The 72,089-nt window shown below is 38.1% G+C and overlaps 1 protein-coding gene across 1 annotated transcript; it reads left to right on the plus strand.

The window, feature by feature from the left end:
• The first annotated feature begins 4,110 nt into the window (after nucleotides 1-4,110).
• On the plus strand, nucleotides 4,111-47,743 carry SUN5 (Sad1 and UNC84 domain containing 5). The gene is made up of 13 exons (XM_051979368.1): nucleotides 4,111-4,337; nucleotides 8,373-8,476; nucleotides 10,655-10,726; nucleotides 14,906-15,005; nucleotides 20,678-20,736; nucleotides 21,217-21,290; nucleotides 23,843-23,877; nucleotides 25,314-25,422; nucleotides 28,997-29,075; nucleotides 36,947-37,062; nucleotides 42,268-42,435; nucleotides 44,702-44,788; nucleotides 47,560-47,743. The coding sequence occupies exons 1-13, from the start codon at nucleotides 4,237-4,239 to the stop codon at nucleotides 47,686-47,688; spliced, it is 1,233 nt and encodes a 410-aa protein (XP_051835328.1). The 5' UTR covers nucleotides 4,111-4,236; the 3' UTR covers nucleotides 47,689-47,743.
• Nucleotides 47,744-72,089: the final 24,346 nt, after the last annotated feature.

The raw sequence follows: 72,089 nt of genomic DNA on the forward strand, positions 1-72,089 counted from the left end.
ATAGCCAAAGAAGGAAATGAGTTCTTCAGTCTGGATGTAGTCCTTTTGTACTGATAAATTATTCTTCAGAACATACACATAGAGGTTTTCCATTTCCCAATATGCTATTAGTTTAATACTTTTTGTTTCAATTTACCAGTCCATGAAATGGGTGTGACATGAAACTGTAGAGTTACTTTCTCATGACTGAGATACAAATCAAGCTCATTGGGAGGAGATGCAAATATTTACTGAAATGAAATCATATTCATGGTTAACTCTCTGGAGCTTTTCCCTTTCTTAGCATAAGAAGATTTCTCATGGCTCCACAGAAGATATCTCCAACACAGAAGATATCTCATAGCTCACTGGAAATCCTGGGCAATTTAATGGTAATTGGAAACTTGGGCATTTGAATAGCATTGGCAGTACTGTGGTTCATGGAAAGAGCATTGCCTCTGGAGCAAGAGGACCTGGGTTCAAATTCTACTTCTGATGCTTATTACTTGTATAACCCTTAGACAAGTCACTATCTACTATTACCTCTGTTGTTTTATCTATAAAATGAGAGAGTTGAACAAATTGGCTTCTGAGGTCCCTTCCAGTTCTAGGATTCTGTGATCAGACAGCATTCTGACTCTTCTGCTGAAACACTCCACTGTTACTATAGTTCAAAGCTAACAATAGCCAACATCTTTCCATTTATTGTCAATCAAAACATCTGCCACTATACATCAGAAATTCAAAGAAACAAATATTTTAATCCAAGGGGATTGCTGAAGATTTAAAGAATCAAGGGATCAAAAGGTTTAGAGCTATAAGGAATTTTACAATTTATCTAATCCAACCCCTTCATTTTACAGATGGAGAAACTGGGGCCAAGAAAAGTAAATAAATGTGACATGATAGTAGTCATAGGGAAGGGAGGAGAGACTAAACATTTGTATGGTATCATGTGCCAAGCACTGATAAGTACTTAATAACTATTATCTCATTTAACCTTCATAACAACCTGTAAGATAGGTACTGTTATTATTTCCATTTTACAATGGGGAAAAAGAGATAGACAAAGGTTAAATGACTTGCTCAGGATCACACAGCTAATAAGTGTCTAAGGCTGTATTTACTGGCTCTATCTGCTTTTGCCATCTGATGTTTCCCTATAGTGGTGGTAAAATTTCCCAAGTCAAGAGAAATAAGAAATCCTGTAACTGAGATTCAAATCCAAGTCTTTGAATCTCCCATTAACTGAAAGAGAGAGCACCCAAACTGGACTTTGAAAGAAAGATGGCATTTCATAAGTTGGTTGGTTGTTATCCTTCACTCTCAAAGGGAACCAAAATGACATTGCTATGTTAGATTTGAGTTACAATGTGTTTGTGGCTGATCAGACCAATACTAGCTCGGAATCCTCTGTTGTATAGTTTCTTCTGAACTAATTCAATTCTGCTTTGCTCATAGAATACAGCACCTTCTCTGATGAGAGCATGCCATGCTGGACAGTCCTATGATAGGTTCTTCCATATCATACAATCCATTCTAAAGCTCTTGAGAAAGATATGGACAAAGGGATCTTCACTATGAGCAATGGGTCTTTATTTTCAGTGATGATCAAACAGGATTCAATACATGTAGGACCAGTGGTAGAGAGTGATGAGTTCAGGGAAAGGTAAAATCTTTGGGCATAGGGATGCATTTTGATGTAGTCACCCAGAAAAGCACTTTCTGTCCTATGCAGACAGTGATAGAATTTAGCAAATGTCTGTATTATAAATTTAACAAATGTCTGTGTTATAAATTCACTGAGATAGAACTCATGAAACTGGAGGGAACTCCAAGAAAAGTTCATCTCTTCAACTTCAGGGGACATGTTTATACCTATTTTATAGATAACAACAACAATGAAGTCCAGTAATGTTATTACTTTCCCAAGTCAACAAAGTAGAGCTGGGACCCATAAAACCCTTTGTTTGTTCCTCAAAGAGCAGTAGCTAACAGTAAGAAGACCTTGGTTTCAATTACATATGTATTATTCATCCCACTTTGGGTTACTTTTCTAAGCCTCAATTCTTTCATCCATAAAAATGGAAACAATAGTCACTGCCCAAACCTATTTCAGAGAGATTTTGTGAAGATCAGAAAACAATAGATTTACAAGCATTTTGTAATTATAACAGTGAGAGGCAAGGTTTAGCGGGTAGAACCCTCCTGAGTCAAGAGAATATCCATTGAAATCTGCCTTTATATGAAATCATTCTAGTTGTGTGACCCTAGGCATGTTGTTTGACCACTCAGTGGTCCTAAGCAAATTTTTAAGGCTGTAAATTGAATATTTATAGACTTAAATTGATAGAGGAAATTATCTTCACAGGAAGCCCCCTGAATCAATGAAATCACAATGAAATGACTTTTTTTAATCCACATATTATTATTCTGGTCCCCATCACAATAGATTGTCCAATATATAGCCTGGATCCCATAGGAAAAACCAATGGTCCAGTGTCAGTGTCAATATCAAAAATAGTGGTGTGCAATTATTAAAAGTGGTTTGGACTCAATCTGCTTACGGGTTAACAAATCTCAGAGAATGATTTCATCTCAATCAGAAAGAACCTTAGGCCATATAGTACATAAAAATTCCCTCTAAAACTTCTTACAAATAGTCATCCAAACTTTGATTAGAGATCTCTCCTAAAAAGGACCCTGCTATAAACCAAGGTAACTCATTCCAAATTTGAATAACGCCAATACTTAGGATTTTCTCCATAAGTTGTCAAAAATGTACCTTTCTTCCACTTCTACCCATTTCTCTTAGTTCTCCTCTCAGGAGCCAAGAAGGACCAATCTGAGCTCACAAAACAGCCTTCCAAATATTTGATAACCATGACAAGAATTTAACAATATATCCTCTTCCAAGTCTTCTCTTGGCTAACTAAACACCATCAATTCCTTTAACCAGTCTTCACATGAAATGATTTCATTGCTTTATATTATCCTAGTATCCTTCCTTTGAATACTTCCTGAATGTCTTTCCTAAAAATCAGATACCCCCACAAAATCAATCCCATTGATCAGAGTCAGGGACGCTGGGCTGAGGAAATCTGGAAAACAGATCACAAGGTCAGGATCAACAGAAAATCAGATGATGAGAAAAGGTAACTGGAAACCCTACAAGAAATAGTGAAATCAAGAAGTTTTGCAAGTGTTGTCACCACTGCAGCCTGTGATCCCAATTGACTCCTGAAGATTTAGTTTTGCAGAGGGGAAATTGGGACTCAGAAAGGGAACTTATTCTTCCAAGATAATAACACAGTAACAAGTGGCAGATTGAGGGCTTATACTCAAGTCATCTGACTTTTCCCCCTGAATTGTCCTGCCAAGCTATGCCAGTCATTGGATGTTAGGCACAGAAATGCCCTAAACTCGTGTTCTAGTCTCTCCCTCCCTCCCTCCCTTCCTCCCTTTCTCTCTCTTCCTCCCTCCTTCTCTCTCTCTTTCTCTCTCTCTTTATATCTCTCTTTCTATCTCTATCTCTTTTATCTCTCTCTCTTTCTCTCTTTCTATCTCTATCTCTTTCTCTCTGTGTGTGTCTTTCTTTCTTTATCTCTATCTCTATCTCTCTCTCTTTCTCTCTCTCTCTTTATTTCTATCTCTTTCTCTATTTCTATCTATCTCTTTCTCTCTGTCTGTCTTTCTCTCTTTATCTCTAGCTATCTCTTTTTCTCTCTCTCTTTCTTTCTCTCTTTATCTCTATCTATCTCTTTATCTCTCTTTATCTCTATCTCTCTTTCTCTCTCTCTTTCCCTCTCTCTTTCTTTCTTTCTCATATATTAGGTTTGGGCAAATCAATTCTCTGTGTTTTACCATCTGTCCCTGTAAAAAAAAGAGTAAGGCAGATCAAATGGGAAGTCACCATCTGACATTCAATAGTTCCATATAGAGTGGTTACACTGTACACTCCAGCAAAGGAAAGCTAATTAGATGTCAGATCTAGGGTTCCGGTGCTGTGAATGGGACTACAGTGTGTCTGTGTTGTGTTCTGAGCCTGCCTCCATCTGTGAAGTCACTAGCCCATCTGTGAGGTCACACTGAGTTAAGGCGGCTTCCATAAACCTCTCTGTCTATCCTTGACAGGACATCTTTATGGTGTCCCAAAGCAGGAGTTTGCCCAATATCTAGTACCTTTCTTCCCAATATAGTGTAGCGATACCCCATTCTTTGAACGAAGCCCTCCAGTGGAATCTGAGGAAGAAAAATATGCGTCGGAATCAAAGGGGACATTCAATTGACTGTTCCAACAGAACAGAGATTGAGAGTGACAGGGATCCAACCCCAACTCCATTGACCAGATCCAGAAGGTAGAGAAAATCTTGAAGTTTAGCAAGATACCTGGAATGGAGGGAGGGAGAAAAGACCTCCAGGGAGCACAGGGGCTTGGTACTGGGACTGCCTGGAAGGGACCCAATTTGATTTGCCCTTTTTGAGGAGGAAGAAGTAAAGGTCTACGTTCCTCAAGCTCTGCCTCTGACCCAGCCTCCTGGGAAGGGGGACAGCTAGGTTCTGATCCCCATATTCTGTCCCTGGTATGATCTCCTAAGGAAGGGCTTGTTGGTTCACAGGAAGGTGCCCTGCCCAGGAAATCCTTTTAGAAGAAGGTGCTTTCAAAGTTTTGTCGTAACCTACATTCATTTATTCATTCATTCGTGTTATACACATGCATGAATACAATAGCTATTTATGAAGTTCCAGGCATCATGGTAGATGTTGGGGATCCAAGGCCAAAGACAAGATATGTCTTTGAAGGTCTTATATTCTACTGATAACAAATAGTGCGAGCACAGATAAGTAAAGAAAATAGACAGGTGCCATCCACATCCAGAGAAAGAAGTGATAAATAGATGTAGATTATGGTTTTACATGTATGTGTATATATACACATATATGTGATTATATATGTATATACATATATTTATGTCTAATGGCAACCTCCTCTAGAGCAGGGTTGGGAGAGAGGAAAAAAAAACATTTAAAAATACACAGAGAAAAAAAAACTTAGAAGAAAGCACAGAAAAGCATGATAGGTTTGAAAACGATATATGGTATTTATTACATTTTTCAAAAAAAGTAAATGGTGTGAAGTGGAAATTCATGATTTTATGTTGAATCTTTTTATGTTGTGCTGTTTTAAAGATGTATTCTTTTTGTCTTTTATTTTTAAGTTTAAAATGAATTTTAATTTTTTAAAAAGAAAGAAAATACAAAGTAATTTCATGAGAGTGAGGAGGATGACAGCAATTAAGGACATCAGAGTAGCCCTTGAAAAGGAAGTAGTATTTAAGCTAAACCTTGAAGGCAAGTCAAGAATCCACGAGACTCACTCATTACATGTCTTTGGACAAATCAATTCTACTCTCCAGGCCTCTGTGTTCCCCTGCATTTCAGGTATGGGAGACAGTCTTTGCAAAAAAGACAGAATATGAAATTAAATATGAATTGGAAGTATTCCCTAAGATAGTTTGTCTAGATGATAGAAGTTACAAAAGTGAATAATTTGAAATAAACCTGCAAAGAAAGAACAGAGACAGATTTTGAAAGGTTTTAAATGACAAATATGGAAGTTTGCATTTTATCTTGGAGGCAACAGAGAGCCACTGAGGCTTCTTGAGCAAAAGAGAGATCTGGTCAAACCTGTGTTTTAGGAAGTCACTTTGGCAACTATGTGGGGAAAGGTCTGGAGTGGGATACTTGAGCCACAGGAATCAATTAGGAAATGATTACAATAGCAAAAAGGCCCTGAACTAGGGGAGTAGAATTGTGAGTGGAGGGAAGAAGTTGAATGGAATAGATGTTGGAGAGGAAGAATTGATAGGCCTCCAATAACCAGGGGTGGAATGGGAAGTGATTGAAAGTGGAGAGTCAAGGGGATTCTGATATTTTAATGTGGGTGATTGAAAGCATAATGGTACAGGGAAACTAGGAAGAGGAAAGGATTCAGGGCAAAAAATAAAAAGGATGACTTGAGGTTTTACTGATTGTATGTTCCAAAATTTCTGAGACAGCATCAGTTTCAAAGAATCTGTCCCCACCAATTCATTATTTCAACAAAAAGCCATAGAATGAATCAAAGCAAGAAACATTACAATGAAAATATATGTATATGACACATATATCACATATACTACATTGTTTACTAGCTTAGGGAAAGAGGAAATGAGAGAAGGGAGAAGAAAATGTAAAACTCAAATTTTTTTTAATAAATGTTAAAAATTGTCTTTATATGTAATTGGGAAAACTAAAATACTATTAATTTTTTTAAATTAAAATAAAGGAAATATATGCACATTCTCTTCAATAGTCACAAGCTAAGGAAATATGAGAACCACCTGGGAAATCATGTTTACACACATTCATATATACACAAACATACTCACATGTGTAATTTCTTGTGTGTCCAGTGGGTGCCTACTCATTAGTGCCACTGACTGGCAGTGACTATTTCTAATCATAAAATTTGTGAACAGTATTTTGTAGGCACTTGAAGAACGCTTCATGACCAATACTAGCAGCATAACTGATCTGGAGGACAGGGGCAAGCAGAGAGAAATCAGAAGGCTGGAATTCAAATTTCAGCTCCACCAAAATTCTTGAATGTAGTGTGATGAGAAGATGGAATCCAAGCTTTTGTGGAGGTCTCCAGATTTCACTTTTTCAACATCTCTTGAATAAATCCTCTGCTACCACTCTTGCTACTTTTGCTTCTTGCTACTGCAACTCATCATCTCACATCTGAACTATCAAAAAAGCCTGCTGGTGGATTTACTTGCCTCAAGTTTGTCCCTATTCCAATCCATTCAGCCCCTAAAATGCTTTTCCTTAAACACAAGTCTGATCATAACTCTCTTCAATCTCCCTCTCCCTCTCCTGTCTGCGCCCCCCCTTCCCTCTTTCTTTCTCTCTCTCTCCCTCTCCTCCTTTTCTCCCTCCCTCTCTTCCTCTCCCTCTCCCTCTTCCTCTGTTTCTCCCTCTCCACTCTCTCTTTTTCTCTGTCTCTCTCTCTCTCTTTTTCTCTCTCTGTCTCTGTCTCTTGTCTCTTTCTCTCTCTCCCTCTCCTTCTCCTTTCTCCTTCCCTCTCTCCCTCTCCCTCTCCCTCTTTTTCTCCCTCTCTCTCTCTTTCTCTTTCTCAACAAACTCCTGTGGATTCCTATTGCTTCATGTGCAAATATAAAATGCTGTTTGACATCCAAAGCCCTTCACAACCTAGCCCCTGCTATCTTTCCAGGCTTCTTAAATGAGATACTCTGACAAGTATTCTGATACAGTGACATTGGCCTCCTGCTCTTTCACTCCATCTCCCAGTTCTCAACATTTTCTTTTTACTCTCTCCTCCATACTTGGAAGGATCTCCCTCCTCTGCTCTGTCTACTGACCTCCCTAGCTAACTTTAAATTCAAGTAAAAGCCTATCTCCTATAGGAAACATTCCCCAACCCCTCTTAAAATTCCAGTGCTTTCTCTCTTTTAATCATATCCAATTTAACCAGTCATAAGCTTGCTTTGTATATATTTCTTTGCATGTTGTCTTCCCAATTAGATTTAAGCTTTCTGTGGGTAGGAACTATCTTTTTGCCTCTTCTTATCTCCCCAGTACAGTGCCTGATAGGTACATAGCAAGTGCTTAATGTTGATTGAATTACAATTGTATGGCAGATAGTCTGTACAAAGACTGAGATAGGATAGAAATGGGATGGTAACTCTAGCAGTGTGCAAAGACTGAGGTGGAAAGTGAGTACACTGAGGGTATTTGAAGGAGATTGATTTTCCTAAGCTGCATATCCAACCAGGTCCCCTCCCACCCACTCCCACCCCCACCTCTACCCCTACTCAATAAAGTCCAGTGACTTATCTCTGAGATCAAATGCAAAATTCTCTGTTTGGTATTCAAAGTCCTCCATAACCTAACCCCACTCTTTCCAATCTTTTTACTCTCTGCTATTCTCCTCAGATACTCTTCCAGCCAGTGAAACTGTCCTCTTAGCTGTTCCACTAACAAGATACTATCTCCCATCTCAAGCAATTTCTCAGGTTGTCTTCCACACCTAGAATGCTTCACTGCTAGGATTTCCTGGTTTCTTTTCAGCCTCCTTCTAGCTAAATCCCCACTATCTATGGCAAGCCTTTCTCAATACTTCTTAATTCTAGTACCTTTACTCTCTTAATATTTCCTATCTATCCTGTACATATAGCTTGTTTATCCATATCTGTTTGTTGTGTCCCCATCAGATTAAAGACAGGAACTGTCGCTTCTTTTTTAGTTCTCACCCTTAGCTCAGTGCCTGACATATAGTCACTTAATAAATGCTTATTGACTGTCTGAATGTGATTCTCTCCCCCTAGGCCATCATCTCGAAACCAAACTCTCACAGTATCTGACGAAGGAAGTATGAATGAGAGTCCTGAAGACTCCTACTTGGTCACCCGAACCAGTGAGCAGAGCACCAGTAAGTAGGGGTATGGAGGGTAGGAAGAATTAAAAACAGCCGTAGGACACCAGTAAAACTGGTGTGGTTGTGCTGGTGCTGGTGTTGGTGCTGTTGATTCTAGTGGTCCTTTGTTCTCAAAGAGAACCACTAGCTAAAGTTGTCTTTGATGCACGTCTTTAGGTGCTCTTTCCCAGTATGCTGATAAGGCCATTAAAGCACTGTTACCATTCTCTCTCTTCCTCTCTTTCCAAACAAGAAACTGAGAAATCCTCCAATATTCAGTGATCAGTGACTGATAACAGTCACATTTACGTATGTTTTGTAATCATCAGGAACTTTTATTTTAAACCTCTCAAAAACTCTATAATGAAAGCAGGACAAATATTATTTTTCCCATTTACAGACAGGAATCAGGCTCAGGTAACATGCTAGTAAATGACAGAGCTAGGATTAAAATCCAGGTCCTATGACTGTGTCTAGAAGGTTCTATTTCACATCTGAAGGTGGGGAAGAATAGGGGAGCCATATTTACATTTTAAACTATCTCAAAGTAAAGGAATAAAGGAGAGCTAATGGTGTGATTTCAGTTACACATCAGTGAACAGGAAGCGAGGTTTTGGGATAAAGGATGTTCTTGTCACCCAGAAAATGAATCAATTGGTAGCTCCCTCCTCCACTTCCTCATAGCACCAGGTCTCTGTCTCCCTGAGGCAGCTGGTTATCATCATAGATAGCTATTTGTGGGGTCAGGAAGATTAAGAGCCAAGACTATTTCAGATGATTTATAGCTGTGTTCCTCTGAGAAACTTATTTAGCCTCTCTCACTCTGTTTCTTTATAATAGTACCTACTTTATGTTATCTTATTTGGATTGTGCATCTATATATTTCCACTATCTTAACCTTCCTCTAGAACAAAATTCAGCCAGGACATCCTGGAAATAATTGGACTATTTGGGAAACCCCAAACCCCCAGCACAAAAAGGTAAAAGTCTCTTAAAGTCTAGTCCCTTCCAGAACTATCTAGTCAGTCCTCTGCCTACTCAAGGCATCATGATGATGGTGGCACCTTGTGTTTATGATTCCAGGGGAGGCAAATCTTCTTTAGTTATCTTCAAATCATCCCCATCCAACCCTGGCTCCCAGGGCTGACCAAAGTGAAACTTGCACACTTGCATCTAATAGCCATGACTCTCTTAACAATCCCCTCCCGGAGGTCAGATAGACAAAATCTTATATACTAATTTACAAGCTGCTCATAGACCAAAGATAAGGATATTTGACCAAATGCATGATGTAATAGAAAGAGCAATAGATTTGGAGGCAAGGTGGGATTTATGTGTGCTTTAATTTGATAGATAGAGAAAAAGACAGACTGACAGGCAGACAGGTAGATAGATAGATAGATAGATAGATAGATAGATAGATAGATATAGATAATTTACTAAGCACTCAATTCATACTAGGGGTTCTGCTAAACTTTGAAGAGATAGATACAAAAAAAGTAAAACAACCTCTCCTCTCAGCAAATTCACATCCTTCCTGAAGCCTTTCTGTAGTACCATAGAAAGCAATAAATATTTGATGACTGTTGAATGACTTTCATATCACACACAAAGAGGAACTGGAAGTTGGGAAGAGCTACACAGCAGCATGATTGGCCAGGAAGTGAGGTAGAGGCCTGGCTCTAGGTGAGAGAGACTAGGCAAAAACTCAGCTAGCTCCGGGACCCTCTGGGTTTCAGGAGAATGAGGTGGGAGTGATAGCAGGACTGGAGTTGTTATGTAATGTTGTACTGGGGCCTTTCTCTACTTCCACTATCATTGATGAGTGAGTTTGATCCTCCATAGGGCTAGACTGGCTAACTCCCTCTTCTCCTCTGGATTCCCAGGGGAACTTCTTAGGGACAGTGGAGCTCTTCTCTATAATGACTAATAATGGATTTAAAGTCAGAAGAGCAGACTTCAAAACCTAGATCTTCTACTTTCTATCTGCATGGCTTTAGCCAAGTGATTTTTTTTTACTAAAACTTCAGTGTTTTTTTCCTCTGTAAAATAAGAAAGAAGAGCATACTAGGTAAATGATTTTTAAAGTATCTCAGAATTCTCTAACTCGATGAGTTTAGTCACAGGATTTGGATAAGACTTCTTTAAATGTTTCTGTTACTTAATTAAATTCATTTTTGTGTCCTCAAACAGGTGAAGAAGATTCACCCCAAATAGTCACGGCTATCATCCCTTCCTCTTGCAGAAACTTGCTAAGCAGTCTGAGTACGTACGTATGTATGAAAGATGAAGCATTTGCCATCTCCTTGGGATGGCCTGATGCTAAGGGCCCAAAGCATCATGGGAATTTGACTTGTACCCACTATCAGCCTATCCCATTGGTAAGGTTCCTTGGGAGGACTTTGTTAGTATTCTTTTCAAATCCACCAGAGAACTCAAGGGCACTGATGAAGATCTATCTGCTCTGAGAGTACTCATAATTCTGCCCTGAACTTGGCCAATTTCCTTCCCCAAAAACAGGAACACACAATACCACCCAGTCCCTACTAGAAGCATACCTCAAAGCATCTAATCTGAGTGAGCTTAAATATCATCTCCATATATAAGGTGGCACTCTTTTATAATTATTAATAGAAATTCTCACTCATAATGAGTCATTACTAGTTATTGTTTATGATTAATGGTTAGTAATTGTCCAGTAACCATTACATGATTACTTTTAGGAACTCTTAACAGTAACAAATGCTCAGAGCTAGATTTCAAGTCTAGCAGTCTTTCTGAAAAATGGATGTAAAATCATGAAGAAAAAGAAGATGGTGCTATAGAAAAACCACTGGAGATATTTGGATTTGAATCCTGATTCTAATGCCTTTTTGAGCTTTGGAACCCTAGACAAATCTTGTGTCTAAATTCCTTGAGAAAGCTGTTTACAATAGGTACCTTCACTTCCTCTCCTCTTTCCCTCTGCTGAACTCTATAATCTGTCTTTTGATCTCATCACTGAACTGAAATTGTTCCCTCCAAATCACCAATGATTTCTTAATTGACAAATCCAATGGCTTTTTCGCAATCCTCATCCTTCTTGATTTCTCTGCAGCCTTTGATACTTCCAATTACCCTCTTCTACTTGATAATTCTGTGCTCTCTAGGTTTTCAGGACACTAATCTCTTCTGATTTTCTCCTCGCTATTTGATTGCTCTTTCTCAGTATTCTTGGTTGAAACTTCATTCAGGTCAAGCTTGTTAATTTGTCTAATAGGGCTCTATCCTGGTTCCTCTTCCCATTTTTCTTCATATTTCTTCTCTTGTGATCTCATCAGCTCCTATAGATTAATTATAATCTCTATGGTGATGATTCTTTTTAATTATATTTTATTTTTCCCAAATTCGATGTTAAAACAATTTTTAAACTTTTTTATAGTTTTGAGTTATACATTCTCTTTCCCTCTCTACTTCCATCCTGAAATAGTAAGCAGTCCTACATAGTTTATGCATATGCAATCGTGTAAAACACTTCCATATTAGTCATTTTATACAAGAAGACTTGAATTTTAAAAATAATGACAGAGAATGAAAAAGTGTCATGCTTCATCTGTATTATAAGAGCATCCATTCTTTCTCTTGGGGCAGAGAGTACTTCACCATCAGTCTTTTGGGATTGATTTGGATCACGGTATTGCTGAGAATAACTAAGCCATTGACAATTCATCATATAATCTTGCTGCTACTGTGTACTATGTTCTCCTGATTCTGTTCACTTCACTTTGCATCAGTTTTCGTAAGTCTTTCCAGATGTTTGTGGTCAGTTTGCTTGTGATTTCTAACAACACAATCATATTCATTCACAACTATGTACCATAATTTGTTTAGCCATTGTCCAATTGATGAACATTCTCATTATTTCCAATTCTTAGCCACCACAAAAAGAGCTGCTATAAATATTTTTCCCTTACTTTAGGACGTTGGAATATAGACCTAGCAGTGATATTGCTGAATTAAAGGGTATGCATAGTTTTATAGTCCTATGAGCAGAGTTCCAAATTACTCTATAGAGTGAGTGATTGGATCAGTTCACAGCTCCACCAACAACGCATTAGTGTTCCAATTTTCCCACATCCCCTCCAGCACTTGTCATTTTCCTATTCTATCACTTTAACTAACTGATAGTTGTGAGATGTTTTCTCTAAGTTGTTTTAATTTATATCCCTCCCATCAATAGTGACTTAGAGTATTTTTTTTTCACATAACTATGGATAGCTTTGATTGTCTGAAACTTGCCTATTCATGTCCTTTGACCATTCGTCAATTGGGGAATGACTTATATTTACATAAATTTAACTCAATTCTATATAGATGACAAATGAGACCTTTTTCAGAGATACTTGTTGCAAAATTTCCTCTCAGTTTTCTGATTTCTTTTTGATTTTGGTTACATTAGTTTCATCAGTGCAAAAACTTTCTAATTTTATATAATCAAAATTCTTTTGCATTTTGTAATGCTCTGACAAATCTAATAGATCTAATAAATTATCCCATGCTTTTCCAATTTGTCTATGGTATCATCTGTTATATGTAAATCATCTACCCATTCTGAACTTCTGTTGTTCTACAGTACAAGATGTTGGTCTATACCTAGTTTCTGCCATATTGCTTTCCAGATTTTCCAACTATGATGATGATTCTCAAATCTACTTATGCAGCCCTAATTTTTCTTAGCTGACCTCCAGACTCTCATCTCCATCTATCTTTCAGCATCTATGTCTAGATGTCCAGTTGACATCTTAACATATTCAAAACTGAATTCATTCTTTTCTCCAAATTTTCTCCCTGTTCAATTTTTTCTTTTCACTATTGAGGGTACCACTATCCTCACAGTCCCCTAGATTCAAAACCTAGTTATTATCCTTGGTAGTTCACTTTTCTTGGTTGTTCATATTTCTCATCTTCCCATATATAATCTGTTGCCAATGCCTCTTGATTTTGCCTTTGCAACATTCCCTCAAATACATCCTCCCTCTCTCTCTCTCTGCCTTAACCCTAGTGCACATCATTACTTCTTCATGTCTAGAAAATTTAAATAACCTTGTGGTTAATCTATCTGCCACAAGTCTCTCCTTGCTGAAGTCCATTCTCCACTAAGCCACCAAAGTGATTTTCCTAAATTACAGGTCTAACTATATCACTCCCATGGTCACACTCTAATTACCTCTAGGATCAAATATACAAAATTCTCAATTTGACTTTTAATAACCTAATACTCACTCCACCTTTCTTAGCTTCTTAGACCTTGCACCTTTTAATCCACTGTCTTCCTTGCTGTTTCTTAAAGAAGACCTTTCAATATCCCAACTCTGGGTACTTCTCTGACTGTCCCCCATGCATGTAATGCTCTCTCTCCTCATATCTAGCTTCTAGCTTCCATGGCTTACTTCAAGTATCATCTATAAAGCCACTCTTTGCAGGAATCCTTTTCCCAATCCTTCTTAATTTTAGTGCCTTCTTTCTATAAGTTTTTCCTAATTATCCTGTGTGTAACTTGTTTGTACATACTTTGCATGCTTTCTCCCCCATTTCATTGTGAGCTTTTTCAGAGAAGGGGCTGTCTTTTGTCTCTTTTTGTATTTTCCATGTTTAACACAGTTCCTGGTACACAGTAGATACAAAATACCTATTAATAATAGCTTCTCATCTTTAAAGTAGGGATAAGTATATTTATCCTATGTCTCACAAGCTACTTGTTAGAAAAGTCCTTTGTAGATATTAAAGTATTCTACAAATGTAAGCTATCGCTATTATTTCTAATACTACCTGGTCCCAAAGAATTTTGAAAGGTAGTTATCCCCTTTGATCTTCACAATACTTCAATGAGGAATAACAATGATTATTGTTCCCCTTTACAGATGAAGAAAGAGAAATTAACTTTCTCAGGGTCACAGAGAACCCAAGGCTTAAAATCAGAAGACTCTTGCTTAATTCTGTTTTATTCAAGTCTCTAAGACTAAGAAACAATGAAATAGACAAATTACCTCTCTTGGGTCTTCAGTTTCCCTCACTGTAAAATTATGGGTTTTGATAAAATGGTGACTTACCATTCTAATATTCTATTTTCTGTATTTTAATATACCTCTCAGTTTTGACATTCCATATTTTAAGTGCCACTGAGCTCTAACATTTTATGTTTTCATGTCCTAAGATCTCATCTAACTTTGTCATTGTATCTTCTATGATTTGATTCTAAATCCTCAACATTCCATGGACTAGTATTAGCTTAATGTCCAGAATATGTCTCCCCTGTTTTCTTGACCCTAGAAATTTCCTTCAAACCAGGGATCCCTTTTTCCCTCTCCCCCTCCATTCTTCCCAGAGGCCTTTTCTTCCCCCCTAAAGCCTCTGTTCCCTACTACCTACAGGGTGGTGTAGCTCACAACCCTCTTGTCTCCACAGTTCAGATCATCTGTTTTATCTCCAACCTGAGAAAAACTGTCCATAAACTTCACCTCTTCCCCAAGTACATTGGGAGGACCCAGACAGGGGAAGCAACACTGTGAGTACAAAACCCAGTCCCAGGGTAGTGAAAGAGAGGAAAGCAATAGATCGAGTGGAAATCAGATCACTGAGAACTGATGCTCAGTCCAAGGTCCCTGGGGAAAATGATAGAGTCAGCTAGATAACCTAAATAATGACCCCTGGAAAGGTTACAAAAAATGGGGGTGTGGTCATGCCTGGGTCTCCCAGGCACAAGGTAGGACTGGCCTACATATAAGAGAGAGATACCTATACATATAAGAGAGAGACAGGAGAGAAAGAGAAGTGAAAGAGACTGAAAGAGAGGAGAGACATACAGTCAGACAAACAGACAGAGACAAATATAGAAAAACAGAAAGAGGCAGAGAGACAGACAGAATGAGATACGGGAGAAAGATAAAGAGAGGAGACAAAAGAGAGAGACAGAGATAGGGAGGGGAGAGACAGACAGAGAAAGAGGAGAAAGACATAGGAGGAGAAAAAGAGAAGCAGAGAGGGAATAAGGTACAGAGGGAGACATAAGAGAGAAAATCCAGTGTGTCCTAAAGTAGTAAAGAAAAGCTTCTTAGTTTCTTGGTAAAGGCAAGCTTTGAGATGAATCCTGAAGATCAAGCAGGGTTTGGGGTAGAGAGAAAAGCAAGGAGGGATGTAAGGGAAGGTGGGAATGGGGGAGGGCAGGGAGAAAATCATAAGCAAGGAAAACCAATTAAGCCAAATGAGGACAGGGATAGAAGAATCTAGGATATCCAAATCAAATCAAATTTTCAGTTTCTCAACTCTTCCTTTAAAATATCTCTTGCATCCATCTCCAAAATCACCCAAGTTCAGATCTAATCACTTCTCACCTGAGGTTTTGGAATCATAGTTTTAGAGTTAAAAGGAATATTTGAGTTCATTCTCAGAGTTTAGTTAAGTGACTTAACCACAATCAGAGGTAAAGAGACAGGATTTAAACCCAGATCTCTTACTCCAAATCCAGTTGTTTCCATTACACCACTCTGGCTATTATAACAGCCTCCTAGATGAATTACCAAGCTTGAGTCTTCTACTTCAATCTGTCCTCCACATTTGGCCTGCCACATTCCTGCTCCTCAATTCCAGTGACAAGGGAGCCAGGAAAAAACAGCTCTTACTCTGCATTAGAAGAGAGATACAATGTCCGGAGGTGATAGTCCTGCTATACAGTTATTCCTTCCAGATCACTAGGGTTAGGGGTGCGGCTCTCCTATGATTTAGAAAATCCACATAAAAAATTTGACCTTCCCTTTATATAGAGAAGTTGTCTGATTTTTTTCTTTTATATGGTATCTACAATGCCTTACCCTAAAATTTAGGTTAAGTATTTGATCATAAGCTATATTACACAATACTGTACACATATTTTATAATTTCTAAACTTTTTTCTGTATCAACTACTGGTCTTTGTAAGTCATCTACAGCTTCTGCAAAACTTCTCAAAATTCCTATTTAATTTCTTATGCCAACCTATAATATATCAAAATCAATTCAGGGGAATATCATGATGTGAAAAGAATAACTGTTCTCTACCAGGTCAGACCCATATATTCAGTCACTTCTCAGTCATGTCTGACTCTTCATGACCCCATTTGGAGTTGTCTTGCCAAATTCTTTCTCCAACTCATTTTACAGATGAGGAAACTGAGGCAAAAGGGGTTAAGAGACTTGCTCAGGGTCACACAGCTAGTAAATGTTTGAGGTCAGACTTGAACTCCAAAGATGAGTCTGCCTGACTTCAGGACCAGTGCTCTGTCCACTCACTACATCACCTAACCCAGGATGATGCTGGGTGTTAACATCATGCCCTGTAAGCATCAACTGGAAGAACTGGAAATATTTAGCCAAAAGAGAAGACTTAAGAGAAAGGTGAGCATGGTCTTCAAGTTAGAGCTGGCATCAATAAGTAGAAGATGAAGGGAAACTTCTGAACAATTAAAGTCATCCAGAAATATCTTGGTCTTCCCTGAGGAAAGAGTTGGTTTCCCTACTGGATGTAATGTCTGTTGCTTCTCTCTAAAATGAATTTTCCCAAAACACTATTAAATCTAGCTGCCCTCATCATCATTCCTCAAATCCAGCTAAGCCACTCCTTATAGACCCGAAATATGCCATAAGCATTGCCATTTCCAGATACTTTCAATGTCCTACCTAATAATAGTGTCCTTCCTTCTCTTCACCAAATCATATCTTTATTTCCAGGACTAATAAACACTTCTCAACACAATACAGCCCACAGGGAACTCTCCCTCTTCTGAGATTCTGTTCCTTGGATATAAACTTTTTTATAGAATTATGTAATTTCTATATAGTTATTAGTCTTCACTCCCCATGAGGAAAGTTTCTTCCTCTCTGTGGTGAGAGAGTTGGTGACCTAATTCTGTCTCCCTCATAGCAGCAAGCAAAGGCCTGGGCCTTTAATTGACCAAGCCAATTAAATATACCAGTTGATGATGCATTCAAACAGCCGCAGATTCTCTAAGCAACATTATCCAGCATCCAATACAGAACTGATTTATGGTTAAATATTCTGAAAGAAGCAGCCCAAACTACAGATTGTCCAAAACTATGTTAATTCAGAAATTATTCTGTTTAATTTTTGAAGTTTCCGCATACCTAGGTTTTTAAAAAAGAAAATTTTATATTCCTACACACTTTGTTTGAATAAATCTTTCACTGAATATATATCCTTTAAGAAATGGACCAGGAGGTAGATCTTAGGATACAGCAAGATGGGGTGAGTGTGCTACAAGGGCAGGTATAGAGGTTAATAAACCAAGAAGAAAGGAAGAAACCTCTTGTCATTTATTATTAGTCTGCAGAAAGATGAAGTCTGCAAAGTGTGGTCCCAATAGAGGGTAGTCCCCATCTCCCCATTAACTTCAAGATATTTTTCTCAAAGTTTTGATGCCTTCTTCTTATCTCTTTCCCTGATCTCTCCTCCTCCCCCATATCAAAATCTGCTTAAAGGAAGACCTGCTCAGATATTCCATAGTATATGGACTCCTATACTCATAGATTGTGGCCCCCTCCCAGAAGCACTTTTTTGTAGCATGTAGCATGTAGAATGATTTAATGCCAGATAAATGAAAGAGAATGGAGCATAGGTTTCTTTTATTACTTTTAACTACAAATAGAACTAGTATGCATTGATTTTTGTCTCCCCGCCCCCATTCCAACCTCTTCCCAGTGAATATAACAAAAAAAAAAAATAATAATAATAAAATAAAATAAAACAAAAGCTTTAAAATGTGTAATAATACTATATTAATAATATGTAATAATGTTGATAATGTAATAATAATAATACACATGCACTAACCAACAAAGCAAATTCTTTCATTAGCCAAATTTCATTTTGAATTTTAAGTCCATTTTTTCCCTCTGGGAGGAAGTGAATGGCAGGCTGTATCTTCAGTAAGTTGGAATTATGGTTTGTCATTGCATTGAGCAAAGTTCTAAAGTTCTTCAAAGTTATTTTTTTCTTTATACTTTCATTATCATCTTTTAAACCACTCTCTTGGCTCTGTTCACTTTATTCTGCATCAGTTCCTAGAGGTCTTATCAGTTTTCTCTGAAACTTTCCACTTCTTTTCTTATGGCACAATAATATTCTTTGTATTTACAGACTACAATTTTGTCCAGCTGTTCCCTAATTGGCAAGCACCTCTTAGTTTCTAATGTTTAAAAACAGTAAGTCCAAATGGTTCTAATGATCAGGCAAGAATATCATGGCTGAGGGAAAAGTTAGAGATAAGGGTTCTTTCACAACCCCTGAAAGCATATCTTCCTCCATCACTTATTTGGAAAATCAGGCCTGCAGCTATATCCAAACCAGGTGAGAATATGATCTTGCTGGGTCTTGACTTGAGAGAGTATGGGCTTAAGACCAAAGGAGAAAATTTGAATTCTATATATTCCAGAAGATTGGGGTCAGAGTCAGAAATTGAACTGGGAGATGGCAGTTGTTAGGAGACACACCCCAAGCAAACTGGAAAAAAGCACCCTTAGAATTTAGTCTATGTCTTCCCTTCCACATTCTTCTCCCTTGCTCCAGACCTAATTATATTTATGCAGCCCCTACCATAGATCCACACACTACACACATACCTCAAAAATTATACCTCTGAGAACCAATGGTCCTGCTAAATGTTGAGATGTGAATGGGCAACTATATTGGCTTAGTAACAAATAATAATAGCACTAAATATAAGGGAGTAGCTACAAATAAACCTTAAAATAAAATTAACTTGTCACTCATTTAATTCATTCATTTCTTCATTCCATGAACATTTTTTGTACCTATTATGTATAATAAATACATTGTATTGACTACTTCAAGGAATACAAATATGAATATTCCTTCCAGAGGCAATTAGATAATATAGTGGCTAAAGTTCTGACTCTAAAATGGAGATCTGAATGCAAACCTGGTCTCAAATACTTTTTAGCTATGTGACCCAGGACAAGAGTTAAACACCATCTGCCTCAGTCTTTCTCCTCTGCAAAATGGAGGATAAATATTCAATATTCAATGGAATATTCAATTCCAACATTGTTGCGAGGCTTGAATGTGATAATATGTATAAAGCACTTACAACCATGCCTGATACACAATAAATACTTAAAACTTGTTTTCTTCCTTTTGTATCTCAGAAAACTAGCAGTCTAATTTAATACAATTTGGTCAAAGATAAACATAATACAAACTCAAATGGGAAAAGCATAGTGCTTGCATTTAGTTTAGTAAGTTGTTAAACTGATGAATAAATAAAGCACATTGGGGAAGGATGATAAAGTGTTAAATTTCATTTCTGCCTAGATCAGGGAAGACTTCAAAGAGATGTTATCTGATATAATCTAATCATAGAATAAAAAAGTGGTATCTGTCCTTTACTATTGCTTTCAAAACAGAACATCAGAAAGCAGATCAACATGTCAAAAAAATTGTTAGGTTACTATTTTAACCCAGAAGACAAAAGATTAAATCAGGCCCCACCACTAGCTAACTGATTTTGGCCAAATTACTTGAGAGGATCCAAGCAATCAACTATTATGTTCCAGGTACAATAATAAACATTTTTACATACATCTCATTTAATTCTCACAACCACCCTATGAGATGGGTGCTGTCATTATTCCCATTTTATAGTTGAGGAAACTGAAGCAGACTGAGGTTAAGTGACTTTCCCAGTAAGAATTTGAGACTGGATTTGAATTCACGTATTCCTGACTCCAGGCCCAACATTCTATCCACTGGACCATCTAACTTCTCAACCTCCCTCAGTCCCATTATGCTTAATTGTAAAGTGAAAATGTTGACTTAAATGGTCTCTGAGGGCTCTGTCAGCTCTAAATCCCAAAGATGGCTCTCTTTTAATATCTGGACTATTTTTAGGTGGAAGAAATATTTTGACTCATTCTGCTTGGCCCCAAAGGACAAAATTGGATGCATGTTCCAGCTCAGTCTTAGGAAAACTTCCTAAAACTTAAAAGTTATCCAACAAAGAAATGGATTGTCTTGGGATAGAGAACATCATTGGAGAAGGGCAAACCAAAATTCTCTGCCGAGAGATGCTATGTAGAGGATCAAGGATCAAGCAGGGGATTGTACTAGATGACCTTTAAGGTCCTTGAACAAAGAAACTTGACATACTGTTCTATCCCTTTTTATAGCAAGAATTTGCTTCATAAATTGGTGGAGAAGCTGTCCATTGTGTTCTTCTGTGTGTTTGGTATGTACTAAAAAATAACCTAAATCTTGGGCCGATAATCTCTGGACATAGCACCATCCATCAACAAAATTGTGAAAGAGATTAGGCTGACTTGGGGTGACTCCTCCCACCTTTATATCTGCCTTACCTTTCTTTTACTGAAGCCCTTACATTCTCTATTAGTACTTTTTTCTACTTTTGATAGCACCCCCTAGTTTAGAAACTTTTCTTCGCCAATCTCAATTCCAAATCCTATAATTCTAAAATACACATGACTATAGAATGCCTTTCCAACTTACAGCTTGGATGGCTGTGATTAGAATTGCAGTTCCCACAACAAGCAGAAAAGGAAAAGGCTTGAGTGTATATAATGTTTGTGTTGTCTTCTGAAGGATACCACAAAAGACAGACCAACCCCATGCTTAGTAATCAGAGTCTCAAGGCTACTCCAGAGCTAAGACAGTGGGATAGGTCTCACTCTCCCTCTTGTTCCCTTCACAGCCTTCTGGTGTATCATTATGTACTTGCCAACCAAACTGGATACAGGGAGAATAAACATGAGGACTTCAGGTGAGGTGGGTGGCATTCAAGAATGCATGGATAAACAAAGTACATAAAAAAAAGATGATAAAGGGCTAAATTTTGTTTCTGACTACATCAGGAAGAATTTTAAAAGGTGATATTTAATATAATCTAGCCATTCCAACCTCAACCAAGACTAGATTGTAGATATAATAGTCACTCAAAAAATGTTCCTTAAAATGAACTATAATTTTTCTCCTGTGCAATAAATACATTTTATTTTGTATAACCAGTATTTCTGACTATGTCTTCCAATACCCACTAGTTTGTAAGCTCTTTGACCACATTTCATAATGAAAAATGAATGTCAGAACTGCTAGAAACCTTAGACTAGCATCCTGACGCCAAACTCTGGCCCAAGTCACAAAACCACCTAACCTCAGAGGTAGAAGTAACCTGATTCAAAAAGTGGAGGAATCAGCAAGGGGAACTGTGATTCTGATCCCAATTATCACAAGGAAAGACAAAGAAACAAGTATTAAGAACCTCCTATGTGCCAGGCACTGTGCTAAGTACATTCTCATTTGATTCTTATAACAACCCCTGGGAAGTGGGTGCTATTATTATCTTGGTTTTACTGCTGAGGGAACTGAGGCAGGCAGAAATTAAATGATTTACCAATGTCATACAGCTATAAAGCATGTAAGGCTGGATTTGAACCCAGGGCTTTCTGATTTTAAACCCAGTGCTCTATCTCCTGAGCTATGTAACTGGTAACTAAAGTAGAAATTATGGTAGTGACTATCAGTCTTGGAATCTGTAATATATAAAGAGAAAAAAGCTGATATTCCCCCTCCATTTCAGTAAAAGTAGATTTCAAAAGAGTTCAGAAGAAAAAATATAATTAGAATCCTATGATCTAAAATAACATAGTCAGTTAACCCCAAAGAGATAGGATCCCCTATCATGGGGAAAAGCAACATGGTCCATAGGGCACCATAATTAAAAAGATGTGTCTCAATCACTTGACTGTGTGACTCTGGACAAGTCACTTAATCTTGACAAAGGTGGTTAAAGGGCTAGGGGAGGAGATGGGTGGGACAGAGGGCAGAGTAATATCCTAGAAAAAATTATTTTTCATATCCAGGTTGGGCTAGATGGATTCTGAGATTTATGATTCTATGACTAATAATCTAGTTCAAACACTTTATTTTAGATATGAGGGACCTTAGTCCACAGGTCCCCAGCAATTCAATGAAAGGAACAGAAGTAGAATGAAGACTTCAGGGCAGGTCTCTTTCTACTATATCATAATGTCTTTTTCCATCTCTGTATTACTCCTCCCTCCTATTCCTCCTCTCCCAGCATTGGAAGCATGCTAGAAATTAGAGCATTGACCCAGCATTGGCCATAGATAGATTTGGACACATGGTAAGTGGTTTGTAGATGATTGATGAATGTAAATGTAAAACAGTATCTCAATCAGGCCTAAAATATGTGGCCAGCCTTCCCTTGAGATGGGGAGGAAGTAAAATGGGAAGAAGACATGGCCCAGATCACCAAGAGTTTATAGCTCAGCTGGAGAAATAGCATTCAGACATAGAACAATTAAACCTACAGGCACAGAAGCAATTATTAGGCTATGAGACACAGAAAAGGTGGGAGGCCCTCAAAAGAGAGAATAAAGGATCTTATTGTAGGCTGATGGGCTGAGGAAATGCAGTCCAGACAACTTCCTGGATCTTCTCAAGGCCCTTGGAGAAATGTAACTCCTCTTGCCATCCCCATTAATGCCTATTAGAAAGAGCACAGAATTTGGAGCTGGAGGACTTGGGTTTCCCACACGGCTGTAGCAGTTACAAACTGTATAACCATGAATGAGTCACTTGATTATGTAGAGCCTCATTTTTCTCATCACTAAAATAAGAAAATTAGACCAGATGGCTTCTGTCATGCCTTCTAGCTTTAAACCTATGATCCTAGGACTTGTAGGGGAAGTTAGGTCTCTCAGTAGATATGATGCCCAGGCTGCGGTTAGGAGCACCTGAATTCAAATCCAGTCTCTGACACTTAGTAGCTATGTGATCTTGTGCAAGTCACTTAACCTTATTTGCCTAAGTTTCTCATCTATAAAATGAGCTGGAAAAGGAAATGGCAAACCACTCTGGTTTCTTTGCCCAAAAAACCCCAGATGAAGTCACAAAGAGTTGAACATGACTAAACAACTGAACAATAAAAATGACTTCTAATACCAAGTCTCTGAGTTTCTGCATATCTGAGTCAAAGAATGGGATTCTGTTGGATAACCTTAGACCCCTCTCTTGATTTCATTTTCCTAACCTGTAAAATGAGAGGGTTAGATTAAATGATCTCTTAAAGTCCCTTTTCAGCTTGAATTTTTACATCTTACCACATCTCCCATTATATCTGATAGAATTGCTATACATATGTGAAGTCCAAACTATGAAGATAGGGTCAATGCCTTTAACCAATATGAAATAAGAGTCCCCATCTGACTGTCCATCCTGTTGCATTCATCAAAAACGGGGGAGGGATTTGAAGCTAGGAAACAAAATAGCCAATTGTGTCTTCTTTGCTTTCACAGATCAAAACCTCCATTTCATCACTCACAGAACTAAGGTAAGAGATCTTTCATAATGAAGAGACATTTTCCAGCTTTAATCAAGGTAATGTCATACAGGACATATACCGAGACAGGGCTGCTGGCCAGTTAACTCAGATATTAAAGAATATTGCAACTGAAGTCATAATCTGAGGTGCAAATATCTGAGTCAACCCGATCTTTGTCCCTTGCCTCTATTCCTGACAATGCAATCTAGATTAGACTAAACTCTGACCTCAAGCTCAAGAATGAATGCTAACTATGATCAAAGATTGGAGCCCAATCCCAATAATAGACTGAAACCCAAACCTCATCCACAGACTTAAGTCCTAACCCTAGCCACAGATTGGACCCCAATCCTGGCCCACAGATTTTATTTGGGAGATTTTATCTTCCAAATCCATCTTATACATGTGGTATAGGAAGCGTGGAAGAAAATATAGCTGTATCATATATATACATCATCATTGCTGGAAAATAAAAGAGCAAAGTCAATATCTTCCTACTGGTAGTAAACAATCATATTGCATAAAGATGGGCACTAAAGCCTAAGTACAATGGGAACTAGGAGATCATGGATAAGAGCAATCTATAAATGAATCCCATGGTTCATTTTCATTATTTAATTAGGACTGTGTCTCTTGGTCAAGGGATACCATAGTTAAGCATGGAGAGGGTCACTACTATGAAGTTACTCAGTGAAAGTTGAATTTATCAGGCAAACAAAGTGATGGAATTGTCTGGAATCTGTATCAGTGAAGATAGGGTTTACATGGAAGAAATCAAGGAACATTTAAAGCATTAATATTTTCCAAAAAGCATAATTGAATTTTGAGGGGTTTTGTGGCAATTGGGGTTAAATGATTTGCCCAGGGTCACCTCCCCTGAATGAAGAATTATAACTATGCTGAAACAATCAGTGCTTTGCCTCAAGAAGCTGAAATCTAAAGAGGAATGACAATATCTGTACTCTCAGTAAGCAGAAACAATTAAGCTTAACATCTTGTTAGCATATATAATTATTTAAAATAAAAAGCTATCATAAGGCTTTCTCTATTCCTGCACTGACTCGAGTTGTTCCCACAGAGGATTTATGTCACAAAGTCTGAGATTTCTCCACAGGATCTTCCTCCTCCAACATGGCACCAGAATTTCTAGTTTCAGTTCTCTCTTTATGTGCCCAGCTTGCTGATAAACTTCCTAAAAGTATGGGTCCTAGATGAGGACTCAGAATTGTCAGATTTGTTGTGACCAGATATGACCCAGCAATCACTTCCTCCATTCTAGACATAAGTAAGCAGCTTAAGATCACTCCAGCCTTTTTGACTGCTGCTTCACCTTGTTGAATTATATGGAGATGATAGCACATTCAGATCTCTAGAATTTTTGCATGTAAATTTGTCTGATCAGACTTTGATTCGCCTCTTAGCCTTTATATTCACTCCTTAAAAAGGCTTTATCAGGAGAAGGTGAGAAAACATGCAGAAGAAATCCAAGCCCTCCACAATCTCATGAAACAAATTTCAGCCAAAATCCAAGAAGTGAAAGTCATGTCTAATGAGGTAAGTCAACCAAGGCATGACAGGATTATCCAGCCCCTTCTTGTCTTGCCTCCCCCCATAATCTTTATCATGGATTGGAAGTCCATGTGATTCAAAATTGACTTAGCCTACACTTACAGTTTTTTTCATTAAATTTTATTTTTCAGTCAACAAAAATTTACCTTTTCTCCCTTCCATATTCTCTCATCCCCAACTGAAGAAAAAAAATAAACCCTCTTACAAACATATGTAATTAAGCAAAACAAATTCTCACTTTGGCTATACCAAAATATACAATATTATGTACATATATTTGTGTCATTATCTATTTCAAAAAGTATACAGGAGAACTTATGAAATGCATATGAGTTATAGTTATATTCATAGATACATATAAATATGCTATGTGTATACACGTATTCATATATACACAAACATGCACACATATATACACAATTTTGCACTCTTGTAGTTTTTCACTTTATTAGGAAGTGGGTAGCATGTTTATTCATTAGTTCTGTGCAATCATTGTTGATTATTATAATGATTGGAATTCTTAAGTCTTTCAAAATTGTTTGACTTTATAATATTGTTGTCTTGGTATAAATTATTCTAGCCTTGCTCACTTCACTGCATCAGTTCATATTAGTCCCAGGTTTCTTAGAAATGATACCCTTCATTACTGTTCACAGAACAATAATATTCCATCACATTCATTTATCAAATTCCATCACATTCATATACCACAATTTGTTCAGTCATTTCTTAATTTAACAGGAACCCTCTCACTTTCCAGTTCTTAGCCATGGCAAAAAGAGTTATACTTTTAATATTTTTAAGTTTGTTTTGCTTAGGATTAACCCTCCCTTAATCTATCCTCACCTTAATTCTGTATTTCTCTGTAGAGAGAATTATATTTCTGTATTCAATTATGCACATATATATTTTTTTCCTCCTTTCATCATTTATAAGTGAACCATATCTTCTGATAAGTGAGGTTCATGTCAACTGTTCCCCCCCTCCTCCTCTGTTTACATATATTTCTACTTGCTGATCATGTGAGAGAAGTTTCCCTAACCATTCTCTCTTTCTCTTTTACTAGCCTCCACAGTGTATTCCTCTTCTGAACCTTGACATTTTTCCTTTTAAATCATCAAAGACATAATATTCTCAGAACTTCTCTTTAATTAGACTTTAATTAAACCCCTTCTATTCTAATGGTAATTGTGTTCAGAGGAGACACATGTATATCTCCTTTTATTAAAATGTAAGCATTTTTACCTTTAAATGTTGCTTTTGATTCCTATGTCTACCCCTCAAAGTTTCTTTATGCTTTTGGTGTTTTCATGAGGAATGCTTGGAAGTCTTCTAATTTTTTTAAAATCTATTTTCCCCCTGCAGCATTATATTCCTTCTTGCTGGCTAAATCACTCTTAGCTACCAAGTCTTTATATTTTTCTTTCTGGAATATAGTATTCCAAACTCTATTACTTTAAATTAGTGACTGCTAAATGATGTGTGATTCTGATTGTAGATCCTAAGTACTTGAATTCTTTCTTTATGGTTTCTTGCAGTAATTTTTCTTAGACCTCAAAAATCTAGATTTTGGTTACAGTGTTTCTGGGAATTTTCATTTGGGTTTTTTTTTTTTTGCCCTAGACATTGACTGGTGAATTATTTCTATTTCCACTTTGCCCTTGGTTTTAAGAGATTCATGTAGTTTTATTTTTTGATTACTTAAACTATAGTATCTAGATGTTTTTTGTCATAAATTTCAAATTGTCTAATAAGCCAATTTTTTCTCCTTGATCTGTTTTCCACATGACTTGTTTTTGCTAGAAGATAGCTTGCATTTTATTCTATTTTTTCCAATCTTTTCACTTTGTTTTAATATTTCTTATTGTCTCTTGAAGTCATTTTTGGCCCTTCTAAGTTTTAGGCAATTTTTTGCTTGGAAAAAGTTTTGAAACTCTTGTGACAAATTGTTAATTTCCTTTCCAATTCCTCTTCCCATAGTTCATTTCTTTTCCAATTCTGTTCCTCTAGTGTTTGCTTCATTTATTCTTTCTTTTATTTTTTTTAAATTTATTTTATTTAATAAAACAGAATAGGGGGAAAAAAAGAAAAACACAAGAGGAAAACAAAACAGAAAAGAATAGAACAGAACATTGTCAAGTACCCAGAAGAATATCAGGGAATATTTGAAATATATAAGAATAAATTACCAGTTCAAGCTAAGATATATAGTAGCAGAAGAAATTATATTCATGAATGTCCATCTTCATTTTTGCTTCTTTGTAGGTTATTTTTGTTCTCTCCAGTGCACTTTTAAAATTTTATTCTTTTTTCCCCTTTCGTTCCCCAACCCCACCACATTCTCCAAGCAAGTTATAGTTAAGCACAGATATATATTATATACATATATAAATATATATACATACATACACATATAGTCACATATACATTCACAGCCACCTACAAACCCACTTACACAAACACAAATCTAAATGTACACATATACATAGAGCAACATGCATACATATCCGCCTATCCTCAGACACGTATACACATACATACACACACACAAACATCCACCCACGTGCAAACATACATCCAAAACTATGGCTGACAAAGAGATTTCTCTCTTAATTGAATCTTTAAGTCTGACTTATTTCTTTTCTATTCCTGCTAACTCTTCTGCTTTAAATCTGTTCCTTAACTTGCTTTGCTATTACTTTACCTCCCCCCACCTGTTGTAATCCTTACAAAGTGTTAAGTCATTAGAGTTGATAGAGACAATAATTATCTAACTTAGCATGGTTCAGTATGATTGATCTGATCTTGTTATGGACCAGAAGAAACAAGGATCAGATCAATCATACTGAACTATGCTAAGTTAGATAATTATTGTTTCTATCAACTCTAATCACTTTGTAAGGATTCCAATACCCACCAATATATCCCTCCCTTATTTTCTTTCTTCCCCCAACCTTTGCTTCCCCCTCCACCTATCTCTCCCTCCTTATTTCATTATAGATTTTGAAGGATGCTATACCCTTGATGGTATATATGTAGCATTGTCTTATATAACCCATACCCGAAGTAAGTAGATTTGCAGAACTACAAGCCCTCCTCTCCCCACCTCACCAGTGCCTCTGTGTCTATTCTTTCTCTGCACCTCATTTGAGTACCATAATTACTATTTTTATCTTTTCCTAGGTAGTTTTGCTTTTTTACTACAATCTTTCTTTTGAGCTACCCAATTGCTGATGTCAATCTTATACATATGGTATACATTTCCATGGAAAAAACATAAAACAATTTGTCCATGTTAAGTTCCTTGAAAATGATCTTTGATATTGGCTCTTATATGTTACATTTTCTATTGCATTCAGGTTTAGTTGAAAGAAAGTCTTGAAAATCTTCAAGTTCATTGAATGTCCATTTTTTTCATTCAGTATTATGGATAATTTTGCTAGATATGACAATTTTGGTTGCAGGCCTAACTTTTTTGATTGCCAATCTATATGAATGAGCACAAATATGTAGATATAAGATTATCCAGATATACACCTTGAATTTTCTTTATCTTTAGGACCTAGTGGCACAGAACATAATGAAAAAAATACAAGGAGACTACATTGAAAAGCCTGATTTTGCCTTGAAATCGATTGGTATGTAATTAAAGCCTCTTAGAGCTTGCAGACACTTCCAAAGACCTTACCCATCCTTAACTTTTTTTTTAATTTTATAATAACTTTTTATTGACAGAATCCATGCCAGGGTAATTTTTTTTACAACATTATCCCTTGCACTCGCTTCTGTTCTGATTTTTCCCCTCCCTCCCTCCACCCCCTCCCCTAGATGGCAAGCAGTCCTATATATGTTACATATGTTGCAGTATATCCTAGATACAATATATGTTTACAGAACTGAACAGTTCTCTTGTTGCACAGCATCCTTAACTTGAATGCTACCTCTTCCCTAATGCTTTCCTTGATTTCCCTAGCTAAAGATATTCACTCCTTTCTGGAATCTCTAAGACTAATTGACATTCCCCATGCTTTTAATCATTTTACCAAATCTAGTCAAAAATATGGAAAGGCCTGCAGGAGACCCCGCCTCCCTAGCAAAGCAAAGGAAATCAGTTACTTTGGGAAAGAGTAGGTTCCCCCTCATTGAAGAAATAGATAGATAGATAGACGGACAAATGATTTGTGATATATACATACATATATGTTCATGCAAACATACATACATATATGTGTGTATGTGGAGGGAGGAAGGAGGAAGGGATGGAAATCACTGCACACATATAAGTAAATAAAATATGTACATACATAGATAGATAATTACCTGAGTGCATATATTATATATGTATACATTACACATGCATTTATGTATGTGTGTGTGTGTGTGTGTGTATATATATATATATACACACATATATATATGTATATATAATATACATATATATGAAATTTGGGGGAAGGAGTCTACTAGCACCGGGGTAGATCCCTTTCCCCAAATTTCATATTTTATATATATATACATGTATATATATATGTACATATATAAAGATATGGGGATATCTGAAAAAAAAACAGCAAATATGTAAGTTTAACTGGAACAAAGAATGTGTGAAAAGGAGTGATATATAAAAAGCTTGGAAAGGTAGGATCATATAATTATAACTTTGAGCTGGAAGGGATCTTAAAGGTTAGTTAATCCTATTTTCCCCTCACTTTATAGATGAGAAAATTGCTACTTAGAAAGATTAAGTGACCTGCCCACTGTCACACAAGTAGGACATGACAAAGATAGGAATTAATATATATCCTCTTATTCTAAATCTAATCCTTTCCCCGCTATTCTACAGTACCTCTGGGTTGAAATCACATTGTGAAAAAGTTTTATTTAATGCCAAATGGAGGAATTCATATTTTAGCCTATGGTCAAGATAATAGGGAACCACTGGACGTTTTTGAATAGGGAAATGGAATGATCAGATCTATGTTTTGGGAATGGCAATTGGCAGCTATATAGAAGATAAATTGGAAAGGGGAAAGACTGGTGGCAGGATCGCCAATTACAAGAGATTAGTACAATAATCTGAACAAGAGGCAATGAGGGCCTGAATTGTGATTTGAGTAGAAAAAGACAGATAAGTGAGACTTGTAAAGGTAGAAGACCTGGAAATTGAATATAATAAAAGGGGAACAGAAATTAATGATCAATCAATTAACAAACATTTATTAAGTGCCTACTACATACGAGGCAGTGTGCTAGATGTTACAATCAAAAACATAAATGAAATCATTCCTGACTTCACGATGCTTACATTCTAAAAGGGAAGACAGTACATATGCAATACACACACATACAAAATAAGTTTGTACAAGATGAATAAAAGGCAACTTGAGGAAAAAATCAGCAGATAGTAGGATCATAAAGGCTGCTTATAGGAGGTAGCATATGAGCTAAGTTTTAAAGGAAATTTGGAATTCTAAGAAGTGAAAAAGATGCAAGATCAAGCCTTGGGAACAACTGACACAGGAGGCAATACGTCATGTGGGAGTGTGGTTTGGTTAGGCTGAAGAATATATACACCAGAAATTAATCTGTAAAAAGGCTGGAGAGGGGGTTGGATCCAAGTTTTGAAGGGATGTGAATGTCAAAAAGAGAAGATCATATTTGACTCTGGAGGTTATGGGGAGACAGAGGAATGACTCCTACAACTTCCTGTGGTAACAAAATTTTATAACCCCAACCTTCATCATTCTTCTTATTTTCAATGATACCGAGTCCTAATGGCCTAAATCACCCTTCTTCAGAGCATCTGTCCCCATACACTTATCTTCATCTCCTTCAACCATTCTCTTCTGATTTCTCATTCCAGTTCTGCCCAACCCTTCTACCATGTCTTCTGGAATTCCAATTCCATAATTAATAAATTTCCCTTCATTTTAACCTCTCTCATGTTCCTTCTATTTTCCATTACTGAAAAAGATCTAATTGCTTCCATTTGGCATTGTATCCCTGAACATCTATTCTTGGACGCCTTACAAATAAGCCCTGATACACTATTCTTGGAATAGGAAGCAAAATATTCCCTTTTCCCCATTGCCATTTTCATACTCTCCTCTGCAACTCTCTTCAGCAAACTCCTCATACTTTGAAGGTCTTTTAATCCAAATCAATCGCCAAACCCAGTCCCAATAATCATACATTCTCCCATTTATCTTAGAGTTCAGTATTTGGATCACAGTCATCTTTTCCTTTTTTCTTTTTATTACAGAACTTAGATGTAAATATTAATGTTTCCTCAAAATGCTCTAATTCTTCCTCCACTCCACCACATATCCTTACTAAGTTGGTAACAACCTTTATCTTGCCATCACCCACAACTGTTTAACTTAGGTGATCAAAAGGTCTAAAATTCATTTCTCATTTTCCATGTATCTAACTGCTCCTATGTCTATTTTTTGTCCTCTGAGTGACTTCCAGTCTCTCCACTCTTTAGTGCTCTCCAGGTCTTCATTACTGCTCTCTCCCCTTTAGTTAACTAAGTTAATGCTATGTTTTCCTCTGCCCTGAAATCTCTCATCCCATATTCTACTGCTTTTCCCACCTTACCAAAACCCAGTCCTGAATTCCTCCCACCATCTGTATCCTCTGCTCCTACATATAGACTGCTGAAGAGAACTGGAAGAAGTTATACAAACATGATGACTAAGCTCTGGATCCATTACAATTCTATATTATCTTATCTGAAATTGGCTCTCAATACAGTACTTTCTCCCTTCCCCAAGAGATTTTCTATTCTATTCCCTACTAAATTTTCTAAAACCTCTTCTTTCCTCAAGTCTGATATACCAAGTAATCCTCCATATCTCATTGCTGAGAAGTTCAACCTCTGCTGAGGAAATAAAGTCCATTTGTAATGTTCCCTCTTCTTCCCTTTCCTGCATGTCACACACCTTGACATAACGCCCCATTCACTCTTTAGTCTCTGATGAACAGATGGCCTTTCACCCTTCTATATGCACCTTTGAAACTATCCACTCCCTTCTTCTCCAGCAAATTGCCCTCCATAATCATCCCTCTTTTCTCTCTCATATCCTCATTCTCTCAATAACTGTCAGTCTATATTTCCAAAACTGAATTTGTAAAAAAGCTGGTTTTCATTCTCAAACATTATGGATACTAACAACATTCACCTCCCAGCACTGTTGTAAGAATCAAATGAGATATCTGTAAAGAGCTTAGCACAGTATCTGGCACATACATGTCTGGCCACATAAATGTTAGTTATCATTACCATTATGATTGATGATGATGATGTATTGTCTCTGTAACCTAGGGATCTCTATGCTTAAAGTACTAAGTAAGAAAAAAATTGTTCAGGGATTCATCCTGCACCTTTCTGCAGACCAAATTGCCCTCCAGGTCTAAACAAAATTAGAGATGTTTAGTACACAGGGGATTTTTTTCCTAAGGAAATCGCATGGGCCTCAGGTAGTCTGTCTACAACTTATAGGCTTCTCCTCCTAATCCACTTAGTTGACTGACCATTATTTTTTTTCTTACTTATCAGAAAGTTCCATTAACTTCCCCACAAGGAATATGTGGTTGAAATGAAGTATCTGTATAAGATCCCTCACACACTCTGGGGTTATTTTGTGGATAAATAAGACTCATTCTCTCAATTACTTGGTATGGAGGAACTTTCCTTGGGTCAACTCTCTTGTGTGTTCCCTAAACATCAGTTTTTCAATGAGTGTCATCTGTTAAAGGTCTTAACAATTCATTTAACTCAAGAATCATACCACTATTTGTTTCTGTCAGAATTTTCCTGAACTGAAGTCCATGGCTAGTTGGTAGACATCTTTCAACTCATCTCTCAGTCAACAAATGGTTCACACATCTTTATAGTCTTTCCATCTTCTAAGATTCAAAAACAAAAGCTAAAAGGCAAGTGTGACTGGCCCAAATATCACTAAGAATAGCATAAAACCTGTGGCCTTATTCCTGCTAGAATTGTTCATGTGCATTATATAGGATATAAGTTGATTCAAAGTCATTCTTAAGACAATATTACTGTAACTACACATAATTTTCATTTGGTTTATCAGATTTTTTGCTGCAGAATAGAGTTTAAGAGACAGAACAGTTTTCTGCCATGGCTCTGGTCTAGAAGACTACATGAGTAATAGATTCACTCAAAGGAGGATTGCAAAGTGGCTCTGTCAGAGACCTGGCTCTTGATTGTTTAGGGGTCCATCCCACTTGAATTCATACAACTTTAAGCAGAAAGGATGATAAAGGTTGAAAATATGAACTGAGGAACGATGCTGGAACAATGGATATCATGTGATCATTATATTCAAATTATTCTAAGAGAAACTGCCAAGGAAAACACAACCTATGAAAGGATGACTAAATAATTCACTATCCACTATCCATATTTGATATACATTAGAGTAAATCTCATGTTTCTAGGGAGGTTGCTGGTGTCAGTAGGAAAATGGGCATCAGGGTATCATGGTTCTAGAGAATCCACATCCAGAAAACATTTGAAACATCAGTATTGATCAGAATCAATTTACTTATTTAAGGTATTAGCAAATAGTTACTCAAGGAAATATTGACTTTGATGGGAATCAAAAAGTCTAAAAGTAACTTTCCAAAGACACTTCCAACTTGTTTCTTAAACACTGATTAACATTCTAAAAACACTGAAGTATATGCAGAAATCTCAGCAAAATCAACCTATGCTTTTTATAAGGTATATAAACAAATCTATCAGGAATAATGCCACAGATGGTATGCTTTTTTTGGTAGCTTTTGGGCAAGATCCACAACTGTCTATCAGCTTGTACTTTGGAACCTCTGAAGATGGAATGGCTATAAAGACTTGTGACAAGTACTTTGTTGGCTGAAAGATGAAGTTGAAAGAAGCCTACCAATTACCCATGATTTCAGCTCACATTTCCGGCAGAAACAATAATGATTTGATTCTTAAGTTCCTTATTGACCTTTAGTAAGATGACACTTTTGTTGGGAAAATAGTGCTCAGAAATTACACAAGACAGTTTACCCAAGAAAAGTCACTCCATACCAAGGAATTAAGAGATTGAGCAACTTGTTTTTCTACAAAATAACTACAGGGAGTGGTAGGAACCCTATTCTTGCATCTAGCCTCTCTATTTCTCTAATCCTTTGTCTGCTCAAATAAATTGTTCTTAGGTTCATTTCTCAGCAGGTATTCTTTAGGTTCTTCTATTTGAGAATATGAAACAGTGGAAGGCCATTTGTTTTGCTTCTAAACCCAATAAAGGAAAAGATACTCTGAAGTTAGGTTTTATTGGATTTTTTTAAATTTGATCACAGTGTCATTCCTTATACATTTTTACTCTTTTTTTAATAATTGCCCACAATAATCATTAGCTGTGTCAACTGATGCCTATAATTTTTATTTTATCTTATTTTCAATTTACAGGACAAAACAGTGCCCAAAAAAAAAAGATAATGACATGTGAAACTTCAAATTTACAATTTACAATTTGTTATTTCCTCCAAATATACAACAGTTATCATGTAAATTTCTTTTTTTTCCTCTTTTGTTTCCCAACATTAGACACAAATAGGTGTTTGTGTGTATGTGTATACACACACACATATATATGCATGTATATCTGTAAAATTATTCTGTACATCTATTTATCAGTACTTTCTATGTATGCAGATAGTCTTCTTTCATCTGTTCTTTATTTTTAATTTGTACATTTATAATAGTTAAAATGACCCAGTCACTCAAAGTTGTTCTTAAAACAATACTGCTGTCGTTCCATACAATGTTCTCTTGGCTCTGCTCACTTCACTCTTCATCATTTTGTGCTACTCTTTCCATGCCTTTCTCAGATCAATGAGCTTATCATTTCTTATGGTACAGTCATATTCCATCATAACCATACCCCACAACTTGTTCAGCCATTCTCTGTATTTTCACAAAGCTTTGCCAACTTGTACCAGGTCTGACTCTATCTACTTCCTTGAATTGAAACATTCTTCTACCAATCTCTGAAGTAGGCCATTCCAATCTACCCCATGTATCTCCTCATTTTCAATCCAATATCATCAACACGTGATGATGAAGAATGGTGGTACCCATTGGGGTACCCAGTCCTCCAGATGATTGAAGCAGGTGGATGAAAAGAAGCAAATCCTATATTTCAGTGCACAGATCTCATTTTTTTAAATAACTTTTTATTGATAGAACCCATGACAGGGTAATTTTTTACAATATTATCCCTTGCACTCACTTCTGTTCCGATTTTTCTCCTCCTTCCCTCCACCCCTTCCCCCAGATGGCAAACAGTCCTTTACATGTTAAATATGTCACAGTATATCCTAGATACAATATATGTTTGCAGAATCGAACAGTTCTCTTGTTGCACAGGGAGAATTGGATTCAGAAGGTAAAAATAGCGTAGGAAGAAAAACAAAAATGCAAACAGTTTACATTCATTTCCCAGTGTTCTTTCTTTGGGTATAGCTGCTTCTGTCCATTCTTGAACAATTGAAAAGGAGTTAAGCTCTCATATTTTTCACTTACCTTTTAGCAGCTTCCTTTCCTGAATTTGTCAAGACAGTGCAGAAATCTCTTTTCTCTGTCTTGGAAATTTTATGTCCCTTTGTGGAGATTTCTAAGATCATCAAATTCCCACAAAGATGAAATGACAAGACAGAAACACTCCCTTCTCACACATGTAGAATATTCATACTGAAAGAAATCTTTATAGACCATCTAGACCTGTCCTTATTTTAAAATGGTAGACAATTTAACCATGAGGGGAAAGGGGCCTTAACAAAGATTACAGTGACAGAGGAAGATGAAGCAAGTGAATGAGAAATGAAATATTTTTTGAGGAACTAGCATTATGGCTTTTCTTGATCTTGCTCAGAGGCTAAGTTTTCACAAGAATATTATTAATTAAATATAAATAAATAATTAATAGCAAAGATAATAGGCAATTAATAATTGATTTATTAATTAATAGTTCTGGTGGCCTTAGGTTTCCAAGTAAAGCTAAAGACAGTTCCTGTCTGAAATGAGAAGCCAAGAGTAGAAAGGGGTTCAGTCCTTGGCAGGGGCAGATCTTGTCTGCAGGTGCTACTTACTATTGAGTAGTGCAATTTAGCGGTTCTTGGAGTCAGAGGATTTGAGTTCAAGTTCCAGATTTTTTACTTGGTGGATTCTAGGCAAAAATCACAACCTCTCAACTTGTTTCTTCAACTATAAAATAGGAATGTGGCACTTTCATTAATAATAATCTCTTTAGACTATTATTTCCTCAAGGGTGGAGACTATTTTTGACTTAATTTCTATCCCCAATGCTCAATCCAGTACCTGCACATAGTAGGTGCTTAATAAATGCTGATTGACTAATTCTCACTACTTCACATGGTTATTAGAAAAAAAAAAGTGTTTTGCAAAATGAAAGACTTTATGTAAATAATGAGTTTGGGTTTTGGTTTTCAGGAGGGACCATTGATTTTGAACATACATCTGCCACCTACAGTTGTGACAAAGCCAGATCTTACTGGAGCTGGCTCCGACTATGGAACTATGCACATCCACCTGATGTCATCCTGGAGGTAGGGCTAGAACTCCCTGGAATTCCATTGTGACTTTGTCCAACAGTTGATGATATGAACTCTGGTCCTAGTGCCTATTCCTAGGCCCTTGTGAGCCCACTTTGAAGAAAAAGAATAGCCTCAGATGACACTTACCAGACTTGCAGCCCCCACTGAAACAGAGCTTACTTACATCATTGTTTTAAATAATAGCTTATAGATGCCTTTTTATGGGAATTCAGTGGCCACATTAAATGACATATGAAGTAGATTTATGAAGTGGATTTGGGAGAGCACACTAGTTCATTTGACATGAAACAATCATGTCACAGGCATCCATCATGGAATGAAGATTTGCCATTTATTACAAAAAATTGCTCAGGGGCTTCAAGGCAGAATCATAGGTAATTAAACAACTTGTTTTTACATTTGGGATCTTTTAAAGTCTCGGGCAATAGGAAGAACAGAACTTGCATCATTTTAGTTGAGGGATTTTTAACCTAAGATCTTTTTAACTTTTTTTTATATTTTGATAACTGAATTTCAATATAATTGGTTTCCTTCATAACCCTGTGTTTTGTTCTATGCATTTAAAAAAACATTCTGAGAAGGGTTGCATAAGCTTGACTAGATTGCCAAAGGAATCTCTCTCTCTCACACACACACACACACACACACACACACACCCCACAGGGTTAAGGGTTCCTATCTAAAATCGACTCTTAAATGATGCTAACTATACCCAGACCTTAGGCCAGTCCAGCAATATAGCTACAGATATACCATACAAGAAATTCAGAGAAAAATACACTTTTCTAATCTTCTCCCTGGACTAGATTTCACACCCCAGCAAAACATACCAACCCAAGCAAAAGAGAGAATATCAGGAAACTCCAAACCATTCTGTCTGGCTGCAACATGAGTTCTACCTGCCTCCTATTATACAGGGACCTTTCTCAATACACCAACAATGGTAGCATTGCTTCTCTTTGTTTAATTATGCTAGCTGTGTTCCCAGCTTATCAGGAGTAGAAATACAAGGGCACACTCCAAAAATAAAATGGTCCCACTTCCTCTCTTCCCTTAATGGATCCAATGCTTTCACTCATTTATCTGTTATTCTAAAACTAGGAGAAGAATTAGTTACATCAGAATTAATGAGGTAGTCCTGGTTCTCCCCAATACCTGGGCACATGGCGCAGACAAAAACTAGGTTTTTTTACTTTACTTCTGTTACCAGAGGATTATTCCAAATATTCCCTCTAATTTCTTAGGACAAAGGAAATGCTTAAAAGTCACCTCCAGGAAGCCAGCTTCTATTGACCCACTCCCCACCATTATTTTAATATATTAATTATCCTCTGGTCTTCAGGGCATATCTTGAATTCTATTAATTTGTACCTCTTGCCTTCATTAAATCTAAATAAATGTCATTCTCACATGTTATCATAGTTAGCAATCAATACCTGCATAGCTCAAAAACAATAAAATTCTAAAATTGTTAGAATCATCAAGAACAGAATTAGAAGAGAACCAAGGTCCAGAGGAAAGTGACTACATAAGGTTATACTGAGTCTTCAACAAAACCAGGACTAAAATCTATATTCCTGCCCCCTCCCATCCTTTCCACTACATCACAACTGCCTCTGATATCCTCTCTGATATTCACTGTGTTCAGCTATATGTCCTTAAGCAAATGCCCTGCACTGGCTCAGCAGAGTAATCTATGCCTACTAGTGATGGACTGGCATATATGGTCTTTTTTTCAGTTTAAATGAAAAGATTTGCTTAAACCACAGTAAGTAAAGATTGTAGGTAATTGAAGACCCCTTGAGCTGATTCAACTTATTGAAGCTTCTTTTCCTAAGTTATTAATTATAATCCATCGGTCAATAAGAGTGTCCCTAGAGGTCCTTGTGGTTGCTTTATACTCTCGCAATGAAGAAGTGATTTTAAACCTCTTAAATCAATCAATCTCTAGGAAAATCTCAATGTATAATGCATATTTATAGGGTGAGATTGTAGATGTCCTGGGCAGCTAGATTAAATGGCTCAGTGGAAAGTGCATCATCCTCAGACACTTAACACTAGCTATGTGACCCCGGGGCAATTCATTTAACCCCAAATGCCAGGGAGAGGCAGAGTGTAGATGTGCTAAGAAGGATGTGATTTTTATTTCAAGAATCCTCACTTATAATCAATGAGTATCCACTATTTATCCTGAACAAGTCACTGTAAGAGTTAGAGACGTCTAATATCCCACCTCGCCGCCATTGGGCTATACTTTACCTGAGGAAAGAAGCTAAATGGGCATGAAGTAATTGGAGATCATAAAGGGCTGTCAGAAATGCTGGCTCAGTGGAGAAACAGCTTTGCAGATGACCTGTGCCCAAGACTCTACTCTTCCACAGATCCACTGTATTGCTGAGTCTCAGTTCTGTTTGGCTCCTGTCACCCCATTTGAAGTTTTCTTGGTAAAGGCACAGGAATGGCTATTTCCTTCTCCGGCTCATTTTACAGATGAGGAAACTGAAGTAAACAAGGTTATGTGACTTGCCCAGAATCACACAGCTAGTAAGTGTCTGAGACTGGATTTGAACTCAGGGAAATGGATCTTCCTGATTCCAGACCCATGGCACTACCACTAAGCCATGTAGCTAGAACCATGTACTATGTAACTTTAAGCAATTCACTTCCATTCTCGATCCTAAGCTTTACTCTTCCCCAAAAGAAGATGACATGGTAGAAAAAATGCTAGAAATGAGTTAAATTGGAGTCCTGCCCCTTGACTCATCATCTCTGAGCTTAATCCATAAAATTTAGGGAATAATATAAGTGGCTACTTCTAAGGGTTATTCTGAGGTCCATTTGATGATGTGTTTAAAGCACTTTGCCAACTGAAAAGCCCTATTTAAAGCTCTAATATTATTTTTATCATTCATATTATTATTATACCATTATTATTTTATTATAGTTACCTGTTTCATAGAATTGTCATAAAAAAAGGTATTTGATAAATGATAAAATACTATGGGAATGTAAATTGGCATTGCTATCGCTATTCCAGAACTTCAATCCTGCTGGGGTGCTCCAAAGTTTTGAATCTCTTTGGTACTGATCCATTTGTCCTCTGCAGCCTCAGCTCTGCCTCTCCTTGACTTAGGTGACAGAGAAGAAGTGAAAGAGGCATACCCTAGCCAACATAAAAGAGAGAAAGATTTCATTAGGAAAAAAATACCCTTTTATCTTTGTCCCAGAGGACCAAGAATGAAACCCACTTTCCTTTTATCTTAGAGTAGTAAAAGACCATGAAGGTAGAATTTTGCATGAACTGGCAGAAATAGGTACAGAGACAGATAATTTGGCTGAAACTTATTTTCTGTGTTAAAAGAGATATTTTGCATGGAGGGAATGTGACAGCAGTAAAAAAAAAATTTAAATCAATAAAACTTTCTTAAATTTTTTGATTTACAAAGAAAAAGCAGCCTTTAGCAAACAAACACTTAATCTATTAATTAGTGACCCCATCATTAATTTTGACTTCTGATAACTGATCATAAAACATGCCTTCTCCCTCTCAGCAGAGAGAAGGTATAGAATAAGGCATACTCTTTCAGGCATGGCTAAGCTGATTTGTTTCACCAAACTGAATCACTGGGAAGGGAATGAAGGAAAAGAGTCGTTGGGAAGTGAGGACACTGTAAAAAAATAAAAATAAACTTTTTCCAAAAGAAAAAAATAGCATTTCTGAGCATCTCTACCTCCTGACTCTGTCTGGCTTCTGGATTGAGTTCAGTTGTGATATTCTCTCTCTTTGCCCAGATGGGAGTTTACTCTCAAACTCAATGATCTAGGAGAGGTGAAGAGGGGAGCACATGATATAGTGGAAAAAACACGAATTCTGGAATAAGGGAACTTGGATTCCAGTCTCATAAATGACACTTAATACCTGTGTGACTGTGAACAAGTCATTTAATCTCATTAATAGTTAATATTAACCAATTTTCTCATCTGTAAAATGAAGGCACTACAATAGCCTCTGACGTCCCTGCCAATTCTGGAGCTGTGACAGGTATGTTAGAATCGTTTACTGGCACATGTACACCTCTTGCAAGGGATCTGACTGGGGAATTGGGTAATTTTGAATAGCTCCAACTTAGTCAATGGGGAAGCCCTTTCCCTCAGTGAAAAGGTCAGACGCCTCAAGGCTCTAGTGGTGATTGGTACAAGCTGCTCTCTTCACTCATCGTCCTACATAATAAGGTAAATCTCTAGCTGGAGTCAGGAAACTTGAGTCTGGATCCCACCTGACATGCTTATTGACTGAGTCTCAGTCTCATCATTATCAAATGAGGCAGTCAGCTACCTTCCTTATTGAGATCACCACAAATCCCTTTAGACTCATCCACTAGTTGAAAAGAAAGGAAGGAAACAAATATTTATTAAGCATCTGCTATGTATGAACCACTTTTCAAATATTACTTCATTTGATACCCACAACTACCTAGGACCTTGGTATTATTCTACTGACTTTACATTTGAGGAACTGAGGCAAAAAGAGATTAAATGACTTGCCCAGGATCACACAGCATTTGAATATAAGTCTTCTTCACGCCAAACCCAGCTCTGTCCACTATACTTTGCCCTGCAGGGATTCTGGTCAGTCCCTTTTTAGGGGTCCCAGCATATGGATGATTAGGGCAGTCAGTGGAACCTGAAATTTCACTAGGTTGTCAAAAGGTGTCTAACACACACACACACACACACACACACACACACACACACAGAGAAATTAATAGCTCATAGTCTACCCATACAAGGTCTTTAAGGTCCTTTCAGTCTTAAAAACTGCACACAATAGGGGCAGTAAAGATTTCCAGTTAGAGGAGCCCACCCTAAAGCAGAACCCACTTCCAGATTGCTCTGAAAGAGCGGTTTGTCTGAAACGGTCCTGCTTGAAGCTTCCCCCTTGAGCACAGCATGGGTACACTCTGCTCCCACCTCGCTCTGACATTCAGATCTGTAGCTCGACTAGACTCTGTGTTGGTAACATCATAGAGACAGACAGTCAGCCATTCCCAGTTTTTGCTTCCTGCTCCTTCCATCCCCACCATGTGCAAGGGTGGCCAGAGTTCCACTATGGGGACTCCACAGCAGCAGTTCCCACGAGGGATAAGCCAGGATGAGGGAGCTGACCAAATGTTCATGTGCCTGTTCTCCCTCCAGCCCAACGTGACCCCTGGCAACTGCTGGGCATTCAGGGGAGACCGTGGGCAAGTTGTCATCCGCCTGGCCAGGAAGATCTTCCTCACCAATATTACTATTCAGCACATCCCCAAAACGATTTCCCTGTCAGGCAACTTGGATACGGCCCCCAAGGACTTTGTCGTCTATGTGAGTGATCAGTCTAGAGACAGACAAAGGGCATGGGGAAGGGGGAGGACTGGGCCTGAAGAAAAGGCTGGGGAGGGCAAGACTGGGCCTAAGGAAAAGGCTGGAAAAGTACCAGCTCTGGTTGTCCTGTTAGGTCCCTTGCCTGCCTGGTGCCCAGAAGCTCTTTGCTATCGCTAGAACAAGTGTCAGTGAGAGGTTAGGAAGATGGAACGCTTCAGGGGGTGTAGACTGATCCTTAAAAGAATAGTGAAAACAGCCCTTTTCCCTATTTCAAGTACTTACTTTCCCAGTGTTCTTGGGTAACTCAGTCTTTTTTGTCATAGAGGAGACATCTATGTTCAAACTTAATTATTAGGTACCTTAATGTGTGAACTCCAGAAATATTCAATTTTTTTTAAGGACTTCAGGGAAAGTGAAATATTTAATTCCAAAGAATCCAATTTTTACCATTAGAACAAGCAGTAAATTATTTTTTAAGGTGGGGGACCTTCCTAGAAAAGCTGTTAAATCATACCACCTAGACAGCTGCCTATTTATTCTATGCTGATCCAGCTGTAGGAGGCCAGACCACTAAGCAGTGTACCCATGGGCTCAAGACATTGTCTCTGCCTTCCTTCTGAAAAAGAGCAAAGAAAAATATAAGTGGGCAGTCACAAGTGCAAGGGATGATGGAATAGTCCAGAATCACAATAACAATGCTGTCGGATCTGATACTGCTTCAACTTAGAAACTCAAAAATTAGCATTTTTGATAAGCTCTCTTTCTGGCAGGCGGCTCCTGACCTGTAATAGTGATTCACTTTCTAAGAAAGAAAAAAAATCAATTTCTATTTCTCAGGGTTTTTGCAGATGATCGTAATTCTCAAGTGTAAAATATTATTCTTTTACCCATCTAGAACACAGAACATCAGAGAGACCTAAATCCCTCATTTTACAGAAAAGGAACTGAGCCCAAGAGGAATGAAATAATTTGCCCCAGATGAAACAACACACCAGGGGCAGGGCTGGTGATGGTTCTAACCTAGTCTGATTTCCACAGACTGGGTCTCCAAGGGATTTTTGTGTAGTTGAAGACAATCCTCAAATCACATCTTGGCTTCTTCTCCTGGTTAAACAACCTCATTCCTCCCATGTCTATATCAATGCATTCCTCAAGAGAACAGGCAAAGTGTTACTCACAGCAGTATGGCCTGTGAGTCATAGAGCTGAGGGCAAGCTCTCAGGATGTTTCCTAGCTGCCTGACTTTGGATAAGTCATTTTCCTCTTTGATCCTGCTTTCTCCTCTGCAAAATGCAGAAAATATCTGCACCTCTCTTACAAAGATACTATAAGGATCAAATGAGATGATAGATGGGAAAATATTTGACAGACTCTAAAGCATATGCAGACATGAGGAAATTTTTTTTAAATCAGGGTTACCCTTGACCTTTGATGCAGGAGCGTTAAAAGAGATTTTTAGTGGATCATAAATTCACTATGAAGGAGTATGTGACAGACAAAATTGTTAATGTCCATTAGTATTAATACAATACTAGACTGAATTAATAGAATCATGGGATTCAGAGGGAGGGAACAGTCCTGCTGCCCTCCTCTCTTAAAAATATATAATTAATAATAATCTTTAATAAGATATCATTGTAGGAGCATCATTGACAATATATGTTCAAAGGAAGATGACCAAGGTGCTAAGAGAACTAAAGGCTATACATACATACATCTCCTGAAAGAACTATAATAAATACTTAGCCTGGAGAAGCACTGTGGAATTGGGGGAAGGACATGATAGTTGTCTTCAGATACATAAAGGTTGCCCTGTGGAAAAAGATTAGACTTGTTCTACATTGCCCCAGAGAAGAGTTAGAAGCAATGGGTAGAAGTTATAGAATCCCATTTTAGTTCAAGATAAGAAAAAACTTCCTAACAACATATATTATCGAAAAGTGGAATGTGTTGGATTGAGAGAGGTAGTGAGTTCCCCATCACAAGAGTTCTTCAAGTAGAAGCTATGTTACCACTTATCTGGAAATTCTGCAGAGAGGACTCTCCATCAGTTAGGGGGTTGGAATGGATTCTGAGATCCCTTCCAGTTCTGAAATTCTATGAAACAGAACAGGATTCAATGTGTATAATGCCAGCATTACTTTGGATAGACCAAAGTCTCTATAGAGCTGGTCCTCTCTAGCTCCCATAAGATTGCAAACACCCAAGCTCACATGCCCATCTCTCTACACCCTGGCTCTTCACCCTGTCATCCTTCCCTCCAAAGGGCATCAGTGATCAAAGCAGAGAAGAGACATTCCTGGGGGCTTTTATGTTTCAGCCTGAAAATGCCATTCAGATGTTTCCACTCCAGGTACAAGGAGGGTCATTGGGTAGGGAGAGTTGGAGGGTGTTGGGTGCAGAAGTTGGGATTCCAGTGCAAAATTTAGACAGTCCATTTAGATACCAAATCATGAGTATTTCTTGAAATAATGATTTAACTAAAAGCCCAGGAAACCAACTCTTGGAGATCTTTACCAAGCCCTTCAGAAGTGATCATATGTGTAGACTAAAATTCTTAGATGCAGAGCCCATTCCCCATTATCCAGGAGAAAGGATAAGTTGACCAGGTTTTACATTATTCAGGCCCACAAGCCCCAAGATCCATGCACACCTTCAAACACAAACTTTTTTCTAAAATCACTCTACCCTCTATTCCCAGAGAAACAGTTACAAGAGGCCAGAGGCTCCATCCCATGGTCTTATCCCAACATTCTCTTGCTTTTTTATGCTATTATTGGTCCAGCCAGCTAAGAGTTCTGTTCCACCAGGGAGTAGAAGCAAGATCTAAAGATCCAAAGCAACCCACTTCCCAACCTGCTCCCAGACTACCAGCCGTCTGCCCTATCTGGTCCATTATACGTTAGACTCATCAGATTTAAAGACCTCAGAACAGGAGGGACATGTACAGATTATCTATAAAGATAATAAGAAACTGAGTCTCAAAGAATAAAAGCCATTTGTAAAAGGCCACACAGCATTACTGGCAGAGCTAGGATTTGGGCCCAGGTCTCCTAATGCACATCCAAGGACTCTCTTCCTCCTATTCCCAGTCCAGGCAGAGATAAGATGCTGGGAACCATGGCTTTCATTAGTATTAAATGATGGGATGGGTTTGAGGGAACAGGGCAGATCTTAGCTAAGTCATGGCTAGTTTGGGATCAGTCTCCTCTCAGAGCTCCATCTCCTTCTCAGGAGCTGCTCAGCCATTCCCAGGCTCCCAAGGGCTGAGCAAGAAGACGATGTGGTCCTCCAGTCCAATTTCTGATTTTATAGATTGGGAAACTGAGGCTAAGAAAAGCAAAATTACTTGTCCATTCATATAAATAATAAGTGACAATGCAAATTTCAGTTTCATCTGCTTCCAAGGCAGCTTAGAACCCTGACATACTGGGAAATCACATGCTCATAGCCAGTATATTAACAGCAAATAGGAGGTCTTATGTCTGTGTGATTTGTATAAACAAGGAGGTAGCAGATATGAATAGAAATGTCTCTTCAATTTCCCCAAAAAAGGCCATCAAGAACAGCTGTGTCTTTTACCCTCAGGACAGAATTAGCAGGGAGCAGGGAAAGAGAATTACAGAATGTTAGATCTACACTGTGAACCCAGACATCCTGCCCCCTATACTGCACTGAGTGTGTATCGTAGGAAAATAAGAATAAATAGGACTCAGGATAGCTAGATGGAAAAATGGATACAGAAAAGAAACTAGTCAAGAGCTAACTTTGTAATTATAGCCATCTTGGCTTCAAGAAATTCCCTAGTGTCTGCAAAAAATAAAATAAAAAGATAAACAATTCACTGTAAGGAGAGCCTGGAGCTCAGACAGCAAGGAAGGAAAAATGCTGGGAAATTACAAGAGCAACCGGGTGATTTGGTGGATAGAGCATAGGAATTAGAGTCAGGAAGTTGGATCTTGAGAGATCTATGATCCCTACCCCTGAATGCCCTCCAAGCACTTCAATCTCTGTTTTCTCATCATAAAATGAACACAATAATACCTAACTCACTGGACTGTTCTAAGAATCAAGTAAGGTTATGTAAAGCATTGAGCAAGCCTTGAAGGAGTAGATAAATCCTAGCTATTTCTGAAACTAGCTACTTAGATGCAGAGCTAGTGAATAATAAATTGAGTCTACAAATTGTCTCATAGTTTTGTGACTTGCTGTGTGATGTTAGACAAGACGTTTATCTCTATGAGTCTGTTTTCTCCCCTAAAAAATGAGAGGGTTAGACCAGAAGACTAATAAGATCTTTCTAGCTCCGGATCTAGAATTCCATAATTGCTTATATATCTCTGAACCACCACAGAGATCTTTAAGCATTCCAGTGATAGCAACAGAAACAAGACCAGATGGACAATCACACAGTCAAAGTTTAATGGGCTTCTTGGGCTTTCCATCAGTCTTTCTGCTAAAACGTTTGGGGAGGGTGGCCAGAAACAATCATCATGTGAGATGAGATTTGAGGATTATCAATAGAATATAAGTATTATATTCTCTGTGCCTAATCCATAGATGGCTGAGACTAAGAGTGGGCTGTGTTTTCATGAAAGTTCTGTCATCCAGAAGTCCTGAGTCCTACCTTCAGCTCAGGAAATCCTGAGTTTGAACCCCATTTTAGACATTCCTTAACAGAATAATCATGAAAAGTTTCTCATCTCTAAGTTTCAGCTTTCTCAATTAGAAAATGAAGATGTATAATAGAAAGCCTGTTAGTCACTAGAAGATCTAGATTTGAATCTCATTTCAGCCATACCATAGCTGTGTGACATTATGCAACTTCCTTAATTTCTCTGGGACTCAGTTTCCTCATTTTTTTAAATAAAAAAGCAGGATTTGATGATCTGCCCTGTGTCTTTCCAATTCTAAATCCTCGGGAGCCAAAACTAAATGATTTTCAAGATTCCTTCCAGCTCTGAGGAATTCCAAATTCCTTCTAACTCTGGGATTCATTGAACATGGGTCAGCATAGAGAAAGCAAGGAAGGAGGAGATAGGAAGTGCACCCTCAGGGGGCCCTCAAGAGGAGGATAAAAGGACAAGACCAGGCCTTGTTCATTCTCCGTGTGTCTGCTTCTAGAATACACTCTCCAGACCCTTCAACTGCATCAAACTAAAGATACTGACCAACTGGGGAAACCCCCACTTCACCTGCATATACCGAGTTCGAGCTCACGGAACAGTGACTCCTTCAGCATCTGACTACTAAGCAAGAGGCTCGTCCTTACCTTCCCAGAGAAATTAAAGTTTCTTTTTCCACTGTACCTATCTCTAATTTTCTTCCTATGTTGAGATGGGGATGACAGGAGAGGAACATGATTCATGGCTCTATCCCAATGGAAAAGAGTAGATTTTAAGTCCCTAGACCTCCTTGCCTTGTGGCCCAGTTAGTAATAGGAAAGAAGGATATCTTGGTCAACCTTTTGGATCATGATCAGCATAAGGTTCAGGTGGAAGGCCTACCTCTGACCCACTGGTTGACTAACTGAGGGTAAACCTTCTATCCCTCAGGCATCTCTCTTAACACTAGAAATTGGTCTTCATTGGTAGATAACATTTCCTTATCAGAAGTTCCTTACAGTAGTAACATCACAAGTCTGATTCCCCATCCCCTCAAAGTGTAGAAGCTTCTATGATAGGACCATTTTCTAGCTGGGTAATGTTATTCAATGTTACTTAAGTTCACTGGCCCAGTTTCCTCACCTTTAAAATGGAGATAAGAATACTTGTACCACTTGCCTCACATGGTTATTATAAGAGCTTTTACAGTCATGGAGGAACCACAGAAATGTAAACTATTGTCATTATTATGGACATGAAAGTTCTTCAGGATTCCCAAAAAGTAAAGAATAAGTACAGAAACAAGACCAATAGGCAAAAACATAATTTCAGATGGTCAACACTATATAGAAATGGAGACAAAACACACACACACACACACAAATGTTTGGAATACTCAATAATAATTTGTAGGACCTCCTCATTCCCAACGTATATTAGAGACTCACAAATTATAACTCAGTCCCTCTTAGAAAGTCAGGGTGAGGGTCTCTTCAATCCCAGAGTCAGAGGTTTACCTTTCTGAGGTAGGGGGATAAGAGAATTTTGATTTTGGTCACCACCCAGCTTCTCGGGGCAAGGGCTGTTATCCAGGGTATTAAGGGTGTTAATGTAAGTTAAATGCACCAGCCTCACCTGTAGACACTCAGCTAGAAAAGATAATCCCCTTGCTGGCTCCAGCCCCTAAATTTATGTCAGTGTCCTCAGAACAAAAACAATCTCCCTGTGGGACATAAAATCCATAGATTCTGGCCTCCATTTACCAAGATGCTAAATGCATTATCTTTCTCCACCAAGAGAATATTCCTGAGTCACTATCCATTGATGAGTTTTGAGAGGTTCTTTGTTTTTGTATTTTTAAAAGTGGAGATGGATTGCACTGAATTATCCACCTTCTCTCCCTTAATTTTCCCTTAAGATTTATGGCATGCATTTTTAACCTGCTAGGGGTTCCCACAGCCAGAGTCTTGGAGTTCAGGTCTATGATCAAAATCAAAATTTAATTCCAGGTCAGTGTTCAGTCAATGTTGGGCTCAGTTTCTGATTAAAGATGGAATCTTTCTGCACATGGAGCTACCTGCTCAATATGGGAATCTGACCTTGGCCTCAGGAGCAGTAGTTTATAACTATAAAAGAAAATTCTAAATAGTCTCTAGGCTCCATAACTTAAGTCAAAGCTAAACAGCTGGTCTATCATAGTGATCCATATGGATTGGAAACTTCAAGACATTGGACCAAGAAATAGATATTCTTTTTCATCTATCAAAGAGGAAATTTCTCGAACTCTTTAACCCAGGTCTGAAACTGCTTGGAAAAACTAACTCATACTTGATTTACAGTGGTAGAAAACCATAAGTAACTGCCAAGTAAGTAGGCATGAACTTAGTTTTTAAAATTGAGACAGAAAGGTGACAAATTTCCTGAAACTGCTCCAAGCAAAGTATCTGGGACCCCCGATCTAATATCAGGATGACAAGTTTTCCTATCTGTTTATATTTTTCTTCCACTTCTCTCTCTCCCCCATTCTCCTAATATTAACGGAAAAGACTCTGCAAGCTATCCTTGTCTGAGTCAGAACACTATTACAATAATCTCCCATTCATTTATGTGACAAGATTGTATAAGTGCTCACTATGTTCCAGGATCCATGTTAAGCTCAAAGGATGCAAAGACAAAAATAAATAGCCCCTGCCCTTAACAAACTTGGATTCTATGGCAGGAGAGAGGGGATATGGATGTACATAGACTACTGGGAACCGATATTTCTTGAAAGAAGGCACTAGCATCTGCAGAGAGCAGAAACAGGCTTCCTGTAAGAATATGAGCTAAATGTTGAACATAGCTAGACATTCTCAAAAGCAAGGGGAAGGGAATGACAGGGAGGACATCCCAGCCTTCGTGAAGGGCAGAGAATGGGAACAGCTATCAGGTAAGTTGGACTAGAATATAAAATGTATTGAGGGAGAGTAATAAGCAATAAACCTGGAAAGATAGGCTGACGCCAAGTTGTGAAGGGCTCTATAACAAAGAACTTTGTATTTTATTCTTGAGGCAAAGGGAAAGCTTCTTAAGCATGAGAGTGGCTGGGTCAGACCTGTGCTGTAAGAATATCGAGTTAGTATCTATGGATACAATGGATAGGACAAAAAGGAAACAGCTTCTGAAAGGTGTTCCCATCTCCTTTCTCATCCCTCTTCCAATTTTCTGATCTTCCTGCATGTGGTTCTCCTTTTGCTTAAATCTGACAATTTTGTTTCTATATTCCAAAGCCTTCAATGATTTTCTGTTTTCCATTGAGAACAAGTTGGAAGGAATGAAGGAAGGAAGGAAGGAAAGGAAGAAGAAAGAGAAGGAGGGAGAAAAGAAAGAAGGAAAGAAGGAAGGAAGAGAGGGAGGGAGAAAGGGAAGAAAGAAGAGAAAGGAAAGGAAGAAAGGAGAGAGGAAGGAAGAGAGGAAGGGGGGGAGGAAAACATTGAAGCATTTTTTTAAATACACAAAAGAAAGCAGAAGAAAATAACTTGTTAAATTCTATACTTTAAAAAAAAATTTTTTATAGTGTCAAAGAAGTGGAAGTTGAGAGGATGCCATCAGTTGAAGAATGACTTAGTTATAGTATATGAATGTAATAGAATATTATTGTTCTATAAGAAATGAAATCAGAAAAGCCTGGAAAGACTTACATGAACTGATGCTAAGCAAAGTGAATAGAACCAAGAGAACATTGTACACAATAAGTTTATGTGATGATCATTTCTGATGGACTTGGCTCTTCAACAATGAGGTGATTCAAGGCAATTCCAAAAGACTTGTGATTGAGAGAGCCATCCGTATCCAGAGAGAGAACTATGGAGACTGAATATAGATCAAAGCAAAGTATTTTCATCAATTTTTGGTGGTGGTGGTGGTGTATGTGTTTGTTTCCTCTTGTGTTTTTTTTTCCTTTTGATCTGATTTTTCTTGCACAGCATGACAAATATTGAAATATATCTTGAAGAATTGCACACGGGTAATCTATAGTGGATTGTTTGATGTCTAGGGAGGGGAAAGGGAAGGGAGAAAAAATTTGGAACAAAAGGTTTTATAAAAAAGCAAAGGTTGAAAAAACTCTGCATGTATTTGGAAAAATAAAAAGCTATTATCAAAAAGCAAACTATACATGATAAGGCTTTTGGCCTCACATATAATCCTTTTTTCTTTCCTATTTTGTATTGGCATTTATCTTTTTTACATGCTTATTAACTTCAGAACAAAAATAAATATTTTTCTTTAATAAGCCACACTTTAGTATAGTATAAAAATATTCAATTTTGAGTCAAGAAACATAGATTCTAGTCCCATATTCAACAAACCTTATAAAGTGCCTACTATGTGCAGGGCACCATAGTAGGTAGTCAGTGACTCATCTGTGTCATTGACCACATCAGTGTTATTTTGGGCTGGTCACTAAGACTCTCTGGGTCTTTGTGCCAATTAGTCCATTCTGGCTGTAACATTCTATCATTTCATAAAGACCCAAGGAATTTTTGAAGATAGACTCCCTGCATTGCCCAGGCTGTCCCATTTAGAAATGCCTCCACCACAAACCCTAGGCCCACTCCTTTGACATGCTTGAAGGTTGCTGCACTCAGGGGTGACTTGGCAGAGGGTGACCCTCAGCCCCTTGGCCTTTCCTGCTGGACTCTGCCAGACTGACTCTCACCTATCCATACATCATACTTTCCTGGTGCTCACACTAAGCCCCTGGAGAAAGAGAAGCGGAGGAGGCTCCTCTGGTCACCTCCTGTATCACAATGCACAAAGCTGGCATCCTGTCAGCCATTCAACCTGGCATATGGGGTGTGGCGCCAGTACCTCAGGGACCTCTGCCAGGGTGGATTCCCTGCCTGTGCCTAGCTCTTAAAGAGTAACCAGAGCCAGGAAATCACTGCCCTTTGCGGAAAGACACTCAGATAGGCGCCTATGATAGCTAGGGGGTGGGAAGGAGGGAAAGGGGTATGATCCAAACTAGAGGGAGAGAGAAAGCTCTGAGTTGAGCAGGATCTCCTAGTTAAACCACAGGCGTAATCTGATCAAATCCCTTTTAGGTAGCTGATTAGGCATCTTCCCCAGAGAGAGGATGGGGAAAAGAAGGTGGGGAGGGTATAGTTATGGCCCCAAACCTTATGGCCATAGGGACTAGCTGGGCTAATAATAGGTCACTGGGGCTGTGTCCCCAGGGGCCTGACCATGAGATTAAATAATATCTCCCATTTCTATAGGATTTTAGGGTTTATATAGTGTTTTGCTCACAACAGATCTATGGAATTACCCCCATTTTAAAGAGGAGGAAACTGAGGCTCCACATAGCTTCAGAGAACCATCTGTGACAGCAGGTCTAATCCCTCTCTGGGAAAGAACCTCATTTGTTTCATTTTCCTCAAAGGAATACTACCTGTTTTCCAGACATGGATTGGGAGACTCATTCTCAATCTGTTACTCTCTGCAGGTTTGCTTGAACCCAGTTGTCTCTCCTGTCCAAATTTTAGGACCATGAGACAGTAGCACTGAAAGGGATGTCAAAGATTATCCAATCCAACTCACCTATTAAAAGGCAGTGAAACTAAAATCCAGATTAGGGACTGTGTACAGTCACACAGTAAGTAAAGAGTCAGAGGCAGGATTTTTAGAAACCAAGTCTCCTGATTGTCAGTTCAGTGTCCTTTCTACTACAGTATGTACCTCATTCCTTTCTATCACTCAAGACCCAGATCAAGTGCTACCTAAAGGAAACCTCCTCCTAACTAATCCACAGCACACAGGGATCATGACCAACTTTAGACTCCTTCAGTCCCTACTGTGTCTACTTCATGACTTAATGGCAATGCCTTATCTTGCCTTCTTACTTCAGATGCACATATGTGTCTGATCTCCCCACTAAACCAAACATCCCCCAACAGGAGAGCACATGTCTTTTCCCACTTTCCTCCAAAGCAGCTAGCACAAGGCTATGTACCCAGGACATATCTGATAGAGATTATCTTCCTAATAATTCCAGCACTGGCTGCACCTTCACTCATTCCCTCTGGATCACTGGTCAAGGTAGGAGAATTGGAACATATTTTGCTCTCCATTGCCATCTCTAGGTCCCCCCTCCCTCCATCACCTAATAACTTTCATTCCTTTGAGGTTCACACTATCTATATCAAACATCCAGACATGATCCTAGTAGCTATTGTCCACAGACCCTCCTAGGACAGTCTGCTTCCTTCCTCTGGCTCACAAGTTTTCTGCCTCCCAAACTACTGCCCTCATACTAAAGGACTTCAACATATGTATTGATATCTCCACAATAACCTTTCACAACCTCCTCAATTCTCATAAGCTACTCCTCCACTCCATCTCAACCATAAACAAAGTCACAGCCTTGATCTTGCAATTGCCCATAAATGTACCACTTCTTCAGGAGTGATGAACTCCCTTTATCTGACCACAATCTATTGTTTTTTCACCTCTCTATCTTCTCTTACAAAATTCTTCTCTTTGTACTCACCATGATCTCCAGTCTCTTAGTCCCTCAGTTCCTTACCAGGCCATCTACCCTGCACTATTCACTCTCTCCTCTTCTCCCTATCTTGACTCCTTAGAGAATCAATTCAATTCCTCTCTTGAATCATTCTCTCCCTTATCATTTCACTGATTATTCCAGGCCAAGGATCAACCTTGGATCACTCCTACACACATGCTGCTAAATGAAGATGAAGAAAAACATGCAATCATTCTGATTGAGTCTACTACAAATTGATGTTACATAATCTCATCTGGTTACTTTACCTCCCTTATCAATTCATTATCCCACTGTTCACAATGATTCTTTCAAACATTTTCATCTTTCCCCAAACTTTTCATGGTTCTCCCTCCCCCAACTCTCTTAGTAGAGAACTTTACCTTCATTGGTTATCACAAAAAAAGCTCATTCACTGTGAACTTCCTCTCCAGCCTCTTCCTCATCTCCTCCCTCTCATGCTTTTTTTGCAATGGATAAAATGTGAATAATGTATATTAAATTTTAAAATATGTCATGAGCACAATTTTTCTTCCAAAGAGTTGGCTAGTAAGATTTTGCTTATACACCCTTGACTAAAACTGAGAAAAGGAAACTCTTAAGAAGACAGGATTAGTGAAAATTAGTATGGCAGAAACTAGGCATTGACCCACACTCAACAGCGTACACCAAGATAAGGTGAAAATGGGTTCATGATCTAGGCATAAAGAATGAGATTATAAATAAATTAAAAGAACATAGGATAGTTTACATCCCAGACTTGTGGAGGAAGAAGGAACTTGTGACCAAAGAAGAACTAGAGATCATTATTGATCACAAAATAGAAATTTTTGATTATATCAAATTTAAAAGCTTTTGTACAAACAAAACTAATGCAAATAAGATTAGAAGGGAAGCTATAAACTGGGAAAATATTTTTACAGTCAAAGGCTCTGAAAAAGGCCTCATTTCCAAAATATATAAAGAATTGACTCTAATGTATAAGAAATCAAGCCATTTTCCAATTGATAAATGGTCAAAGGATATGAACAGACAATTTTCGGAGGAAGAAATGGAAACTATTTCTAGCCATATGAAAAGATGGTCCAAATCATTATTAATCAGAGAAATGCAAATTAAGACAACTCTGAGATACCACTACATACCTGTTAGATTGACTAGAATGACAGGAAAAGATAATGATGAATGTTGGAGGGGATGCGGAAAAACTGGGACATTGATGCATTGTTGGTGGAATTGTGAACGGATCCAACCATTCTGGAGAGCAATTTGGAACTATGCACAAAAATTATCAAACTGTGAATATTCTTTGACCCAGTAGTGTTTTTACTGGGCTTATATCCCAAAGAGATCTTAAAGAAGGGAAAGGGACCTCTGTGTGCAAAAATGTTTGTGGCAGCCCTGTTTGTAGTGGCTAGAAACTGGAAACTGAATGGATGCCCATCAATTGGAGAATGGCTGAATAAATTGTAGTATATGAATGTTTTGGAATATTATTGTTCTGTAAGAAATGATCAGCAGGACGATTTCAAAAAGTCCTGGAGAGACTTACATGAACTGATACTGAATGAAATGAGCAGGACCAGGAGATCATTATATACTTCAACAACAATACTGTATAAGGATGTATTCTGATGGAAGTGGCTCTCTTTAACAATGAGATGAACCAAATTAATTCCATTTGTTCAATAATGAAGAGAACCAGCTACATCCAGCGAAAGTACTCTGGGAAATGAGTGTGGCCCACAACATAGCATTTCCATTCCCTCTGTTTTTGTCCACTTGCCTTTTTTATTTCCTTCTCAGGTTAATTTTACCTCATTTTTAAGTCCAATTTTTCCTGTGCAGCAAAATAACTGTATGAATATGTATACATATATTATATTAACATATATGTTAACATATTTAACATGTATTGGTCTTACCTGCCATCTCAGGGAGGGGGTAGGGGAAAGGAGGGAAAAAGTTGGAACAAAAGGTTCAGTGGGTCAATGCTGAAAAATTACCCATGCATATATCTTGTAAATAAAAAGCTATAATTAAAAAAAGAAAGAAAGAAAAAGAAAAGAAAGAAAGTTACTGAAGCTTAAAAAAGAGAGAGAGACAGGATTAGCCCTTGTTTGGAAGAGAAGGCTGCCTTCATGGTATGCTGTAGGGGGCTTAAAGCAGGTCCCATTACCTGAAATTTCACCATTAACACTTCATTCTTTCGGATCACCTGAATCAAATTCTATCTTAAATTCATTCATTAGGATCTTATGGAAATGCAAATCTCCAGAATTCAGTTAATATTTGATATCGTGTGAGAAGAGAGTTAAAGAAGATCAGCAGAGATTTTAAATGAGAAAAACCATTGCATCCTGACCCCAGCTTACATCTACAGAATTCTTCTCTTATCTAAAAAATAATAAATCTTATCAATGAGTATATCTTCAACTATGAAAGTTAAAAAAAAAAAAAAGAATGGAAAGGCAGGAGAGCTAGTCCCATCTCCATCCTTAATCTGCTGTGTGACTCTAATTGATTATGTCTCCTGCAAAAAAGATAATATTGAGGTTGATGGTATTACAGGAAGATGATGATAAAGGCCCTTCCAACTCTAATGTTTTAAGTCTGACTGTAGCCTCAAATTTAGAGTTAGTTACTCCAAAGGAGATGAGGTGACTGATCTCGTTCCTGGAGTCTGAGTGACCCCTGGTGGCAGGGTCAGAAGCCACCAGAGATAAATGGCAAATTATTACATCCACCACACGTACAAACACAGGGATTAAACTAGTATTTGGAACCCAAGGACACACTGAGACAATGTCTCATTGTTCCTTCGTGGGCAAGTTTACCACAAACTCAAAATAATATAATGGTGTAAGGGATGAAAAATAACTGTAAGCTACAAGTCAGGAGACTTGAAGTCTGTTTCTAAATCAGCTACTGACCTATTTGAGTGACTTTGGACAGATTTTCTTCCCCCTTGGGGCCTCAAGTTCCAAACTAAATTACTTCTAAAGGTCTTCCCACCTTCAGACTTTCTGCGTATTTAAGCTCCAACATACTCTGGTTCTTGCTTTTCTCAGAAATATCATGGGGAGGGGGGATTGGGGCAGCAGCTAGGTGGTACAGTGGATAGAGCACCAGCCCTGAAGTCAGGAAGACCCAAGTTCAAATCTGACCTCAGATACTTAATACCTCCTAGTTATGTGACCCTAGACAAGCCACTTAATCCCAATTGTCTCAGAAAAAAAATGTTGCTGGGCACACAATGAACACTAAGAATCATTTGTCAAATGAAATGTATTGTGAACTGGCAAGCAGGTTTCCCCAGCCTGAGTTCTATTGGTGGTCTTCTTGTTATGCCACAGTTCTCTTTAACTGTCCTGACTCAGTTTCCCTGTCTCAGTTTCCTTAACCGTTCTGTCTTTGACTCAGTAAAACTAAGGATTATTCGCTCTCGGGTTATAAATTAGCAAGATAAAAGAGTAGATCTCCTGAGTCTTTTATGGATTTACAATATTCCTTTAGAATATTCCAAGATAACCCATGATATCTTTACTTCTTTGTCTCTGGATTTTTTAGGGTTTTATGGCTTCCCCTCCCTGATAAAAACTTTCCCTCCCTTTCTCTTTGTCTCCAAAAAGGTATTTAAGAAGTTGGGGTTCCTCCATTTATTGCTGGAGAATGGCATCTGGCAGCTGTATGCTGGACGCTGGATTCTTTGGGTCCTCCAGCCCTGGGACCAATATGGATTCCTTGGTCCCAATATACTTATCTCTGTCTGACTGGATAATCTGAGACAAGCGTCCTGTCCAGTCAATCTTACTCTCCCATTAATAAAATATTAAAAACTCTCTAATCTCTCTCCTACCTCAGTTTCTCCGGCATTACATTCTGAACAAAAAGGCAGTCCCCATTATAAAGGAGTGAAAAGAGAATCAATCACTCCAGGAACCTGATAAAAACAGATTTCAGGCTACTTCCCCACTCCCACAGGTTCCCAGAGAGGTCCTGATTAAGAATTATGTGTCTGAAGAAGAAAGAAAAGAATCACTCTGAAGGCTAAGGAGACTGCGAGTGTATGAGATGAGAAGAAAAATCTCTCTTTTCAACAATAAGGTGATTCAGGCCAATTCCAATAGACTTGTGATAGAATGAATCATATGCATCCAGAAAGAGAAAACTACAGAGACTGAATATGAATCAAAGCATAGTATTTTCACCTTTGTTGTTGGTTGTTTATTTGCTTGTTTGCTTGTTTTTTTTTCATTATTTTTCCCTTTTGATCTGATTTTTGTTGCACAGCAAGATGAATAGAAGAATTGCACATGTTTAAGCTATATTGGATTACTTGCTGTCTAGAGGAGGGAGAAGGGGTGAGAGAAGAAGAAAAATTTGAAACACAAGGTTTTGCAAAGGTGAATGTTGAAAACTATCTTTGCATGTATTTTGAAAAATAAAAAGCTATTATAGAAAAAGAGAGAGAGGAAAGACAGAAAGAGACAGCGAAAGAGAGGAGAGAGAAACAGAGAGACAGAAAGAGAGAGAGAAACAGAGAGACAAAGAGAGAGAGAGAGAAAGAGAGAGAGAGAAAGAAAGAGAGAGAAAGCTTCATTGCCAGGAACCTCAGTAGTTGTAGTCATTTCTGTGTCAGTTTAGAATCTGGGAAGAGAAGCTGTCTTGAAGGGGGTCCCAGCCTAGATTCCAGCACTAGGGCCAGCTCAGCACCAAGGCAGTGCCTTCATTGCTAATGTTCTGCAGTCTTGGTTTTCAGAGAGTCACTTTCAAAGCATCCTTGCTTCTGTCTCCTCAGTCTCCTCTTCCCCCAGAGAAGACAGGTAGGTGGCCAAGCAGGATCTATCACCATCCAGGATTGAAGATCATATACACATCAACAGCAGACTCTATAAAAATGATCAAAGTCATTTTCTCAGTCATATAGACAACAAGCATCCTCTTGTGGATGAGAATACTGATAGTGGTATGATGGAAAACACCCTGGATTGAGGATCAGAAGACCTACTTCTTGCTGACGCACTCAAACTCTCAGCCTCAGTTTCCTTTACTATAAAATGGGGGTAAAGACTTTTTCTAAGGTAGGGGTTCTTAACCCCCATGGGATTTTATGTATGGGTTTCAGGAGAAGAAGGTCTGTGAGTTTGAATGGTAAAACAAATTACATCTTTATTTTCACTAATTTTTAACTTACTTTGTAATCATTCATATAGAGAGAGAGACATACATACATATGTGTGTATATACATACACACATCTATCATTTTTAAATGTTATTCTGAAAAGGAGTACATAAATTTCACTAGACTGTCAAAGGCACCCCTGACACACAAAAAGATTAAGAACCCCTTATCTAAGGAATCTCAAAGTACCATTACCACCATCCCCATCCCCAAAGAAGTCAATGTCAAGTTTCATGGAAAGCTCATTGGGCTGAGTCAGGAGATTTAGGTTCTGGTTCAAATTCTGCTATTAACTTGCTAAATAATTCTGAGCAAGTCACTGCATTACAATATGACTCCATTTCTCTGTCTATAAAAGAGAAATAATACCACTTTGCCCACTGAAAGTTGATAATACCAAAGGGAATATTAACAGACACTATCTCTTAATCACCTTCGCAATGTCATGCATTCCAGTAGTATCATTCTATTCCTTCCTTAAAGATAATGTCCTTCAGATTGAGCTGAACCCCACCCTGAGATTTTGCCACTCAAGCCTCTAATGTTCTTGACCTCTCTTCCATTGAGTTTTATAGCATGAAGGGCAAAACAGCCAGAATGAAGTGGTTTTCCTTACTCAGATTACCAAGGGAGGCTGGAATCGCCTGACTAAGATTTGCTATTTCATACTTTCTCCTCTCCCTCCCCTTCTAAAAGTATAAAGAACCACTTCCGGTTAAGATGGCGGAGAGGAGGCTCACAGCTGCATAAGCTCCACGCTTTCTCTCACTATCCATTTCATTACAAGCCTCTGAATCAATGCTTGACTGAAAAAAAACCCCACAAATAGTTACCAAGAGAAGCCATCCTTGAGATCCGCCACGAAAGGTCTGTCTTTACTGGAGGGCTGGGGCAGTTTTAGATCGGGCGCAGGCGGCGGGCAGCGGCAGTGAGAGCACGGGAGCAGACTGGAGAGGGGGTGGAGAGTGATCGCAGCCATCTCTGCGGGGAGAGCTTCGCTACAGGTTTGGAACCTGCAGCAAATCAGCAGCCCAGCAGAGAAGCTAAAAACACCGGGGCTGAAGAATACAACTCCAAACAGCTGGAGTCTCTCAGGACCTGGCCGCCCCCCCCTTCCCCCCCTCAGTGACTCAGCACGCTTTGGGATCTCAGAGTGCAGGCGCAGCACAGTCCTGCTAGTGCCTCACTGCTGCCCCCTGCAGTCTGTAGAGGAAGCTCGATAACACACCCAGCCCCCCCCCAAAGAAAGACTCCAGTTTTTTCTGTTTTTCTTTGGTAGTTTGTCTCTGATTAATAGACAGAATGAGCAAGAAGCTGAAGAGGACTTTAACCCTTGACAGCTTCTACACAGATAGAGAGCAGACTTTAAATCCTGAGGAGACTAAAAACAGGCAGTCCCCAGGTGATTCCCCAAAGGAGGAGATCGTCTGTTCCTCAGCACAGATGAACCTCATAGAAGTGATTAAAAAGGCTCTCACAAGGGAGCTAGAAGAAAAATGGGAAAAGGAGAGGGAGGCTTGGCAAAAGAGCCTGGAGAAGTCAGTTAAAGAGAGAGTGGATAAAGAAGTAAAATCCTTGAAAAATAGGATTAGTGAACTGGAAACAGAAAACAGCTCTCTAAAAAACAAAATTGGCGAAATGGAAAAAAATTCCACAGAACAAAAGAACTCAATTGGACAATTAGAGAAAGATTTTAAAAAAGTGAGTGAAGAGAATACTTCACTGAAAATCAGAATTGAACAAGTGGAATTGAATGACTCGAGGAGACAAGAAGAATCAGTCAAGCAAATCCAAAAAAATCAAACAATGGAGAAAAATGTGAAATACCTTCTGGGGAAGACAACAGACCTGGAAAACAGATCCAGGAGAGACAATCTGAGAATCATTGGACTCCCAGAAAAACATGATGAAAAAAAGAGCCTGGACACTGTCTTCCAGGAAATTATCAAAGAGAACTGCCCAGAAGTCATAGGAACAGAGGAAAAAATAAACATTGAAAGGATTCATCGATCACCCACTGAAAGGGATCCTAAAATCAAAACACCAAGGAATATAGTGGCCAAATGCCAGAACCCTCAGATGAAAGAAAAAATATTGCAAGCGGCTAGAAAAACCCAATTCAAGTATCAAGGAGCCACAATAAGGATCACCCAGGATCTGGCAGCATCCACATTAAAAGATCGAAGGGCCTGGAATATGATATTCCGAAAGGCTAAGGAACTTGGTATGCAACCAAAAATAACTTACCCAGCGAGAATGAGCATCTTTTTCCAGGGAAGAAGATGGACATTCAACGAAGTAAGCGAATTTCATCTATTTCTGATGAAAAAACCAGAACTTAACAAAAAGTTTGATCTACAAATATAGAACTCAAGAGAAATCTAAAAAGGTAAAGATTAATCTTGGGAACTATATTTTGACTATATAGATGTATAAAGAATACATGTATACCTTGTTCTAGAAATTGATGTGGAAAGGACATTGTACCAGAAAAAGGGTAAAGTGGGGGTAGTACATCTCATGAAGAGGCATAGGAAACCTATTATATCTGAGAGAAAGAATGGAGGGGGATGAATATAGTGGGTATCTTACTGCCTTCAGAATTGGCTTTAAGTGAAAAATCTTAAGACATATTCAATCTATGGTGAAACTTCTCCCATCTCATTGAAAAGTGAGAAGGGAAAAGTGGAAAGGGAAGGAATAAGCTAAGCGGAAGGGAATACGGGAACTGGGAGGGAAAGGGGTAAGATAGGGGGAGGAACTCTAAGGCGGGGGGAGGGACACTAAAAAGGGAGGGCTGTGAGAAGCAAGAGGTGCTCACAAGCTTAATACTTGGAAGGGGGGAAAGGGGAAAGAAGGGAGGAAAGCATAAACCGGGGTTAACAAGATGGCAAGTAATACAGAATTGGTCATTCTAACCATAAACGTGAACGGGGTAAACTCCCCCATAAAGAGGAAGCGGTTAGCAGAATGGATTAAAAGCCAGAATCCTACAATATGTTGTTTACAGGAAACACACCTGAAGCGGGGAGATACATGCAGGTTAAAGGTAAAAGGTTGGAGCAAAATCTACTATGCTTCAGGTGAAGTCAAAAAAGCAGGGGTAGCCATCCTGATCTCAGATCAAGCTAAAGCAAAAATTGACCTAATTAAAAGAGATAAGGAAGGACACTATATCTTGCTAAAGGGTAGCATGGATAATGAAGCACTATCTATATTAAACATATATGCACCAAGTGGGGTAGCATCTAAATTCTTAAAAGAGAAACTAAGAGAGCTGCAAGAAGAAATAGACAGTAAAACTATAATAGTGGGAGATCTTAACCTTGCACTCTCAGAATTAGATAAATCAAACCACAAAATAAATAAGAAAGAAGTCAAAGAGGTAAATAGAATACTAGAAAAGTTAGATATGATAGATCTCTGGAGAAAATGTAATGGAGACAGAAAGGAATACACTTTCTTTTCAGCAGTTCATGGAACCTATACAAAAATTGACCATATATTAGGACATAAAAACCTCAAACTCAAATGTAGTAAGGCAGAAATAGTAAATGCATCCTTTTCAGACCACGATGCAATGAAAATTACATTCAACAAAAAAGCAGGGGGAAGTAGACCAAAAAATAATTGGAAACTAAATAATCTCATACTAAAGAATGATTGGGTGAAACAGCAAATCATAGACATAATTAATAACTTCACCCAAGAAAACGATAATAATGAGACATCATACCAAAATGTATGGGATGCAGCCAAAGCGGTAATAAGGGGAAATTTCATATCTCTAGAGGCCTATTTGTATAAAATAGAGAAAGAGAAGGTCAATGAATTGGGTTTGCAATTAAAAATGCTAGAAAAGGAACAAATTAAAAACCCCCAGTCAAACACTAAACTTGAAATTCTAAAAGTAAAAGGTGAGATCAATAAAATTGAAAGTAAAAAAACTATTGAATTGATTAATAAAACTAAGAGTTGGTTCTATGAAAAAACCAACAAAATAGACAAACCCTTAGTAAATCTGATTAAAAAAAGGAAAGAGGAAAATCAAATTGTTAGTCTTAAAAATGAAAAGGGAGAACTCACCACTAACGAAGAGGAAATTAGAGCAATAATTAGGAGTTACTTTGCCCAACTTTATGCCAATAAATTTGACAACTTAAATGAAATAGAAAAATACCTCCAAAAATACAGCTTGCCCAAACTAACAGAGGAAGAAGTAAATATCCTAAACAGTCCCATCTCAGAAAAAGAAATAGAACAAACTATCAATCAACTCCCTAAGAAAAAATCCCCAGGACCAGATGGATTTACATGTGAATTCTACCAAACATTTAAAGAACAATTAACTCCAATGTTATATAAACTATTTGAAAAAATAGGGATTGAAGGAGTCCTACCAAACTCCTTTTATGACACAGATATGGTACTGATACCTAAACCAGGTAGGCTGAAAACAGAGAAAGAAAATTATAGACCAATCTCCCTAATGAATATTGATGCTAAAATCTTAAATAAAATATTAGCAAAAAGATTACAGAAAATTGTCACCAGGATAATACACTATGACCAAGTAGGATTTATACCAGGAATGCAGGGCTGGTTCAATATTAGGAAAACTATTAGCATAATTGACTATATCAATAACCAAACAAACAAAAACCACATGATCATCTCAATAGATGCAGAAAAAGCATTTGATAAAATCCAACATCCATTCCTAATAAAAACACTTGAGAGCATAGGAATAAATGGACTTTTCCTTAAAATAGTCAGGAGCATCTATTTAAAACCATCAGTAAGCATCATATGCAATGGGGAAAAACTGGAACCTTTCCCAGTAAGATCTGGAGTGAAGCAAGGTTGCCCACTATCACCATTATTATTTAATATCGTATTAGAAACACTAGCCTCGGCAATAAGAGTCGAGAAAGATAAAAAAGGAATTAGAGTAGGCAATGAGGAAACCAAACTATCACTCTTTGCAGATGATATGATGGTATACCTAGAGAACCCCAGAGATTCTACCAAAAAGCTATTGGAAATAATTCATAATTTTAGCAAAGTAGCTGGCTACAAAATAAATCCCCATAAATCCTCAGCATTTTTATACATCACCAACAAAACCCAACAGCAAGAGATACAAAGAGAAATTCCATTCAGAATAACTGTTGATACCATAAAATATTTGGGAATCTATCTACCAAAGGAAAGTCAGGAATTATATGAGCAAAATTATAAAAAAGTCTCCACACAAATAAAGTCAGACTTAAATAATTGGAAAAATATTAAGTGCTCTTGGATCGGCCGAGCGAACATAATAAAGATGACAATACTCCCTAAACTAATCTATTTATTTAGTGCTATACCAATCAGACTTCCAAGAAAATATTTTATTGATCTAGAAAAAATAACAACAAAATTCATATGGAACAATAAAAAGTCGAGAATCTCAAGGGAATTAATGAAAAAAAAAATCAAATGAAGGTGACCTAGCTGTACCTGATCTAAAATTATATTATAAAGCAGCAGTCACCAAAACCATTTGGTATTGGCTAAGAAATAGATTAGTGGATCAGTGGAAAAGGCTAGGCTCACAAGACAGAATAGTCAATTATAGCAATCTAGTGTTTGACAAACCCAAAGCCCCTAACTTCTGGGAAAAGAATTCATTATTTGATAAAAACTGCTGGGATAATTGGAAATTAGTATGGCAGAAATTAGGCATGGACCCACACTTAACACCATATACCAAGATAAGATCAAAATGGGTCTATGACCTAGGCATAAAGAACGAGACTATAAATAAATTAGAGGAACATAGAATAGTTTATCTCTCAGACTTGTGGAGGAGAAAGAAATTTGTGACCAAAGATGAACTAGAGACCATTACTGATCACAGAATAGAAAATTTCGATTACATCAAATTAAAAAGCCTTTGTACAAATAAAACTAATGCAAACAAGATTAGAAGGGAAGCAACAAACTGGGAAAACATTTTCACAGTTAAAGGTTCTGATAAAGGCCTCATTTCCAAAATATATAGAGAACTGACTCAAATTTATAAGAAATCAAGCCATTCTCCAATTGATAAATGGTCAAAGGATATGAACAGACAATTTTCAGAGGATGAGATTGAAACTATTACCACTCATATGAAAGAGTGTTCCAAATCATTATTGATCAGAGAAATGCAAATTAAGACAACTCTGAGATACCACTACACACCTGTCAGATTGGCTAAGATGACAGGAAAAAATAATGATGAATGTTGGAGGGGATGCAGGAAAACTGGGACACTAATGCATTGTTGGTGGAGTTGTGAACGAATCCAACCATTCTGGAGAGCAATCTGGAATTATGCCCAAAAAATTATCAAATTGTGCATACCCTTTGATCCAGCAGTGTTTCTATTGGGCTTATATCCCAAAGAAATACTAAAGAAGGGAAAGGGACCTGTATGTGCCAAAATGTTTGTAGCAGCCCTGTTTGTAGTGGCTAAAAACTGGAAAATGAATGGATGCCCATCAATTGGAGAATGGCTGGGTAAATTGTGGTATATGAATGTTATGGAATATTATTGTTCTGTAAGAAATGACCAGCAGGATGAATACAGAGAGGACTGGCGAGACTTACATGAACTGATGCTAAGTGAAATGAGCAGAACCAGGAGATCATTATACACTTCGACAACGATATTGTATGAGGACATATTTTGATGGAAGTGGATTTCTTTGACAAAGAGACCTGAGTTTCAATTGATAAATGACGGACAAAAGCAGCTACACCCAAAGAAAGAACACTGGGAAACGAATGTAAACTATCTGCATTTTTGTTTTTCTTCCCGGATTATTTATACCTTCTGAATCCAATTCTCCCTACGCAACAAGAGAACTGTTCGGTTCTGCAAACATATATTGTATCTAGGATATACTGCAACATATCCAACATATAAAGGACTGCTTGCCATCTAGGGGAGGGGGTGGAGGGAGGGAGGGGGAAAAAATCGGAACAGAAACGAGTGTCAATATAATGTAATTATTAAATAAAAAATTAAAAAAAAAAAAAAAAAAAAAAGAACCCTTCACATATCTCTTGGTTGCTTTGCACTCATGGGACATCCCCCAGGGTGGAAGATTTGCTACTGTTATCGGGTGGGAGATTTGCTACTGTTATCTCAAAGATACTTTATTCCTCAATTCATGGCTTGATTTATTTTAGGACTTGATACCACCCACTTCATCAAGACATATAGAGAAAAAATGAAGCAAGAATTGAAACTGTTACTACCTTATTTCACACCTGGAGAAACTAAATGACTAATCTCCTATGTCCTTAGTATGACTTGAGTCTAGGGAAACTTTTAGTAAAATTTTCATAATAGAACCCATTATTTTGATCCCCATTAACTCAGGCAGGGGGACACCAGGAAGCAGACCACCTGAAAATAATAAATGGAGTATATAAGCTAAAGAAAAGATACCATATGAAGAGAAAACCATTACAGAGTTGTCTGTGACTTTCTTAGAAACTCAACACCAGCTCATACTTGAAACTGGGAAGATCAATTAGCAAAGGCATTCATTAGAACCTATGTTTATCAACAAGATTATGTAGCAAGTCCAAGGCTAATCATGTTTGCTTAGCTAAGATGTTCTACTATGATTAGAACCATGGGTGCCCATACAAAGATGGTTATGTGTTTCAATTTCATGCAGTCAGTCAATACTTTTTATCTATTAACACACCTTCACCGTGTGTGAAGGCATATGATTACCCTCTTACAATAGAAGTGCAAACAGGATCCTGATTCATAGGCTGGCTAATTATTCTTCACTGTAAACAATTTCCAGTTTTTATGCACAGGATAATTGAGAAAGGTGGTGAGAAATGGGACATAATTAGTCTTCAAAAACATGAGCTGTGTAACCCCAGGCAAATTATTTCATCTTTTTATACCTCAGTTTACTCATCTGCAAAATGGGGATACTAACACTTCCCAGATTTTTTGTTAAAGTCATAATATATACAAAGGTGAATTATAAAACTTAAAATGCTATGTAAACACTAGATATTGTTATCAGCATTATTATTATCTCTATATTATTTCTCATTTTCTAAATCTAAAACTTCACATTCAGGAATTCTGTCACTGATCCTTTGCCTATCAGGGTCACCCAGGTGCCTAGACCAGTCATCCCGCTTTCAGTCTGCAATAGTATCTGCAGGAGCTAACCTCCAAGTTCAAATTTGACACTAATAATCCTCAGCTTACCCTCACCATCCTGCAGTCCAGTTGACTTCACTCTGCTGGCTCAGTCACGCTGGCAGGGCCACCTGACAATCAGTCACAGACAGAACAAGAGAATATGAAGAATTTCATATAATTCTTCCCTGAAAAACAGCCTGGAGCCCCAGTCCTGCTGAGGCTGAGTCTTCATCAAAGATGGGATAATTCAGTGATTTTACTTTTGTCATAAAACCTTATCTGAGCAAACTAGAGAAAATACAGCACAGGGCTGACAAGAGATCTGCGTTCTAATCTCGACTACTTTGGTGACTTTAGGCAAACAATCTTCCCTGTCTCACTCTCAGTTCACCCATCTTTAAAATTAGAGTATTGGACTAAATGGTCTTCTAAGTCCTTCCCAGTGCTGACATTCTCTGTTCCATGTTCTAAGATCTCTCCCAGCTCTAATGTTCGTTCTATAACTATCACTTTAAGACTAGTGGCTATTCTCCTGTGGCATCGGATATTTGGGAGTCACCATCTCAAATAAGATTGAGGGGAAATGATTTTTGGATTTCCTCATCTATAAAATTAGACAGTATCCTCAGTATCCTCATCTATGAAATTAGACATTTGAGTTAGAAGTCCTCTGAGGCCCCTTAAATCTCTCAATCTATGAAATTTTGAACTGTACTTTTATCTCCTACCTTTATTCCCAATTTCTTACTTCTGGGCCAGTAAAGTCATGGTAGAGGAAGTGGAGAGAGGGAGAAGGAAGTGGGTAGAGGAAGGTTGTACTGTGAGGATAGGAACTTTAGACCAGAGATCAACAGGGACAAGAGAGCCCAGAGCAAACCAAGTAGTTGAACCAGAAGCCCACTGAGCTATGGTGCTCCTAGTTTAAATGGGCAAGGAAGGAGGAAGCCAACATGTGCCTATTCTTCTGCTATTGGCACCAAGTCCAACAAGCCTCTCACCACTGATGCTTGGAACAAAAAGATCTGCCAGGAGCTTGCTGATCCTTTGAGATTCAGTACCTAGAGAGGGGAAAGTGGAGTTGCTTTGTACAAAGTACCTCTGCCTTGCTCTTACCTCCCTTTTTTCTTTTCCCTCCTCACTGTTAATCCCAGTTCTTTTGAATCACTTTTTTATGGATTTAATGAGATATCCCCCATTTTCTTAGCCCTGCTTCCCATTGTATCCATAACCTATGCTTTTACTTCATTCCTTGACTCCCATTATCATCCCAATTCTGTCCTTCACTCTCCTAGTTTCCTAATACATCCCCTGCTTCTGGTTTCCCCCTACCTCCTCTCAATACTTTTAGACTGGTCTAAAACTATAGTCTGACTCCTAGCCTGCACAGTCTTGCCTCCTCTATTTTAAACCCTTTAAATATGGCCCCTGTCTTCTATACCATCAATGACCGTATTCTCATCTCTACCATCACTTCATGGTCCTACCCAGCAGTATATTGAATAAAATTTTAACTTTAATTTGTATTATTATTAATATTTTCTCCATTGCTTTCTTAAGTCTAGACAATTTTTTTAAAAAACTAATAAATCAAGCCCTGATTTATAGGACTTGCTGAATTCTCAGGTATATGTAAATGTTCACACTGAAAATTTAACAATCACTTTCCTAAGGAGCTTGTTAGGGCTGGCTTCAGGACACCCTTTAAATTCTTACCCCCTGCAAACACACACACACACACACACACACACACACACACACACACACACACCTGTCCCACCCTCTGCAGCATTAATTCTGAGATCAGAGGAACTGATTTCAAATCCCATCTCTGATGATCACGATATGACTTTGGACAAGCCATCTAACTTCTTTGAGCCTCAGTTTCTTCTTCTATAAAATTAGAGATTTGAATAGAAGTCCTCTGAAGTCCCTTAAAGATCTTAATTGATGATCCTTTGAACTACACCTATATCCCCTACCTCCTTCCTGGCGTTCATCCTGATTCCACAGACACAAAACATCAAATGACCAGCAGGATGAATACAGAGAGGACTGGAGAGACTTACATGAACTGATGCTAAGTGAAATGAGCAGAACCAGGAGATCATTATATACCTCAACAATGATACTGTTTGAGGATATATTCTGATGGAAGTGGATCTCTTCGATAAAGAGAGCTAATTCAGTTTCAAGTGATCAAAGATGGGCAGAAGCAGCTACACCCAAAGAAAGAACACTGGGAGATGAATATAAACTGCTTGCATTTTTGTTTTTCTTCCCGGATTATTTATACCTTCTGAATTCAATTCTCCCTGTGCAACAAGAAAACTGTTCGGTTCTGCACACGTATATTGTATCCAGGATATACTGTAACCTATTCAACATGTAAAGGATTGCTTGCCATCTGGGGGAGGGGGTGGAGGGAGGGAGGGGAAAAATCAGAACAGAAGTGAATGCAAGGGATAATGTTGAAAAAAATTACCCTGGCATGAGTTCTATCAATAAAAAGTTATTAAAAAAAAAAAAAAGGTCAATGGTTCTCAAACTTTTGTCACAGGATTCCAGCCATCCACCACAGAGTTTTTGTTTATGTGGGTTTTATCTATAGATTCAGCATATTCTAAATTAAAATTAAAAATTTAATAAATAGTAATTCGGGGAACTGTTTAGAGCTACCTCCAGCAAACTTTTAAGCTCTTACCACACACACACACACACACACACACACACACACACACACACACTTCTGTCCCACCCTAACAGAAGCAGCACTGATTCTGCAGAAGAATTATCCCCTTTCATGATCACCATGTGATCCATAGTGTTTTTATGAAAACAGTTTTGATGTCATAGGTTCTTATAAAAGAGTCTTAAGGACCCTCAAGAGTTCACTATCTCAGAATCCTCAAATCTCAGCAGCACAGGAAGATTACCCACAGTAACCTGAAGCAGAGACCTTGTCAGAAGCCCTTCCCCAAAGACCAAAGCCCGGATGATAGATCCTTTACTCCAAATGTCCTGAATAGCTAGGAGAGGACTACCAGCCCCAAATGCCCTAACTTCAACTGTTTTCTCTACAACCTCTTTCCACACAAGGAAAAGGTCTGGCTATCACCTGAACACTGAACCCTGGTCCAAAGGCTTGAGGAGCTGGTGAGGAAAGAGAACAAAGTCAGAAGGCTCATTCAAACTCTGTCTTTTCTGAGTGCCCTCCTCTATGCACACACTTTTACAAATTAAATATTCACTTCAATGCTTCCCATTGATGAAGATGACAGGAAGATGGTGAACCTACCAAGGAGAATGTTAAAATAATAGTTAGAAAATCTTCTGTCACATCTGGATCCTCTTTCTCTACCCCCAGATAGTCCCTAGCTCTCAACTTCTCAGAAGGGTCCCTTAGCCCAGGGGACATGGGAACCAAGAAATATGGGGGAGACAGATTTCCCAATATCTCATGTCCTTTTCTAAGGATGGAGGGGGGGGAGCAAGCACCAGATCTCCACTTCCATATCAAAGAAGTGGCCCTTCCCCTTGCCAAAGAAAACCCCTCTATCTATACATGCAATGCCATTCCATGCTTGTTGGCTGATTGACAGAAAGCTCTCTTAAGTCTGATCTATCTCTATCACACCTAGCCTTCTGAGGGTCAATCACTTCTTTCACTTCAAATCTTCAACTCCCATAAACATTTTGACCTCTAGAATTCACCTATTGCAGGGCTTCTGCGAAGAGTCTTAAAGGAGTCTTGTCTCCCATAGAGCCTTTGTTCTGAAATAGAGTGATGGACTTGAGTTTAGGAAATGGAAAGAAGGAGGCATCTCTCAGGAAACCAACAGAGATAGATCTAGGGAGAAGCCCATACTAGAGAATGCTATGTGGGTTTGACCCTTGCTAAATGGGTGACTAGTCACAACCACTCTGTATCTACCTTTCTCATAGAGTGGATATGAATATAATGTTTTTATGAAGTGATATAAAAATGGGAGTTGTTATTACTATTAAGGAAAAGAAAAGGGAAGAAGGATAGAGCAGAATGGACAGCAGATTTGTTCCTTCCATCTTTTTGGACTCAGATTAATCTGGAATAGAAGCACTGCTCTAGAATGGCAATAAAACACCCTCCTCCCTTAATAAACAAGGGTAGATTAAAGTTACCATTGTCCACTGGGGACATCCCAGCCCCAGAACCCAAAACCCAGTATCTTTCCAGAAAAACAAAAATCATCAGTTTGTGTTGGAATCTTTACAAACTGCTAACTCATTAGAGTTGATAGATTATTGATTTGATCTTACAAGGAGATGTTTTGGGCCAGAACCTGAAACAAGGTACTAAGCAGAACTAATTGATACAATGCTTGTGTTCACACCTTTACTCATTCGAGTTCACATGTTTGGGAGATTTCAGGGTTTAGTATGAGATATCCGAATTCACACCTCCCTTGAAGCTCTTTGGGCCAGAGAGCACTATGGGAGAAAACCCATAATCCCACTCTCTGATATATAAGAAGAAAGTAGAGGACCAGTTAAAAGAGTTCAGCTGAATTAGATTGGAGAGGAGCACCCTGGGCCAGACACAGAGCACTCTGGGAGAGCCAGAAGCCCTCTCTCGAAGGCAAGAAAGATTCATTACAACTTTTACCTTGGTGCTGGCTGGAGGCAGAGGCAGAAGCAAAGGACAAAGCTGCAAGAGCTCTTAGAACCAAGCAGAAAGATAGGCCTCAACTAACCAGGCTATTTTGGAAGGAGAAGATAAACGTTTGCATTTTTACCAGCTGGCTGCATTTTGAGTGATTATTACTTTCAACTGATACTAAGACTGCCTCCAGAAAACCTCCCCAAGAAACCTCCTTTCTCCCAAAGAGAACAATTATATTATAAAGAAGAAAAACACCACAAGTTTGCATCCAGATACCACAAACTTAACCTGAAGGAAGAGAATCTGAAACATCAAAGCAAAGGAGTGAACAGTGATCAATTCCCAGGGAGAAGCTAAGTAGTTCAGTGGATAAAGTGCTGGGCCTATAATCAGAAAGACTCTTCTTTAGTTCAAATATAGCCTCAGCTATGTACTAGCTAAGTGACCCTGGACAAGTTATATAACCCTGTTTGCC

The sequence above is a fragment of the Antechinus flavipes genome, chromosome 2 (assembly GCF_016432865.1).
Source record: "Antechinus flavipes isolate AdamAnt ecotype Samford, QLD, Australia chromosome 2, AdamAnt_v2, whole genome shotgun sequence".
In the NCBI taxonomy this organism is placed as follows: Eukaryota; Metazoa; Chordata; class Mammalia; order Dasyuromorphia; family Dasyuridae; genus Antechinus; species Antechinus flavipes.

What these genes read in the sequence shown, in the direction of transcription:
- SUN5 (XM_051979368.1), top strand. Translation starts at nt 4,237, where the DNA reads ATGCGTCGGAATCAAAGGGGACATTCAATTGACTGTTCCAACAGAACA. An exon ending in CCATTGACCAGATCCAGAAG is followed by an intron (nt 4,338 to 8,372) that starts GTAGAGAAAATC and finishes CTCTCCCCCTAG; the next exon opens with GCCATCATCTCGAAACCAAA. An exon ending in TTCAGATGTTTCCACTCCAG is followed by an intron (nt 44,789 to 47,559) that starts GTACAAGGAGGG and finishes GTCTGCTTCTAG; the next exon opens with AATACACTCTCCAGACCCTT.